Raw genomic sequence first — 72,089 nt, forward strand, 5'->3', positions numbered from 1 at the left:
TTCATTGTTTGCTGTCATTGAGAGGAACATTTCTTGCTAACCTTTAGAGCCGTCCACCTGATGCCATAACCAGATCTATATTTTATTTTACAAGCTTTGTATATTTTACTTGTAGAACTTTTGTTGGCCACATGGCGCGCTGTTCAGGCTGAATCTACCCTACGAAGCAGTTAGATCTAGATACATGTCTAAAACTCCACCTAGTGGTGAAGATATCTAGTGCAGTTATTTACATTTTCTCTGTAAAACTATTTCCAAAACTATTTCACGTGTGTTACATCGGTATTTCGTATTTACCTTACTTTTTGGGTAAAGGGTTAATATTACCTTTGCTGCACTGCATTTTTTAAAGACACCACTGCAGTTTATGATCCAGTTTTTTAAGCCAAAATCTAGCAAACTTTCCCATTTCCCATTCTGTTTGAATGCTTTTTTCAATTTTTTGACCCAAAAATTTGCCAGTAAAAACTGCACAAAAAATAATAATAAAAAACAAAACCAAAAGCTTTGTGTGCATGCAGCCCTATGGATTATGTTTACACATTGGCCGCTTTTACCGTCTGTATATGTAACGTGGTATAACCTGATCTCTCCAATAAACATTTCCTTTCATGAATAATGACTTCTGTTTTTACATTTCTGGAATATTTTTGGCCCTCAGCTTTCCTGATAAGCCGTGGAGTGATTATGGGGTTAGGAGTTATATGGCACTCTCACCCCTATAAGCTACTTAGAGGGGCACCATTGTGAGGCTGGAGTTAGTTGCCCCTCCACTCCCTTTCCAATACCCTTTGGTCAATTCCTCACCATCTTGCATCTTGAAGGAGAGTCCTACACAAATCCTCACCACCTGGTACCATTTCTCCAGGGGCCCCATAGCAGCTGCCTCTTTATCAATAGTCCAAAAAGAGGATAGGAGGTAAGTGTCCAATCTGTTGGGGTACCATGACTCGGACCCCAATGAAAATAAATGGGGGGGGGGGGTCTCGTGTCCATCTGATCTAATAACGGTCACACATGTTCATCGCTTCTCCAGTCAACTCTATGGGGCTGCCGAAGATAATTACTTTACTTGGCTGCTTTTGGCCATCCCATAGAGTTAAAGGGAGTGTTCACACATGGACGACCACTGGCTGGACAACTTTGTGACACCCTTGCTTTAAAAGTGGGTGAGAATTAAAATGACCTGCGGATATATAATGATGGTGCCTAGAGGTGATTGAATCTGCATAAGTCAAGCTGTTTTCTCTTATAGACCTGTTCATCATGCGCACTAGATGGCGCTATAACCCCGGTAAATCACACCCTGCTGAAAGTGCGAAAAACCCAAGTACTGCAGAATATGACGCCATCAGAAGGACATTGCCCGGTCCCCACTACAGTCTAATATACTGATGTCACAGACCTTAAACTAATAGACGTTGTGACCAATGGCAATCATTTATTTAGTTTTATTTTTAAAACTTTTATATTTATATTTTTTATAAATTAAATATTTGATATAAAATTCTTATAATTATATGATACTCATTGTAAGTCTATTTATGTAGGATGCTGTTCATACACTCTGTATGTCTAGTATACAGTGTGGTAGCTGAACATATTATAGCGTAGTGTAAGCTGTTATAGGTGTCGGCAGCAGCATGGCACCACAGACCATAATACACACATCATACGGTGTAATATCACCACATTGCTGCAGCAGGTGACTCACTTCCTTGGTTCACGCTCTGCGCTTCGCTCCCAGTGCAAGATTTCCGTTCTCAGCTCAGAACTGAGAAAAAATATCAGCAATTTTAAGTTACTTTTAACTTTCCAATAGTACCAAGTTGTACATCTTGTATATAGTGATATGGACCATGCCGGTATAACCTTGGGATCTCCTGTATATAAATATATACATACAACTGGTATAAGTTATACATCTTCTTGTATAATATATACCTCCCAACCGTCCCGATTTCCCGCGGTCCCGGTGGCAGGGAGGTATGTCCCGATTTCAACTTGGATCTGCGTCTGGAGGACGCAGATCTGAGTGGAATACATACGCGACTAAAGCAAGGAGCTGTCACAGCACATGAAACTGGGGGCAGATGAAGGAGGGGACGGCATGAATCTTGGGGCAGAGCTGGGGGGACATGAATCTGGGGGCAGAGATGGGAGGACATGAATCTGGGGTCAGAGATGGGGGAACATGAATCTGGGGGCAGAGATGGAGAGGACATGAATCTGGGGGCAGAGATGGGGGGACATGAATCTGGGGTCAGAGATGGGGGGACATGAATCTGGGGGCAGAGATGGGAGGACATGAATCTGGGGTCAGAGATGGGGGGACATGAATCTGGAGCAGAGATGGGAGGACATGAATCTGGGGGCAAACGTGGGGACATGAATCTGGGGGCAGAGATGAGGGGACATGAATCTGGGGGCAGAGATGGGGGGGACATGAATCTGGGGGTAGAGATGGGAGGGACATGAATCTGGGGGAAGAGATGGAGGGACATGAATCTGGGTGCTGAGATGGGGGACATGAATATGGGGGCAGAGATGTGGGGACATGAAACTGGGGCAGAGATGGGGGAACATTAATCTGGGGGCAGAGATGGGGGAACATTAATCTGGGGGCAGAGATGGGGGGACATGAATCTGGGAGCAGAAATGGGAGGACATGAATCTGGGGGCAGCGATGGAGGGGACATGAATCTGAGGACAGAGATGGGGGACATGAAACTGGGGGCAGAGATAGAGGGGGGGACATAAAACTGGGGGGCGGATGAAGGGTGTATATGAAACTGGGGGAGAGATAGAGGAGGACATAATTTACGGGTGACTGTAGGAGGATTATATTGTGTGGGGGCACATGAAAAATGAATGAGAATGGGTGGAGTCAACATAAAAGTGGGTGGAGCTAAATTTGGCGCGGCGCGCTATGCGCACCGCACATTTTGTCCCTCTTTCAGTTCTTCAAAAGTTGGGAGGTATGTTTATATAGTGATATGGACCATGTTGGTATAACCTGGGTATCTCCTTTATATAATTCTATATGTACAGTGGTATAACCTGGGCATCCTTTGGTATATAGTGCTATATGTAGCTGAATATTCAGCATAGCCATGATTCACATATTGCAGGGATGTGGGCCAGGGTCTGTTCACATCATGTATAACCACAACCACTTCCTACAGTTGCGCTAGGTTAGATGTAGTGGAGCTGAGTGGCGCAGACACCTACACTACCGGGAGTCAATGCATCATGTACAGTACATGAGCTCCTGTAACCCCTTCATTCCTGGAGGAATTACAGTAACACCGTCACTGGCTGTTATTACAGTAACATTCTTCTATTGGGGAAGTCGGTGAATATTTTGGGAAGATATTTATTTCCTGCAGTCACCACTAATGGAAACACTGGGGCAGATTTAGTAACACTATCTCAGTCACCCTGAGTGACCAATCACAGCGCAGTTTAAGTCTATATTCTGTTCCTGAAAAATTAAAGCTGTGTTGTGATTGGCTGATTTGGGCAAGTGAGATAGTTTCGCTTTTGGACAGCTTAATACTTGCACCTTATTGTTCCAACAAAGAATGGACACCCAATGGATTCCATTATACTTAATGGTGACCATCGGCCCCCTATGTGGCCTCTGTTGTAGTGGTCGCATATACATTGTTCTGGACCTCCAACAGATAGTGTGAACCTAGCAGATGATTGGTCATTGGCAGAGAGAGGTTATTGGGTTTATGGTAGTGAATGGGTTAATGGGTACATCTGAGCCCAGTCCCTGGTGTCTGGTGGTCCCTTACCTTCTCGGTCTCCAGCATTGTCTGGGCCCCAACCGCTGGTCACACCTAGATCTGATACTGCACAATTCCGCTATATGGATGGCCTAATTTTAATGGCAACATCAGGGTCTGAGATTTTGAAAAGAGGTGTGATGAGTATCGCTGAAAATGTATATAACATATACCGCCATGTACATCGGTCACATAGACTACAGACGCCTACATAGTATAGCTCAAACGTTGTAGCTAAACTCACTGTCATGAGGACCTGCATAGATATGGCCATGTGACCGCAGGTCCTTCTACAGTAACAAGTCCTGAATCTTGGAATCTTTTTACTTTTCAGTTTCACCGAAGTTTAGTGCAATAAATCCCTTTGTGGAGCCACAAGCTTTGTTGTTTCTCTATCTATCTATCTATCTATCTATCTATCTATCTATCTATCTATCTCCTATCTATCTATCTCCTATCTATCTATCTATCTATCTATCTATCTATCTATCTATCTCCTATCTATCTATCTATCTATCTATCTATCTATCTAGCTAGCTATCTATCTAGCTAGCTATCTAGCTAGCTATCTATCCAGTTTCTAGGATACATGATGGCTGCAGGCCATGGAGGATACCTATTTCCAGTGTCTGTAGATCACCCGCCACCTGAATATATATGTGGATAGTTTCTGTGACTGTGTACAGTGCAGAGCACAATGTCAGGTGCAGGTGCAGGTGCATTGTGGGTGATATGAGGGGCTGATAAAGTGTGAGGGAGCAAAGCAGTGGCTTCCGGGATGACATGTACATAGAGACGTACCACACAGTGTTGCACACTCCTCTCTGCACATATCCTGGTGTACAACAAAACAAGCAACGCTCCAGACTGGGACCCCAAATACTGATTGCCTCCGGCCAGACAAGGCAACAAGGTCAGGCATCTCAAATCTGGGCCAACGTGCAACACCCAGCCAACGACACCCAACGTAAGTATTCTAATTCTATTCTTTACATCCTATGGTGGATACCTAACCCCCAGTTATCCAAAACCTAACTTTATAACCCTGGTCCCTGGTGTTAAATCTATATATCGCAATAACATCCTTTAAGAAGGCAACGTCTACATCCCTAATAGGTCCTGTTATTTATGATGGTTATGGCCATGAACGGTCATTGGTTGGGGCAAGCTCAGGGCGGGAAGGAAGGACAGCTGGAATATCCGTAACACAGAGACTCATGGGAACCCAATATGTAAAGCCAAGAGGTTGGTCATAAAGAAAATCAAACCTTTAGGATGTCTGGAAATTTTTAATAGTAAAATTATGGGACCCACATCAAGAAAGGATAGGTGTAAGCAATGGTCACCCATTAGAGATAAAGGCCAACCCTACATCAGGAATCTTAACCTCAAAAAATCTCATCACACACCCTTGACTTGTGTTTGATGGGGTTTTTTTTGTTTGTTTGTTTTTTGTCAAATTAATCAAGCAAAATGTGTCCGGAGGTTGTCCTAAGTGGGCAATATTTCTGAGGGTGAGGTTCTGCTTGATGGACAGCTCCAGTATTTATCACTAGGTCAGTCACTATCCATCTATCCAGACATCTTATCCAACATGCTCCATTTTCAACAATAATGTATGTGAGGATCTGTCGATAGAAAGCATTGTCCATCCCTCTGCTGAACATGATGTGAAACCATGTTCCATGTATAGATCTCTCCAAATACCAACCATAGGTTGTATCCGAGCCATTAGGTGGATATCAGCTCCATTATAAGACACATACTGCACTTATCTAGGTTACCGTTTTTTGGTGGAAGACTCTCCATAAAGTTGTCAATAACTCTCATAACTGATGACCAGATATTATAGAAGCGACTCCTGGAGCTACTTTGGGGTGGTATGAAAGGTGCATAGCGATTCCCTCTCTGCCAGGTCCAGAACATGGATGGGGGAGCTCCACAAAAACAACAAAAGGGAAGATAATGCTTTAGTCTTGCTTGTCTGGAGGTGTGGGGCAAGCTTTGAATGACTATTGTAATTTCTGGTTCTTCTTCGTTGCTCCGACAGATAGCTCTGTCATTATGGTTTTCCCCCATGTTCTTATAACAGTTCTTGAGGGACCATTTCTGATCAACTATACAGGACAATCATTGATATGAGGTATTCTGCTCTAGAAATGTCAACCCCCCCAGACCCTTAAATTCAACTTTTTTAAGTAGAAAGATGTATTGGCAGAAAGTATTATCCCGCCCACTCCTAAAAATTGCGCCAAATCCCGTACCGTATGTATACATCCCTCCAAAACACCAAGAACAGCTTGTCTCCAAGGCTTCAGATAGATGTTGGCTCCGTTAAGGCACATACTGAACATATTTAGTTGACTATTTTTTGGATGACGCCTCAACAATTACCCTCATAACTGAGGTCCACATGTTATAGAGGTAACTCTTTGGGGCTGTTGGTGCGAATGGTGCATACTATAGCGATTCCTCTCTATGCCAGACCCTGAACATGGATGGAGGGAGCTGATGATGGGCCATGATGGAGCTCCACAGAGAGATGCCAGGAGGGAGAGCAAAGTGTTAGTTTTGCCTTTTTGGAAGGCTTTGGTTATCTACTTTAACTTTTGGTTTAGGGTCCCATCTTCTCTTTGTCACTCCAGCCAATATCTGTCATAATGGTTCAACTCTTGAGAGATCATTTTTTATTAGGTCATTATCTAGTACTTGTAGAGGTACCCAAATCCAGAAGTGTAAGCTCCCTCAACCCCTAACTTTTGCTGTCTATAGCCATGAAGAGCAGGGGAAAATGATGAGGATCAAGGAGTCCCCCCTCAGTTTCCGACACCCTAACAAACAGCTGATATTGGCGATGGAAACTGCGGTTTGTCATCTATGGCCAAGTCCAACAGAGACTCTTCGTTCTGAAAAATTGAAGAATTGAGGAAGTTCCCAATCTGGCCCCCTACTATAATGTCATCTAGTGGGACATTCTACTAGTTTGCATCATAGGTCCACCTTATGGCTCTACTTTCCATTATAAGGCTAGTGGGACTACCTGGAAACTTGAAGCCTATATATACTCGATCCCTGGGGTCCAGGGAATCCTGTGGATGCTGCTTGTGATATCACAGTACATAAAAGCACTGAGGGGTCTGAGATGGTCACTGTGGTAAGATGGTCACTTTCTTCTTTACTCATTTCCTCAACTTTTTGCTCTTTCTTGTATGAAATGCTACCGCAAAAAGAAAGACGTTTTCTTTTATGTGCGACCACACGTCTTTTGCAAAGCAGATCAAAGGATCACTGCACCAAAAAGGAGACCCCTGGTGCTAGTTTACCCCTTTTACTTTTGTAGCTGGTGGCCAAATTGGTTGTCACTGAAGTTATTCTAAAAAATATAGCATATCATCTAGCTATCTCACTGGGGCAAACCAGCTTAGAACTTTTTAATAGCTATCCTCAAAAACAATTTTATTTAATATTTTTTTTAAAAACACTTCACATATCACAAAATGGTACGGTCTTACCAATATTCAGGTTGACATTGCATTGGGAGCAGTAGATGGTTGGGGTCATGGAGATAAGGGTTTGCCACGTCTCAACTCATGATGCCTTCAGTCAGGTCAGAGACATTGGAAGTTTTTCAATCTAATTCACCCTGAATGTGATCACCAATTCCGCAAAGTAACTCCGACCCTGACAAGGGCAGTCCCACATAACTTGCCCATGCCATGATACTCCAGCACTGCACAGCACTGTGAGAGTGCTCATATATACAGCCTAGCCGCATCGTTCTATGAAAGATGGACGCCTGGCAGGCTTTGTTGTTGGCTTGACTGGCCTTCTGTGAGATAAGTCTATTGCCACAAAAATCCCCTGAGGAATCCTGTAACTACGAGGAGGAATACAAAGTGTTTTGTAGGGCAAGCTTTATGGGACGACCCTTGGGAGGAATTAGGGTGAACTTTCAACGTCTCTGACCTGACTCAAGGCATCACTGGATGAGATGTAACCAGCGCCGCACCTCCCATGAGGCGACCTGAAGCGACCGCTTCAGGCGGCGCTATGTCAGGGCCCCAGGGAGGGCGGCATTTTTGATTACATAAGCCAGTCCAGAACAAGCTGTCCTGGACTGGCTTAGCACCGAGCGCTGGATTGGGGAGGCCACTGAAGCAGCGCTGCTCCAGCAGCCTCCCCTCAAGCTCAGGCAGAGAGCAGGTCTTCTCCGTGCCTGCTCTCTGCCTGAGAACGCTGTTAAGCCACGCCCCTTTGATTCGCCCCGCCCCCTCGTGCTCCACCACGCCCCCTCCTCCCGGGGGGGCGGCTTTCTGAAGTTCGCCTCAGGCGGCGAAAGGGGCAAGTTCACCCCTGGATGTAACCTACCCTTATCCCCATGACCCCAACCATCTACTCATCCGCTGGTTTAGCAGATGGTCTGTTTGGACTTGGTGGACCAGAATGATGGACTTCATCTCTTTTTCCTTCCTTTGGCCACATTTTAGCTAGCTCAAATCGGTCTGCCACATGATTAGATACAGTGTTGGCCAAAAGTATTAGCACCCCTGCAATTCTGTCAGATAATACTCATGTTCTTCCAGACAATGATTGCAAGCACAGATTCTTTGGTATTATTATCTTCGTTTAATTTGTCTTCAATGGAAAACCACAAAAAGAATTGTCAAAAAGCCAAATTGGATATAATTCCACAGCAAACATAAAAAAGGGGGTGGACAAAAGTATTGGCACTGTTTGAAAAATCATGTGATCCTTCTCTAATTTGTGTAATAGACAGCACCTGTTACTTACCTGAGGCACCTAACAGGTGGTGGCAATAACTAAATCACACTTGCAGGCAGTTGAAATGGATTAAAGTTGCCTCTGTCCTGTGTCCTTGTGTGTACCACATTGAGCATGGAGAAAAGAAAGAAGACCAAACAACTGTCTGAGGACTTGAGAAGCAAAATTGTGAGGAAGCATGAGCAATCTCAAGACTACAAGTCCATCTCCAAAGACCTGAATGTTCCTGTGTCTACCGTGCGCAGTGTCATCAAGAAGTGTAAAGTCCATGGCCCTGTGGCTAACCTCCCTAGATGTGGACGCAAAAGAAAAATTGCTGAGAGATTTCAACGCAAGATTGTGCGGATGGTGGATAAAGAACCTTGACTAACATCCAAACAAGTTCAAGCTGCCCTGCAGTCCGAGGGTACAACAGTGTCACCCCGTACTATCTGTCGGCATCTGAATGAAAAGGGACTGTATGGTAGGAGACCCAGGAAGACCCCACTTCTTACCCAGAGACATAAAAAAGCCAGGCTGGAGTTTGCCAAAACTTACCTGAGAAAGCCAAAAATGTTTTGGAAGAATGTTCTCTGGTCAGATGAGACAAAAGTAGGAAAAGGCATCAACATAGAGTTTACAGGAAAAAAAAGAGGCCTTCAAAGAAAAGAAGACGCCCCCTACAGTCAAACATGGCGGAGGTTCCCTGATGTTTTGGGGTTGCTTTGCTGCCTCTGGCACTGGACTGCTTGACCGTGTGCATGGCATTATGAAGTCTGAAGACTACCAACACATTGTGCAGCATAATGTAGGGCCCAGTGTGAGAAAGCTGGGTCTCCCTCAGAGGTCATGGGTCTTCCAGCAGGACAATGACCCAAAACACACTTCAGGTCAGCACTAGAAAATGGTGGTGAGAGAAAGCCCTGGAGACTTGTAAAGTGGCAGCAATGAGTCCAGCCCTGAATCCCATAGAACACCTGTGGGGGAGGAGAGATCTCTTGGTGGCAGTTTGGAGAAGGCCTCCTTCACATCTCAGGGACCTGGAGCAGTTTGCCAAAGAAGAATGGTCTAAAATTCCAGCAGAGCCTTGTAAGAAACTCATTGCTGGTTACCGGAAGCGGTTGTGCGCAGTTATTTTATCTAAAGGTTGTGTTACCAAGTATTAGGCTGAGGGGGCCAATACTTTTGTCTGGCACATTTTTGGAGTTGTGTGTAAAATGATCAATGATTTGACTTTTTTTTCATTCTCTTTTGTGTTTTTTCATTGCAAGCAAAATAAATGAAGATATTACCAAAGAGTTTGTGCTTGTAATCATTTTCTGGAAGAAACTGAGTATTATCTGACAGAATTGCAGGGGGGCCAATACTTTTGGCCAACACTGTATAACACAGGGAAGCTGAGATTCTGGTTCAGTGTTGGGCCGGCGCACCAGAGTACCAGAGGATCCTGCAGTTGGCCCAGGCTCTGACATAATAATGGGTCAGCAGAAGACACCCATAGTTGAATAGTACTGTGGTCTATTTCCTAGTGGTTGTTGGAAGGTAGTCCCATAGAATAATATTGTGGGCCAAGGAGCCTCAGTCCAAAACTGGTCCGGCAGGCAGGCAGTGACCGTGGCATTCGGGCGCTCTGCTCGGAGATTGCATCTTTTTGGTTTCCTGTTACTTTCCAGCTGAACTATCTAACAATCTCCCCAAGAGGAAGTGAATTCGAGCCCGGTGCCTCAGCGTCTATGAGAACCACAACACTAATATCTAGAGAGCAAAGTATCTCCTGCCCGATGGGAACCGATCCTACGCCCCGAAATCCAAACTGCCCCCCTCATTATAGTGTTTTTGTTCTGTCACCTAGGAAACAATAGATGTGAAAATAACACATTTAGCTGTCAAACTATACAAGGAGGCAGAGACTTGTGGTTTGTCCTTTTGGCCCTCAGATCCTTGGGTTGATTCCCCAAACCCTTGTTTGCAAATCTTGCCTGTGAAGACGAGTTCCCTGCAGAGGTCACAACTCAGTGGCCTCTAATTCACACACATCTTATTCACTTTTAGTTCTGGTCACCAGCAATGTGTCTACGTTCATTTTTCTTATTGCCATTGTGTTCACGCCCTCTGCTGTATATACTGTCAATGCATCAACCGAGAGCAAATCACAAGGCCCAGAATGTAGGTCTCACTATTCTTCACCAACATCCTGAGCCAAGACGTCTTCCTCTCACATACTAGAAGTCACACAACTGGTAGAAGGATCTACAACTAAAGGTCTGAGAAAATGTACAACTATTCTTGTACGTACATAGGAGTAGTATTATAGTAGTTATATTCTTGTACATAGGAGCAGTATTATAGTAGTTATATTCTTGTACATAGGGGTAGTATTATAGTAGTTCTATTCTTGTACATAGGAGCAGTATTATAGTAGTTATATTCTTGTACATAGGGAGCAGTATTATAGTAGTTATATTCTTGTACATAGGAGCAGTATTATAGTAGTTATATTCTTGTACATAGGAGCAGTATTATAGTAGTTATATTCTTGTACATAGGAGGTAGTATTATAGTAGTTCTATTCTTGTACATAGGAGGTAGTATTATAGTAGTTATATTCTTGTACATAGGAGCAGTATTATAGTAGTTATATTCTTGTACATAGGAGTAGTATTATAGTAGTTATATTCTTGTACATAGGGAGCAGTATTATAGTAGTTATATTCTTGTACATAGGAGCAGTATTATAGTAGTTATATTCTTGTACATAGGAGTAGTATTATAGTAGTTATATTCTTGTACATAGGAGAAGTATTATAGTAGTTATATTCTTGTACATAGGAGCAGTATTATAGCAGTTATATTCTTGTACATAGGAGTTAGTATTATAGTAGTTATATTCTTGTACATAGGAGCAGTATTATAGTAGTTATATTCTTGTACATAGGAGTAGTATTATAGTAGTTATATTCTTGTACATAGGAGCAGTATTATAGTAGTTACATTCTTGTACATAGGGAGCAGTATTATAGTAGTTATATTCTTGTACATAGGAGCAGTATTATTGTAGTTATATTCTTGTACATAGGAGCAGTATTATAGTAGTTATATTCTTGTACATAGGAGCAGTATTATAGTAGTTACATTCTTGTACATAGGGAGCAGTATTATAGTAGTTATATTCTTGTACATAGGAGCAGTATTATTGTAGTTATATTCTTGTACATAGGAGCAGTATTATAGTAGTTATATTCTTATACATAGGAGCAGTATTATAGCAGTTATATTCTTGTACATAGGAGTAGTATTATAGTAGTTATGTTCTTGTACATAAGAGGTAGTATTATAATAGTTATATTCTTGTACATAGGAGTAGTATTATAGTAGTTATATTCTTGTACATAGGAGTAGTATTATAGTAGTTATATTCTTGTACATAGGAGGCAGTATTATAGTAGTTATATTCTTGTACATAGGAGCAGTATTATAGTAGTTATATTCTTGTACATAGGAGCAGGGCCGGCTCCAGGTTTTTATGGGCCCTTGGGCGACAGAGCCTCAGTGGGCCCCCTTGTAAAGGACGCGGGGGAGTCGAGACACTGTGCGTTGTAGATGAAGCGAGTGACATCATGCAGGAGTGTGGCGTCACCAACGCCATACCTCCCAATTTTTAAAGAGAAGAAAGAGGAGCAAAATGTGCGGCGCGCTTTGCGTGCCGCGGCAAATTTGGCTCCACCCACTTTTGTTGATTCCACCTATTCTCATTCATTTATCATGTGCTCCCACACAGTACAATCCTCCTACAGTCACCCGTAAATTATATGCCCCCCTCCATCTCTCCCCCAGTTTCATATACACCCTTCCTCTGCCCCCAGTTTCATGTCCCCCCTCCATCTCTCCCCCAGTTTCATATACACCCTTCCTCTGCCCCCAGTTTCATGTCCCCCCTCCATCTCTGTCCCCAGTTTCATCACGTTCTCCCCCTTCATCTGCCCACAGTTTCATGTCCCCCGTCTCTGCCCCAGTGTCATGCTGTTCCACCCCCCCATCTGCCCCAGTGTCATGCTGTTCCCCCCTCCCCTTCATTTGCCCCCCAGTTTCATGGGCCCCCTTCAATATGTTCCACCTTTATATTTAATACAAAACAAACACTTATACTCACCTTCCATCACTCACCTTCCATCGATCCCCCGACACTCCTCTCTCCAGTCACATACGCGATTAAAGCAGGAGCTGTGAGTTCAGCTCCTGCTTAGCTGCGGCCCGGCTTGCGTGTGTAGGCGTGATGACGTCATCGCGCCTACACACGCAAGCCGGGCCGGAGCTTTAAAGTAGGAGCTAAACTCACAGCTCCTGCTTTAATCGCGTATGTATTCCAGCTCATCGGCGGACGGACGCCGATGAGCTGAAATCTTGACAGGCAAGTGCCGGGGGGCCCCCAGAGGCTCTGTGGGCCCCGGCACTTGCCCGACTATGCCGTGCGCTGACGCCGGCCCTGCATAGGAGGTAGTATTATAGTAGTTATATTCTTGTACATAGGAGCAGTATTATAGTAGTTATATTCTTGTACATAGGAGGCAGTATTATAGTAGTTATATTCTTGTACATAGGAGTTAGTATTATAGTAGTTATATTCTTGTACATAGGGGCAGTATTATAGTAGTTATATTCTTGTACATAGGGGCAGTATTATAGTAGGTATATTCTTGTACATAGGAGTTAGTATTATAGTAGTTATATTCTTGTACATAGGGGCCATATTATAGTAGTTATATTCTTGTACATAGGGGCAGTATTATAGTAGGTATATTCTTGTACATAGGAGGTAGTACTATAGTAGTTATATTCTTGTACATAGGATCAGTAGTATAGTAGTTATATTCATGTATATAGGAGGTAGTATTATAGTAGGTATATTCTTGTACATAGGAGGTAGTACTATAGTAGTTATATTCTTGTACATAGGATCAGTAGTATAGTAGTTATATTCATGTATATAGGAGGTAGTATTATAGTAGTTATATTCTTGTACATAGGAGCAGTATTATAGTAGTTATATTCTTGTACATAGGATCAGTAGTATAGTAGTTATATTCATGTATATAGGAGGTAGTATTATAGTAGTTATATTCTTGTACATAGGAGCAGTATTATAGTAGTTATATTCTTGTACATAGGGGCAGTATTATAGTAGTTATATTCTTGTACATAGGAGGTAGTATTATAGTAGTTATATTCTTGTACATAGTAGTAGTATTATAGTAGTTTAACACATTATATAATCCTGTATTGTACATAAACGAAGCCTGACTAGCAAAGAAATGTTATATAAAGCTACTTGAGCCACGATAGTGTTAATACCTATAATGGTTAATCTGAACATCGCTGCAACTTCTTAGTGCCGTGATGATCTATAGTTCAACCGGCTTGACCTATTGTATTAGAGATACATTACAGGTCCCCAAACATGTAGCATAGCTAAAGGGAAATGGATGCAAAAATATCCAACTATTAAAGTTTGTTAACAGATTAGGGAACATTATGTGTGAAAGAAGCATACCAATGATAAATTGACTGTCACATGATCGGCAGCCAAACTCCTCCTCTCTCAGCATGTGATGAATTTTTCTTGGCTTATTGACAAACAACTACCCGTTTATTCCTATATCCTTATTCTCTAATGCACTTAAAGCAACGCTCTACTCAGAGCAAGGCAGAGGAATGAACAACTCAAAGGTATGTATATCCCCGAAAATATTAATAGTAGTACTTTTTGGATTTACGATCTAATTCATAGTTTAGCCATAATCTACATAAAAAATCATGACCTACTAATTATGTTATATTCTTGTACATAGGAGCAGTATTATAGTAGTTATATTCTTGTACATAGGGGGCAGTATTATAGTAGTTATATTCTTGTACATAGGAGGTAGTATTATAGTAGTTATATTCTTGTATATAGGAACAGTATTATAGTAGTTATATTCTTGTACATGGGAGCAGTATTATAGTAGTTATATTCTTGTACATAGGAGCAGTATTATAGTAGTTATATTCTTGTACATAGGAGCAGTATTATAGTAGTTATATTCTTATACATAGGAGCAGTATTATAGCAGTTATATTCTTGTACATAGGAGTAGTATTATAGTAGTTATGTTCTTGTACATAAGAGGTAGTATTATAATAGTTATATTCTTGTACATAGGAGTAGTATTATAGTAGTTATATTCTTGTACATAGGAGTAGTATTATAGTAGTTATATTCTTGTACATAGGAGGCAGTATTATAGTAGTTATATTCTTGTACATAGGAGCAGTATTATAGTAGTTATATTCTTGTACATAGGAGCAGGGCCGGCTCCAGGTTTTTATGGGCCCTTGGGCGACAGAGCCTCAGTGGGCCCCCTTGTAAAGGAGGCGGGGGAGTCGAGACACTGTGCGTCGTAGATGAAGCGAGTGACATCATGCAGGAGTGTGGCGTCACCAACGCCATACCTCCCAATTTTTAAAGAGAAGAAAGAGGAGCAAAATGTGCGGCGCGCTTTGCGTGCCGCGGCAAATTTGGCTCCACCCACTTTTGTTGATTCCACCTATTCTCATTCATTTATCATGTGCTCCCACACAGTACAATCCTCCTACAGTCACCCGTAAATTATATGCCCCCCTCCATCTCTCCCCCAGTTTCATATACACCCTTCCTCTGCCCCCAGTTTCATGTCCCCCCTCCATCTCTGTCCCCAGTTTCATCACGTTCTCCCCCTTCATCTGCCCACAGTTTCATGTCCCCCGTCTCTGCCCCAGTGTCATGCTGTTCCACCCCCCCATCTGCCCCAGTGTCATGCTGTTCCCCCCTCCCCTTCATTTGCCCCCCAGTTTCATGGGCCCCCTTCATTATGTTCCACCTTTATATTTAATACAAAACAAACACTTATACTCACCTTCCATCACTCACCTTCCATCGATCCCCCGACACTCCTCTCTCCAGTCACATACGCGATTAAAGCAGGAGCTGTGAGTTCAGCTCCTGCTTAGCTGCGGCCCGGCTTGCGTGTGTAGGCGTGATGACGTCATCGCGCCTACACACGCAAGCCGGGCCGGAGCTTTAAAGTAGGAGCTAAACTCACAGCTCCTGCTTTAATCGCGTATGTATTCCAGCTCATCGGCGGACGGACGCCGATGAGCTGAAATCTTGACAGGCAAGTGCCGGGGGGCCCCCAGAGGCTCTGTGGGCCCCGGCACTTGCCCGACTATGCCGTGCGCTGACGCCGGCCCTGCATAGGAGGTAGTATTATAGTAGTTATATTCTTGTACATAGGAGCAGTATTATAGTAGTTATATTCTTGTACATAGGAGGCAGTATTATAGTAGTTATATTCTTGTACATAGGAGTTAGTATTATAGTAGTTATATTCTTGTACATAGGGGCAGTATTATAGTAGTTATATTCTTGTACATAGGGGCAGTATTATAGTAGGTATATTCTTGTACATAGGAGTTAGTATTATAGTAGTTATATTCTTGTACATAGGGGCCATATTATAGTAGTTATATTCTTGTACATAGGGGCAGTATTATAGTAGGTATATTCTTGTACATAGGAGGTAGTACTATAGTAGTTATATTCTTGTACATAGGATCAGTAGTATAGTAGTTATATTCATGTATATAGGAGGTAGTATTATAGTAGGTATATTCTTGTACATAGGAGGTAGTACTATAGTAGTTATATTCTTGTACATAGGATCAGTAGTATAGTAGTTATATTCATGTATATAGGAGGTAGTATTATAGTAGTTATATTCTTGTACATAGGATCAGTAGTATAGTAGTTATATTCATGTATATAGGAGGTAGTATTATAGTAGTTATATTCTTGTACATAGGAGCAGTATTATAGTAGTTATATTCTTGTACATAGGGGCAGTATTATAGTAGTTATATTCTTGTACATAGGAGGTAGTATTATAGTAGTTATATTCTTGTACATAGTAGTAGTATTATAGTAGTTTAACACATTATATAATCCTGTATTGTACATAAACGAAGCCTGACTAGCAAATAGTAAAGAAATGTTATATAAAGCTACTTGAGCCACGATAGTGTTAATACCTATAATGGTTAATCTGAACATCGCTGCAACTTCTTAGTGCCGTGATGATCTATAGTTCAACCGGCTTGACCTATTGTATTAGAGATACATTACAGGTCCCCAAACATGTAGCATAGCTAAAGGGAAATGGATGCAAAAATATCCAACTATTAAAGTTTGTTAACAGATTAGGGAACATTATGTGTGAAAGAAGCATACCAATGATAAATTGACTGTCACATGATCGGCAGCCAAACTCCTCCTCTCTCAGCATGTGATGAATTTTTCTTGGCTTATTGACAAACAACTACCCGTTTATTCCTATATCCTTATTCTCTAATGCACTTAAAGCAACGCTCTACTCAGAGCAAGGCAGAGGAATGAACAACTCAAAGGTATGTATATCCCCGAAAATATTAATAGTAGTACTTTTTGGATTTACGATCTAATTCATAGTTTAGCCATAATCTACATAAAAAATCATGACCTACTAATTATGTTATATTCTTGTACATAGGAGCAGTATTATAGTAGTTATATTCTTGTACATAGGAGGTAGTATTATAGTAGTTATATTCTTGTATATAGGAACAGTATTATAGTAGTTATATTCTTGTACATGGGAGCAGTATTATAGTAGTTATATTCTTGTACATAGGAGCAGTATTATAGTAGTTATATTCTTGTACATAGGCAGCAGTATTATAGTAGTGATATTCTTGTACATAGAGGCAGTATTATAGTAGTTATATTCTTGTACATAGGGGCAGTATTATAGTAGTGATATTCTTGTACATAGGGGCAGTATTATAGTAGTTATATTCTTGTACATAGAGGCAGTATTATAGTAGTTATATTCTTGTACATAGGAGCAGTATAATAGTAGTTATATTCTTGTACATAGGAGCAGTATTATAGTAGTTATATTCTTGTACGTAGGAGCAGTATTATAGTAGTTATATTCTTGTACATAGGAGCAGTATTATAGTAGTTATATTCTTGTACATGGGGGCAGTATTATATTAGTTATATTCTTGTACATAGGGGGTAGCATTATAGTAGTTATATTCTTGTACACAGGAGCAGTATTATAGTAGTTATATTCTTGTACATAGGAGTAGTATTATAGTAGTTATATTCTTGTACATAGGAGGTAGTATTATAGTAGTTATATTCTTGTACATAGGAGTAGTATTATAGTAGTTATATGCTTGTACATAGGAGTAGTATTATAGTAGTTATATTCTTGTACATAGGAGTAGTATTATAGTAGTTATATGCTTGTACATAGGAGCAGTATTATAGTAGTTATATTCTTGTACACAGGAGCAGTATTATAGTAGTTATATTCTTGTACATAGGAGGTAGTATTATAGTAGTTATATTCTTGTACATACGAGCAGTATTATAGTAGTTATATTCTTGTACATAGGAGTAGTATTATAGTAGTTATATTCTTGTACATAGGAGGTAGTATTATAGTAGTTATGTTCTTGTACACAGGAGCAGTATTATAGTAGTTATATTTTTGTACATAGGAGCAGTATTATAGTAGTTATATTCTTGTACATAGGAGCAGTATTATAGTAGTTATATTCTTGTACATAGGAGGTAGTATTATAGTAGTTATATTCTTGTACATAGGAGGTAGTATTATAGTGGTTATATTCTTGTACATAGGAGTAGTATTATAGTAGTTATATTCTTGTACATAGGAGCAGTATTATAGTAGTTATATGCTTGTACAGTCATGGCCAAAAGTTTTGAGAATGACACAAATCTTCTATTTTCACATGATCTGCTGCCCTCTGGTTTTTATGTGTGTTTGTCAGATGTTTTTATCACATACAGAAGTATAATTGCAATCATATTATGAGTAACAAAAGCTTATATTGACAGAATGAGTTAATGCAGCAAGTCAATATTTGCAGTGTTGACCCTTCTTCTTCAGGACCTCTGCAATTCTCCCTGGCATGCTCTCAATCAACTTCTGGACCAAATCCTGACTGATAGCAGTCCATTTTTGCACAATCAATGCTTGCATTTTGTCAGAATTTGTAGGTTTTTGTTTGTCCACCCGTCTCTTGATGATTGACCACAAGTTCTCAATGGGATTAAGATCTGGGGGGTTTCCAGGCCATGGACCCCAAATCTCTGTTTTGTTCCCTGAGCCATTTAGTTATCACCTTTGCTTTATGGCAAGGTGCTCCATCATGCTGGAAAAGGCATTGTTGATCGCCAAACTGCTCTTGGACGGTTGGGAGAAGTTGATCTTGAAGGACATTCTGGTACCATTCTTTATTCATGGCTGTGTTTTTAGGCAAGACTGTGAGAGAGCCGATTCCCTTGGCTGAGAAGCAACCCCACACATGAATGGTTTCAGGATGCTTTACAGTTGGCATGAGACAAGACTGGTGGTAGCACTCACCTCGTCTTCTCCGAATAAGCTGTTTTCCAGATGTCCCAAACAATCGAAAAGGGGATTCATCAGAGAAAATGACTTTACCCCAGTCCTCAGCAGTCCACTCCCTGTACCTTTTGCAGAATATCAGTCTGTCCCTGATGTTTTTTCTGGAGAGAAGTGGCTTCTTTGCTGCCCTCCTTGAGACCAGGCCTTGCTCCAAGAGTCTCCGCCTCACAGTGCATGCACATGCACTCACACCTGCCTACTGCCATTCCTGAGCAAGCTCTGCACTGCTGGTAGCCCAATCCCGCAGCTGAAACACTTTTAAGAGACGGTCCTGGCGCTTGCTGGTCTTTCTTGGGCGCCCTTGAGCCTTTTTGCCAACAATGGAACCTCTCTCCTTGAAGTTCTTGATGATGCGATAGATTGTTGACTGAGGTGCAATCTTTCTAGCTGCGATATTCTTCCCTGTTAGGCCATTTTTGTGCAGTGCAATGATGACTGCACGTGTTTCTTTAGAGATAACCATGGTTAACAGAAGAGAAACAATGATGCCAAGCACCAGCCTCCTTTTAAAGCGTCCAGTGATCATTCTTACTTAATCATGACAGATTGATCTCCAGCCCTGTCCTCATCAACACCCACACCTGTGTTAATGGAGCAATCACTGAAACAATGTTAGCTGGTCCTTTTAAGGCAGGGCTGCAATGATGTTGAAATGTGTTTTGGGGGATAAAGTTCATTTTCTAGGCAAATATTGACTTTGCAAGTAATTGCTGTTAAGCTGATCACTCTTTATAACATTCTGGAGTATAAGCAAATTGCCATTAGAACAACTGAAGCAGCAGACTTTGTAAAAATTAATATTTGTATCATTCTCAAAACTTTTGGCCATGACTGTACATAGGAGCAGTATTATAGTAGTTATATTCTTGTACATAGGAGCAGTATTATAGTAGTTATATTCTTGTACATAGGAGCAGTATTATAGTAGTTATATTCTTGTACATAGGAGCAGTATTATAGTAGTTATATTCTTGTACATAGGAGCAGTATTATAGTAGTTATATTCTTGTACATAACAGGCAGTATTATAGTAGCAGATCTTGCAAAGTACATAACTTGACAAGAGAAAGCTTCTCTTAGTTACAGTAAATCTTGGTTAGTATCTGATATTTAATCCCAGAATATTTTCTAAGGTTTGCACACCTGTGTGATAAGAATCAGTTATTCACACATTGATTTGCTTGGCTCATTTCATTCGTCTGGAGATGACAATGATGGAGGTGCAGTGATAGGTAGCCATTGATAGATTTTAGAGACCACCGGCTGTTAATGTTTGCATTGCAGATTTGGCAAATTTTGCAGAAAGCTCCCACCTCAGCGCAGAAGTAGTGGTCGGGGAGGCGTGTGTATTTGGAGGAGCAGTAGATCACAGTGAAAGTAACATTTTATTGAAACTGAAATAATGACAACTTCTGCTGAATCATAACAAGACCTGACTGATTATATGAGCCTTACCACCTACACAACCAACATGGTGGCAACCCCCTGGTAACATGACGGGGGTGTCATCATCTTCATCACTTACACTAGGCCTGAGCAGGAATATCCAGTTGGATTAGTTATGATTTTGCTCCCTACACTGCCACTTCCAGGACAAGGACAGCATTATTTCCTACCTACAAACAATAGTGATTATATTCATTTACTTCTTTTTATAAACATTGTAACATCAGTAACATTGTGCTCCTTGTGGTAGGATAAGGTATTACAAGTCAAATTTATGAAAAATTCTAAAGACGTCTGCTGATAATTTTTACATTTGCTTTACTACAGGCTGCTATGATGGACTCATTCAGTATCATCTGCTCCATTGCTATTGTTCTTCCTATAATCCTGATCGCTGGCCTGTGTATCAGCTGCCGGAAGAAGATACCAGGTAGGTGATGTCATCCTCAGTACAATACTATGTCAGAGACGTGAATGTTGTCATAGTTTATTGTCAAAAAATCCTTTTGTCTTTCAGTTCATATAACGGAGACCGGATACTACGATGACAAGTAAGATGCTCCAGTCAAGTAACTTTATTAAACGGCGCCACCTACAGTTCAAAAAGATATATAATATTCATCAGGAATCTTAGAAACATTGCCACCTATTGGTCATAAAAATATACAGTCTGTCTCAGAAATCATAGAAATAGCACCTCCTACTGGTTGTATAAATATATAGTCTGCATCAGGAATAGTATAGAAGTAGCACCACCTATAGGTCATAAATATATGTATATATTTATCAGGAATTAAATAAACATCGCCACCTACAGAACATAAAAATATATACATCAGGAGGTATAGAAACATCGCCACCTACAGGGCATAAAAATATATACATCAGGAGGTATAGAAACATCGTCACCTACAGGACATAAAAATATATACATCAGGAGGTATAGAAACATCGCCACCTACAGGGCATAAAAATATATATTCATCAGGAAGAATAGAAACATCGCCACCTACAGGGCATAAAAATATATAGATCAGGAGATATAGAAACATCGCCACCTACAGGACATAAAAATATATACATCAGGAGGTATAGAAACATCGCCACCTACAGGGCATAAACATATATACATCAGGAGGTATAAAAACATCGTCACCTACAGGACATAAAAATATATACATCAGGTGGTATAGAAACATCGCCACCTACAGGACATTGGGAGAGGCCGATGTTTTCTACTACAATACCCAGCATGCGTTCGCTAATTGAAATGATCTTTTTTTGCCTTCTAGGCCTCCATACATTCCTCCTTCATCAAGTTTTATGATTATGAAGAGACCACAAAGTAAGGCCCAAGCTGATTTAAAGGGGTGTATTTTCCTTGACTCTCACATCTGGTCATGGCTTCCAATCTACTACCAGTCTGGGTGGGCCTTTCTTTTTTACCAAACTTTGCACTATTGAAGATACCGCCATGCTGTGCCCCAAACACTGGTTTTTATTAATTTACAATGAGTCAGCCCCGGCCCAGGATCACACGGTGTAGGCCTTAGAACACGTCACTCTTCTGTATACATAGTCCTGAGATCTGACTTCCATTTTTTTCACCTTCTTTACAGTTCCGTCACGAACAATCTCCTCTCAGAGTACCATGTGCCACCAGGATGTCCTGCTTACTATTCCGTACGTATGGCTCTTCTCAGCGACATGGCTCCGGCCTTCTCCTCTGCACCTGTCTTCTTGTGTTCTCATGGTCTAAATGTCTCCATAGATGGTAAGCTCTCAGACCAGTGTGAACCAAGCCAGAATATAAAGTTCACCCTATTCATGATGTCATCGGAGGCTTTTGAAAGTAATTCAGAAGTTGAGATCTTTTGCACTTCCTCATATAAGACCGGACCACAGATTTCTGTATAGTTTCTTGTGGGTTTATAGAAAGCAGGAAGTGTTACCAAAAACTACACATGATGAAGCAGATAATAGATAAAGATGCCCTTTAAGGAAAAGACCACTTAGGAATAAAGTGCTTATATGTGTCTGCTATGTTCCTCAAAACATCTTTCTCCACAGGAAGTCCCCATGCCCTGAGAGCCGGAGAAGTTCGGTGGGAAGAGAAATCAAAGGTGGGTGCTACAACTCAACCCTGAAGATCTGAAGGTCCACCAGGACTTTGTCCTTTCAGTCTTCTATACCACTCTACCCCAAGACCATCTTGTAGGAAGGGCAAGATTATGATGAAGGCACCTTGGGTACATGTCCTGGGATCTCAAACTTCCAGAGGATTTTGGATCCTCATCCAGAGCAAATAAATTTTGGACCTAGACCTGTACATTTTTACAAGTTTTGGCAATATTTTCACGATCACATGATCATTTATTTGGCAGTCTGGTTTTATTTTGGCGTTGGGATCTGGTGGACAAAGCTCCTTGGACAATGTTAACCTAAAATTATGTTGAGACTTCTCCAGATTTTTTTGTCGAGGTGCCTTTACCAAGCTTTATCTGGTCCTGGTTGTAGGGTTCATCAGAAATGTCAAAGGTCTAAGCTTTAACCTTCAGCATAGGTCATGTCTACTGACTCTCCGCCCTCTATTTTTACTGAGTTCACTTATATTTGGAGATCTTTAGAGACTTCTATAGTAAACAAGTCCTATTCATTTCCTGCATAGTCCATCCTCTTCAGTAGATTGTTTTTTTTTGCTTAGTTGTCCAAGTCTTCAGGTCTTTCCAAATATTCCCACCATTGTTAACTACATTTTATTCTGGATTTAGGTTACCCTGATGGTTGTGACTCCATAACACCTTCAGCAAGTAAGTGATGCCCATATCTTATGATGAAACATGAAATGTTGAGTAACTCTACATGTAAAGTTGAGTTCCTGATCACATCTGACAGCAGGTGGAGCTAAAGGACCGTCCATTGCCAAAAATGTTTAAATACAGCCGTAAAATTTATGGTAGAAAACGACAGGAAATACAAATTTGGTACAATATCCGGAAAACAACAGACTAGCAAAGTTATTCAACTTTTTGAGTAGATGAAAGTTCTAGAATTTGTTTAAAAAGGAGTGACCCTTTAAGTCAATTGGATCTATAGGCAGTGACATCTGTGTCCCATCTGTCCCATTTATAGGTGCCCCTCTCTTAAAAAGCAAAAGTGTAGAAGATGATGACTATGATGATGAAGGAGGAAACCAGAACTATATCAACGACAACCCCTGCTGTGGATACATGTAAGATATTCAGTCATTGCCATAAGTGTTGACAACCTTGAAAAGTATTTCTCCCAGAAAATTATGGCAGCATACAGAGGCAGTGTTTCCCTATTTACATCCTGGGAAACCTATTTACATATTCTTTCCACAATCCCAGAAAATTATTACAATTACACAAATTATGTTTTGTTATACATGTTTATTTTCTTTGAGTTTAATCAAATGGGCCAGTCAAAATTGTTGGCACCTTTTCAAAATTGTGGGTAAATAACTTTGTTTCTAGCACGTGATGCTCATTCAAACTCATCTGTGGCAAGTAACAGGTGTGGACAATATAAAAATCACAAGTAACAGGTGTGTACAATATAAAAATCACACCTGAAAGAAAGGAGAGAGGTTAACTCAGCCTTTCCATTGTATGTCTGTGTGTGCCACAGTAAGCTTGGAGAACAGAAAGAGGAAAAGGGAACTGTCTGAGGACTCAAGAGCCAAAATCGTGGAGAAAAAAATTCATCAATCTTACTGTTTGCCAAAAAAGGAATGAGGCCTACAAAGAAAAGAACACAGGACTAACATTCAAATATGGTGGAGGTTCAAAGATGTTTTGGAGTGCCTTGACTGTCAGCATGGCATCATGAAGTCTGAAGATTATCAATGGATTCAGGGTCTCAATTTAGGGCCTAGTATCAGCAAGCTGGGTCTGCATCCTAGGTTATGGGTTTTCCAGCAGGACAATGAGTTAGGAAGTGGTCAGCAATGAGTCTGGATCTAAATCTCATTGAACACTTGTGGAGAGATCTTAAAATTGCTGTTGGGAGAAGAGAAGGTGCCCACCAAATATGCGAGGCCTGGATCGGTTTTTGCGAAAGAAAAGGGTCCAAATTTCCAGTTGAGATGTCTAATAAGCTTGTTGATGGTTATAGGAAGCGATTGATTTCAGTTATTGTTTCCAAAGGGTGTGCAAACTAGTAATAAGTTTAAGGTGCAAGTCATTTTGTATGGCCCTGAATTTTGGGTGAAATTATATATTTCTTTCCTCTTTTTCTCTATTTTTTTTTGTGTTGTTCCAATATAAACAAATGAAGTAAACACGTGTATAACAAAACACATATACCGTAATTGCAATAATTTTCTGAAAAAAATTTCCGTGATTTCTATTACTTACAGTCCCTGCACCTCCATATACTCCTCTATATACTAACATCAGACTCTTTCTATCCCTGCAGTGAGGTACTACCAGATGATGGGGCCACTAGACCAATGCTGGTAGTCACATGTGATGTGGATAACAGAGCAAGCCTCTCCTCTGGTAAGAGAATGTTCTGTGATCTGTAGGTCAACAAGGTGTAGACCAAGCCATGACTGAGACCTCCGACTAAGGCAACATCCTTTTGCTTTGCAGTTGGCACTGATGAGAATTATGTAAATGTGGCCGATAGTGACGATGCAAAGGGTAAGGAGAAGATTGTTAACCAGACTTAACAAGGATTTAGATCTTAATGTAACGTATATCATGAAAAGTTGAGGTCCACAAGTCCACCATGAGTGATCTGCAGCTGATCTTGTTCCTGGTCACATGGACTTATCTGGAAATACTTATAGTTTTCTTCTTTTCAGCATCTTCAACTGATGGCAATTACGTTAACGTCGGAGATACCAGCGATATCAAGGGTAATTATACAATTGTGGCAGCAAACTTAATTGTGAAAGAGGAAGTCAAGAAGATGGGGTAAAGTGAAGGAGAAACAAGGGTGGGACATAGATGGATAATAGATTTTCCATAATGTATGGCATAATTTATTGTATGGTAGGTCAGATGAGAGGTCAATGATCGAGTATGCAGGAAGAGCTTTCATAGACTACTATATGAAGGAGGGGGCTTCATAGACTGGTCAATGATTAGGAATAGAGAAAGTAAGATAGAACAGTGGAGACTATGACACCGAACAGTCAAGGATCAGACATAGTAGAGGAGGTTAGACAAACCAGTTAAGGATCAGGTACGGAAAAGCAACTTAGATAGACCAGTCAAAGATCAGTATTGAGAGGTGTAGACATATCAGTCAAGGATCAGACATGGAAGAGAAGGAAGCTAGATAAATACTAGCCAAGGATCAGATATTAGGTAGGTCAGATAGAATCTGTCAAAGATCAGGTATGGAGAAGATTAGACAGGTCAGTCAAGGATTACATATGATAGATAGACCAGCCAAGGATCAGTTATTTAGGAGGAGGACAGATAGACTTTTTAGTTAGATTTCTTTATTTTTGGAGGATAGATAGACCTGTCAAGGATCAGATATGACGGTTAGACACACCAGTCATGGATCACACATGGTAAATAGACCAGTCAAAGGTCAGCTTTGGAAGAAGATAGACAGGTTACGGACATCCAGGTAAGTTACAAAGAAGAATTTACCATAATGGGCTGATGCTTGGTGACATTGCATGTGATGTTGTCCTCTCTCTTCCTAGCTGAAAGCCTGGAGTATGTGAATGTAGAAGAAGCTGAAAAACGTTCCAGCTCCATGAACCAGGGTAGGATTCTATTGTGTTACTAGGTGGAAGGTCCTCAATTTCCTAAATAATCTGTGTTTTAAATAATGGAAATATTTGGAGATATATCCGCGATCTTTCATATTATGTCTTTCAGAGAGTGAAGATGATGATTCACCAGAATATGAGAATGTTGAGAAAGGACATAAAGGTATAATCATACTAACCCGCCACTATTCCTGTCCGGGGGCCCAATAATCGTCCCGTGATCATCCATTTTTAGATCCATGAACCTGATATGGTAAAATATTCCATAGGTAGATGTGTCTTATCTCCTCCTTCTATATGTATTCCAGGCTAGGACACCTGCTGCAGGACAAGCCTTGCTTTACCTTACTTGAAAGAGACCCCAATATTTTCTGGCTGGGCCCAAAGCAAATAATTTTTTATGGAATTTTGTGCTTTAAATTGACCTGTCCACCATTTTGCCTGGATCTTCTCTTTGGGTAAACCACCTCTTGGCCGTTGCTGGACCATTTAACATTGAGAAATTGTGTCAACCGTCATCTAATGGATCATATGGGTTCCGACTTCTGATGACAATCCTCAACGAAGAACTTTTAGTGGAGATGATAAGCCTGAGACTATTTGGAGACTATTTATGAAGATGGACCAACAACTCTCATTTTCCTGCTTATCATGAGCTTGAGGTTAATTTTGACCAGTTACGTCGCTCGATCTACTCTAAGACAATAAATGGAGATAATAGTCGCCTTGTTATACTGTAGGTGAAGATAGAACTTAACTACTACATGGTGGGTCTTCCCAGAAATTCTCATTCTGTAGATTTTTCAACAATTTTAGTGGCTCAGATCTTTCCAGAACATCCAATGAAGGTCTTTGATGCCATGATGCAATTATAGGACCACCAGTGATGGGTTTGTTTTGTCATCACTAGTGAAGTCCTACATACCATGTAAACCAAACTGTGGTTCTCCAAACTACAACTCCCATGACAGACACAAAATATTGTGAGAGCTGTAGATCTAGAGGCCGAAGACCACTGGGGTAAAGCAATAAATCCTGAGATGTAGATGTAGGACCACATTTTTTTTTTTCTACCTTGTAAGTATTTTTGTGTTTTCCTTTAATATTTTGCTGACCAAATCCTGAGATGTTTACGTCTTCTATGATCGTGGACCAGTCACTCAGACATAACCATTGGACTATTGACTATTCCTGAGTAGATGGCCTAGCACAACACCAAACCCAGTGATCCGTCCGTGATATCTGGCCACCTACCTTGTTACTTTGTTTCCATAGTCATAGGTTATAGTATAGTTATGTCATATGTTTATGAGCTTACACAAGCCCCTCCCACTAGAAATAAACCTCACCCCCTTTCTTCCCTTAGTTTATTCCTGAGAAAATGTAAAATTAATTATTACATCTACTGGTAGGTGAACGATAGACGTATGTAGGATGTGACTGTTGGTATCCAAAAATGTCTTTTATGTTGATGCTTATTTATTTATATATCTTCTTGTTGTTATTGTATAAATGTTTTAATTTGCATTAAAAGCTTTGAATTAAATCAATGGGTTCATTGGCCTTCCACAAGAACACCAGGTTGGGAGACCCCATACCTATTAAATGGTTGGACAGTCCCACCAAAATGATTGGATTCTCCCTCCCTCCTGACAATTGCGATTGGGAGGGCACCATACCCATTAAATGATTGACCAGTCCCACCAAATCAGCAGGTTCTCCTTTTACGTAGAGTCTGCCATTGGGAGAGAGTTAGAAGTCCACCATAACAATTAAACGGTTGGGTAGTCCCACCAAAATCACTGGTTCTCACCATACCCAATACCATTGGGAGGCCACCATACTTAAATGGTTGAGAAGTACCATCGAAATTAACAGGTTCACCCCACTACTCAATGACTGCTATTAGGAAGCCACTATACCTATTAAATGGTTGAAAAGTCCCACAAAAACCAGCAGGTTCTCTCCATACTCAGTTTCTGCTGATGGGAGACCACCATACCCATTAAATGATTAGACAGTCCCACCAAAGTCAGCAGTTTCTCCCCATACTCATGCCTACTATTGGGAGACTGTTGGGTGGCAACTTTATCCATTAAAAAGGTTGACCAGTCCCACCAAAATCAGTGGATTGAGACAAAATATTAACAATTCTCAGACGGTGATCTACCTCTTACAGACTATAGTTATATCACAGAGCTGAGGGTTAGTGGGGCTCAAAATAAAACATAATAATTGGATCCCGTATACAATAGAAAGAGTGCCCAGTGATTCAAATCAGTGTTATCAATGTATTTCCATATGGCGTTGTCAGGGTTGCTAGGTGGGGTGGCATAGACACCAAAAGTCCACATTCTTTAGTCCAAAACAAAGGTAGAGTTTATTTTCACTCAAAAAGGTAGTGCAGCAACAAAAGGAAAAAATACAAAAATAAATACCTGCCTGCCTAGGCTCTAACTAAACATAGAATAGGTTACCTCACCTAGATTAACAGATATCAAAAGCCAGTAAAATCATTCAGGACACAGCTCCAAAAATATGACTTCTCTGTTGACTCTCCAGCCAAGCTCTGTCCACAGTCTGCTGCTGGAGCTGACTTCTTAAGCCTCCTTGATTAGCAGACTCTCTGCAGCTGAGTCGCTGCCGAAACATCCCCAAAGTGTGGACTGGAGGGGGGTGGAATGTCAGGTCCCACTACCAACCTACCTGGCATTCCTAAAAATCCAGCCCAGTAACCGGAACTCTGAAATAACCCTCAGCAGACAATAGTTATCTGCTGAGAAATGTTCTTTCTGGAGGTTTCTCATCTCACCCACCTTAATAGTCTGGGTGAGATGTACACCTCCTCCATTACCTGACCAGCCATCGGCTTACAGGGTATATAGACAACACCCGCCATTAATGATCAGGTTTCTATATATATAGTACTCCCTCACTAGTGTTGCATCCAGTGATATCTTATTGTCAACAAACAAAACCTAGATGATTCTGAGAGTGATTGGGAGAAGGTGCTGTAGTCAGATGAGACAAAAAATGAGCTCTTTGGCATTAATTCAACTTGTGTTTGGAGGAAGAGAAATGCTGCCTATGACCCAAAGAACTCCATCCCCACTGTCAAGCATGGAGGTGGAAACATTATGTTTTGGGAGTTTTTCTCTGCTAAGGGCACAGGACTACTTCACCACATCAATGGGAGAATGGATGGAGCCATGTACCATAAAATCCTGAGTGACAACCTTCTTCCCTTCGCTAGAACATTAAAAATGGGTCATGGCTGGGTCTTCCAGCAGGACAATGGCACAAAACATACAGCCAAGGCAACAAAGGAGTGTCTCAAAAAGAAGCACATTAAGGTCATGGAGTGGCCTAGCCAGAGGTTTAGAGTTAGACTATGGATACCCTTGGGATTCTAGAATCGAGAGAGGTTTTGGGTTAGATGATGGGCAAAACTGGGGAGATACCATCAGCCATCAGCTGAAAATTTTTTAAGTGTTTATGTAGTTTCTGAAGTTACATAAAGCCCCTCATGACAATGAGAACTGCTTACAATAAGCCACCTAGATGTATTGAAGAGGCCCAATAACGGCTGAACATCCTGTCCTTTGTGGTTTTGGTGGTTTCCATGCAGTCTAATTCTCAGCCCCTTGTGACTCATATGAGGGGGTGTACAATTACTCTATCAACCTTACATACTGCTTTGGTGGGTCACACGAACTAGTGAGAAAGACAGGAAGAGGTGGAGAAGGCCTGGACAGAGTGAAGAAGTGAAGAGGAGAGAAATGGTTGGACAAGCTGAAGGACTGTAGAGAAAGAGGAGATGAACTAATAGCAGAAGCCAGAAAAAAAGAAGAAGGACAAGAATGAGTGACAGCAGCAGGACATAAGTCAGAAGACTGGTTGAATAAAGAAAGCTACATGTCCCACACGGTGTTTGAAGACTGGATAGTTGGGGTCTTTGGAATATTAGTGATGGCCTTCTTCATTGGTTGCAGTAGTTGCTGGCAATGTAAGTAGATCTCACGCATCTGGCTTTGTCCTACTCCTCATCATCCGACATTGGAGATGGGTTTAGGACTTGTGTTGGAGTCAAGTTTAGGTGTACCATTGTAATTGGGTTCAGTTGAGGTTGGTTCAGAACTTGTTCTGTGATTGGGTCAGATTTAGGGCTTGTAAGGGGTTAGGACAAGTGAAAGGGTTGGATTCAGGACTTATGTTAGTCTTGGGGTCAGTTTTAATGCTTGTGTTAAGATTATGTGAAGTACTTGTACTGGGGTCATGTTAAGGAGCTAAGACTTGCCTCGGGATATGGGTCAGGACATTTGTATGGGGTCTGTTTGCGAACTTTTGTTGGGATCAGATTTAGGATTTGTGTTGGGTTGGGTTCAGAACTTGTGTTTTGGTTAGGTTAAAGACTTGTGTTGGGTTCAGGACCCTTGTCATGGCTGTGTTCAAGTCTTGATCTAGTTTTGGTTCTGGGTTTGGAATCAGTACTTGTGTTTGTTCCAGGACTTGTGTCAGAGTTGAGTTCAGGATTGGTTTTCAGATCAGGTGAAGTGCTTGTGTTGAGTTGAGGTGGAGAACTTATGTCCAGGACTTGTTGGGATTGAGTTAAGGTCTTGTTTTTGAGAGTTGGTTAAGTACTTCTGTTTGGGCCAGATTCAGTACGGGTGTTGAGGTCAAGTTTAGGTCTGTTGTATGGGTTGGGTTGATGGATCAGGTTCAGAGCTGGTTTTGGGATTGGGTTCAGGACAAGAGTTAGAGTTGACTTATGAATATGTATTGGGGTCTAGTTCTGGGATTGCACTGTGATCTAGTTCAGGGCTTGTTTTAGATAGGGTGGTTCAGGACTTCGGTTGGGTTAAGGACTTGTATTGGAGTCGGATTTAGAGTTTATATTAGTGTTGAGTTCAAGGCACATATATGGTTTGGCCATGAGTTATAGATGGGTTTAGGATATGTATAAGATTTGGGTCCAGGAGTTTTTGGTGAAGTTCAGCACTTGCTTTGGGTCAGATTTTATATAGCAAAAGCCCCTCCATTTTCCCAATATTTCGTACCAACTTTTTATTTTCACAGTTTTTACACATAAATCTGCAGATCCTGCCGGCCGCCGCCGCCACCCCCCACCCCCTCCGTAAGAACCTATTAATTATATTGTACTTCTATAGTATAAGTGAATATTTTATAGTATTTCTCATTGTTATCCTCTTTTTGACAGGTCCCCCGGTCTGGAGTCGCGTTATGAAAGCAGTGAGCTCTAAGTTACCAACAGTAGACTTATCCTCCACATGGCTAGTCCTCAAATTTCTGATAATTTTTGTCTGATTTACAGATCGATACCACCAAAATCCAACCCCAGTCCCTGAAGGACATCCCTCAAGCCCTCAGAAACCAAGTACGGGTATCTGAACGTTTGTCCCTCTGTCTATCTATCTAGATTCAGTGTCTCACAGGTGATGTCAATTCGGATCAGGGTCATTCCCGTTCTTTTTCTTCTCCGTCTGGCCCAGTCCAACATGACAACCTGTGTCTGCAGAATTTACTGCCGAGACATCTTTGTTCTTTCGCCTCTTTTTTTGTTTTGACTTTTGGAGCATTAAGAATCCATATACTTTACCCATTCTAGAATATTAATCTCTGTAATGTTTGTTCCTCCCTGCTGGAAGTTGTTCTATAGATGAGGGTTATCCTCCTCATAGACATTTATGGAGTATCCTTAGATCCCACACCAGCAATGTTTCATCAGCATTGCAGTCATGGCAATGTTATCTACCCCCATCCTCCACCAATAAAGGTGACATGATAAAAATTTGACATTGCCTCTAAATTTATTAAGAATTTTTTTTCTCACCATTACAGGGGAAATCGATGAGGATTCTGAAGAGGATTTTGAAGAACGTAAGTTCTCAGTTCTGGTGATTTTTAGGGGTATCCTTTCCTCTTCCAGTAATGTTATCAGTCATTACCACATCACAGCCTGGGCCTACCGAAAGATCTTTTGATACTCTGGTGGGATATTCCAACGCCTGTCAATCCAGATGACTGGAGTAGCCCTGGTCAAATAAGGGCCCCTCACACGTAGTTTACGCTCTGTGTATTCTGTCTAAGCGCTGTGTATTCTGTACATGTTACACGTGCGTTATACGAACATGCCATTGAACTCAATGGCTAACTACATTTTACATGTGTATTTTTACACATGTAAAATGTACAGAATACACGGAGCGTAAACTCTGTGTGAAGGGGCCCTTACTGTCCGGGTTTTGTACACAGGTTAGGGCAATAGAGGTTAGGTGAGGCAGCAGCAGTAGCTGGACTGAAGGCTGGGAAGCAAAATAATCTGGCAACGAGGAAGTGATGAGGCTTGGCTTAAATAGGAAGCCCAAGGGTGGAGCTAAAGGAAGTGCAAGGGTGGAACTAAAGGAAGTCAAAGGGTGGAGCTAAAGGAAGTCCAAGGGTGGAACTAAAGGAAGTCCAAGGGTGGAGATAAAGGAAGTCCAAGGGTGGAGCTAATCAGGTAATCAAGGCTAACTAGATTAACTAGACACAAGAAACTATCCAGAATAAAGGATCAGGGCATTGTCCAGTGTTTCCAGTGCCTCAGTGAGAAGAGCTACTGCCTAGGACACCGGAGTTTGTGGGTTCAAATCCTGACAATACCACAAAAGTAGCAAATTTTGGAAAAAGTGGACACCGGGTGTCTCTACTTAGGAGGTTAAGGACAGGATACCCCACATAACAGAACATGTCAGTTGTGCAGTCACAAAGGGGCCAGAGCAGTGTCAGACGGGTTCATCAAGGTATCAGATTGGCCCACCAGAGAACCAGAAGATCCTCCAGGGGACCCAGGCTCTAGCGCAATAATGTTCCAGCAAAAACCACCCAAACTTGAAGCACTATAGTCCATTTTCCTAGGTTGTTGGAGGGTGGAGACCAGACCAAAGTGTGAAAAATCAAAGACACAAATATGAGTTACAATGACTGCTGGTGGGCATTTTGGCTGTCACCTAGAAGGTATCTGTGGCTGTCATTTATGGTGATAACTGCAGGCCACATTTATTGTGATTTGACGTTTGTGGGGACATCTCATATGGTGCCTATGGGTGGATGTTTATGGGCATATGTGTAGCCAGTGTTTTTGGTAACATCTGAGGCCGGCATTTATGGGGCTACCTGTGGTTGGGATATATTGGGACCTCTGTGATTGATGTTTGTGGTGACCTCAGTGGCTGATATTTAGAAGGATATTTATGGCTTTGGTGTTAATGGGGACATCAGCAGCTGGTGCTTGTAGGGACATCTGTAGCTGACATTTATGGGGACATTTCTGGCTGGCACCTATGGGGACATCTGTAGCAGTGGCTTGATGGACCACCTATATCTCTGTTATATCTCCTGCACATTACACACTGCTATAACATAAGCCTATGCCTATGATAAATAATAATAACCAGGCCTGCACTGTAATAAGATTTCTGCAGAATGTTCCACCTTCATTTCAGCATCACACAACATATTTCCAGGTAACAGGAAACCAGACCTCAAGACCCCCCCCCACACCTACCCCTCCCCCGCCTACCACAGCTAGTGCTCTGCTTTCCTGCCTAGAGGAGGCTGCAGAAGCGCTTACATTGTGGGTTCAGTTTTTCCTCTCTAGCCCGCGGTTCAGATTCGGTTTTCAGTCTTTCAATATACAGTGCCATTTCTGTTCACTGACAGAAAGCAGAAACCTTAGACATGGAAACCAGGCAAGAATGAGTAGCTGCGGCTGTGACAGTCTTTACTAAAGAGCTAGAATTCTATTCATTACCTAAGGGAGTGCTGCAGTGTACGGGGTTGTGAAAAATGGTAATAAATGATAACAAGAATACGTAACATATATGAGCCTGCGGGGGTGGGGTGGGGGGCTGTAATATGTTATAATAGGCTTCACAGTAACGTACCATCTTCCCCCAACAGTTCAGGACCTGAGGAAAGCGCAGCAGTCGGACGTGTAAGTTTTTTGTCCTTTCTATAGTCTAAAGGTCAAAGATTGATGCCATAGACATAATAGACATAAACTGCCCCCCGATATCCTGCCCCCTAATATCCAGTAGTGGGCGGGGCTTAATTATACCGTGGAATGTGACTTTTGGGAAATAGTTGTCATGGAGATATAAACTCAGTTGACCCTTTCCCCCTTTAAAATGATCAGGGAATTATGATATATAGCATATTGTTGTATATTATATGGTATATATTATAGTATAGTATATCATATGGTATACTAGCAGTACCCACGACTTCGTCTGCAGAACCCTGACCCCCTGCGCGACCCACCTGTAGCGCCACGCAGGCTTCTTCCTTTGCCTTGTGACCACAGCGGCTCCCTTTTCCTCATCTCCCCCCTGGCGCCCGCCAACCCCCTTTTTTTCTACCCTCTCCCTCATGTGCTCACTTCTTTCTCCAACCCCGTGCCCCTTTTCCCCCCTAACCCCGTGTCCCCTTCCTCCCCCAATCCCATGCCCCCTTCCTCCATGTTACCTACCCCGTGACCCCTTTTTCCCACCACCCCATGCCCCCTTCCCTGTCTTACCTACCCAGTGACCTCTTTCCCCCCACCAACCTGTGTCCACGGCCTCACCAAACCCCGGGCTCTCCGTGCACCGATGTTACAGGGGTGCCTATGAGGGCCCCTCTCCCGTGGCAAGCCATGTGCCTCCATTCCATCTATGGGCGCTGTGGCGGCCCTGTCCCCGTTCCCCTTCCAGGGGCCCCTGGGTTTACCTGGCCAGGCCCCCCCCCCATTCCCGCATCCCCCACTGGACCGGCAACCTCCTCACTCCCAACACCCCACCCCTCTCCCTTCTCAAAGTCCCCTAACTCACCTGTCGTCACAACCCTTCTCCTGCAGACGAATGACACTGTAGATAGCCCTGAGTAGACATCGGCGACATCCCCGAGGGACATTTCAATCCGGCATTCCAGACCGCGGCACAGGTGACCCCCTATCCGGCTGCGGCAGAGCACTGCGGTCCTGTGGTAAGCCCACACAGGCGGGGCAGCGTATGCACTTCTCACTGCCCCAGAGTACGGGCGCTGGTTCAGGATGCTCTGGACCTCTGAGAGCCGCCATGTTCTTGTGGACACCGGCTGGCCGATAGCTCCACCCACATAGAGAAGCGGCACTCATCCAGGTGAGCTGCTGATGGGGCTGGGATGACGTCATCCTAGGTCCTACAGCGTGCCAGGTCCTGCAGCGAATTCAAAAGTGAAAAGCATCGGTCACGGGAGTGAATTGCGGTGGTGTACGGGAATTCCATGTAGCATATCGTTCAATCCGGGACCCAAGGTATGTATGTGCACAATTTCAGCCAAATCCGTTCGCCCATCTAGGTGTCATTGTGTCCCCTTTCCATATCCGTAATATATCATATAATATATACCATATACAATCCTTATCTTTTATATTATATATTATTAGATGGTATATTGTATGGTGTGTATATATTATGGTATATTTCTGACTGTATTCGGAATATTTCATGTCGAATTTATCTCCTAGGAATGGACAGAATTCGGCAACTTCTTGGAAATGTGCAGAAAGTAAGAATTATTGTAGTAAATTGGGATACATAGACTTTTTCCTATTGTTCCAATGCATCCACAGTCAGAATCTGCAACTTGGCAAATAATTCTGATTACAAATCTCCCGTATTGTGTATACAACTCCCATGCAGGCCTATGGTAAAGACTAGAAACAAACCCAGTGCTGACACATCTTGCAGTATGGCTAGCTGCCATCCATCCCTAGGTTATCAATAGGATCAGACTAGGGGGCTCTCACTGCATATAGACTTATTCAGCATCCAATGAACTCCAATAAATCTGTACTCAGAGTACTCCCCCTAGTGGTGACTGCAGAGAGTGAGTATGTTATCATGTAACGCTGTCTATGTAGGGGGTGTGGACCACAAAATAGTATAAAATCAGGCAACGGTATAATCAAGAGTGTAGCTTTAGGGTGGACCCTGAGGGGGCACTAAAGGTCCTTCTGCCAATATACAACACATGGCACATGTAGAGGCCCCATTACAGATTCTGCACTGGAGACCAGGAGATTCAGCTTACGTCTCTGGGTACGATATAGGAATATATTATCTTATCCTATAGTAATATAAGATCTCGATCCACTGTCACACCACTGTATCCTCTCTGCAGAAGCCGCCACTCGCCAGGACACTTATGTGAACACAGGTCAGTCTGATCGTAATATATTGTATTATCTAGATACAGGGCTACTACTTACTATTGTGTTACTTTTACTAGTGTTACTATGTATTATTATTGTATTACTGTCACTATATTATATTATTACTGTCACTATATTATAGTATTACTGTCACTATATTAAATTATTACTGTCACTATATTATATTACTAGCTTCTGCCCGTGACTTCAGTCAAATCCGTTCAGCCGTTTTTGCGTGATTGAGTAACAAACATGGAACCACACAAACTTTCACATTTATAATATTAGTAGGATAGGATTACTGTCACTATATTATTGTACTAGCATTTACCCGCGACTTCATCCGCGGGTCGTCGGTGGGGACGATCTGCCTGTGCCCGCCTACATATGTGGATATGCGCGCGCAACCAACTCCCAGCCAGGCCCCTTTACCCCCTCCCAAATTCCTCTCCTGTGTGACCCCTGGTGACGCTGGTCCCCGCACCTGTCCCCCCTCCCAAATTCCTGTCCTGTTTCACTCTCCCTGACACTGGTCCTTGCGGCCCCCACCCCGAAAATTCCTGTTCCAAGGGCAACTCTCCCGTGCGCCCACTAAGGTCCTTCAAAAGGGGTAAGTCATGGCCCCTGTGGCACCAGCCCACCCAAACCCCTGTAGCGCGGCCCCCTCCTTCCATGTGCATAACCCAAACCCTACCCCCGCGGCATCCCTGCTAAGGGGGCCCTGTGCGCCCCTCTGGCTCCCCAAAGCCCTCTTGCGTGCCCCCCTCCCCTCCTGTGCAACACCCTGGGCCCCCAAAGTCCTGTTCCCGGCCCCCGGCACCTATCGCTACACTCACACAGCAGATCCACATGCCCTGCCACAGTGAGTGAAGCCGCGTGTCTGCCTCCGGAGCTGTGCACTGTTGTGTCCGGAGCGCAGGCTGTGCACACCCGAGCGGCTTGTTCTGCACCGCACAGGCAGCCTGCATGTGAGTTTTGCACCGGAGCGGCGAGCCGCCGACATGTTTTCCGGCTCGCACTTCATCCATTACGCCACCCACGGGATGCCGCGGACCTATTGGAGCCCTGCTGAAGGGGATGACATCATCTCAGGTCCTGCAGCGTAGCCGGACCATACGTTCGCCGGTAGCGGTCGTGATGTCGGGAGATGGAGCAGCCTATGAAGTAGCCTGTGTTTCCTTCCCGGTCACCATCGAGGTATGTGTGCAATCTCAGCCAAATCCATTCAGCGGTTTGGCCGTGATTGAAGAACAAACATCCAAACACACAAACTTTGTAGGATTATTAGTAGGATAGGATAAGATATTATTAGTAGGATTACTGTCACTAATGTTTCTATGTTACTTTGCATTTCTTTTATAGATGTGCAGGATTACGTGAATTTACAAAAACCTGGTGAGTGGCGATGATATAACGTTCTGTATCTAATTGATATAAAATAGGATTTTTTATATTCAGTACAGCAATGTCCAGATTACAGACTGGAACATTTTCCTTTATTACAAAAAATGTCACACCTTCCCCCCCTTTCCTTAATGTCAGTGATTGTCAGTATATGGCAGGACTATTTTCTACCTGGCTGTATCCGTTACATCCCCTCGTAGTCGCTATAGGATTGTCTATGCATTACAGTCAGACCTCAGAGGCTTATATGGTGGCCATATGTTCCGTCTACTTCTCATTACTCATTTATTGCAGGATTTTCAGCTCATTTCATTCTCTAAGTCTTTCTTATAACCACTTATGTAACTGAATAGATTACTAGGTCCACTATATACAATATGGCAGTGGTCTGTAACCTATGGCCGTCCAGCCATGCTGGGGGTTGTAATTTCACAATGGCTACAGAGCGTTAATTCAGGGACCACTGGGGGGGGTATCTTTCTACTAACATCCTGAGACATGTCAGTTATAGTTTCCTGTTGGAAGGTGCTGCCCCCTACAGGTCACAGGCTTTTTAACTCTTTTTTTTCCCGTTTTTTTGCAGAACCTGAAATCCCCATTTATGTGTAAGTAGCAAATTTTATATTTACACTACAAAAATGTATTGGTCTCCAAGGGGTTAAAATATAATAGTTTTGCCCTTTTTTTTGTAGGAAAATTATTGACAGTGATCCTGAAATGGAAGTGACAACTCCTGACAAGGAGAAAAAGGAGAGTAAGTTACAGAAATGTATTATCTTTCACTTGTAATTCTACACTTGACCACAGGGAGTGCTGTAGCAGAGAATGTGTCACTATGCTCGAAAGACCACAGAGCACCTACGCTATGACGTAGCACAAGTAGAGTAGCACAGAACTCTGCAGCACCACCTAGTGGTAGAGATATAGTGTGACAATATATAAATCACATCTAGTGATACGTACTGAAGGGGCACAGATCGGAGGGTCCGGAGCCCACCAGCACTATTGTAGTGGTAGTAATGGGAATTCTGGTAATTTGCTAGAAAAAAAACAAATTTATGACAAGTTGGGGCTGTGGTATGAAGGCTCCTCGGTGGTATAACCGTCACCGTGACCATCCAGTCTATACAGTACCGCAGTACACTTCCGTAATTCTCTACCTACAGATAAGACTCCAAGATCGGCCATTAATAGCATCGGCAAATACTCCTCACAGTCAGACAGTCTGTGCCACTCCTATGAGAACCTGGCTGTGGAAGCCCCTCTATGTAAGTAACGTCAGCTGTGTATCTAATCTATCAAGTGCGGTACTATCTGCTGAGCTGTGTATCTAATCCTCTCATGTGTGATACTGTCTGCTGAGCTGTGTATCTAATCCTATCATGTGTGATACTGTCTACTGAGCTGTGTATCTAATCCTACCATGTGTAATACTGTCTGCTGAGCTGTGTATCTAATCCCATCATATGCGATACTGTCTGCTGAGCTGTGTATCTAATCCTATCCTGTGTGATACTGTCTACTGAGCTGTGTATCTAATCCTACCATGTGTAATACTGTCTGCTGAGCTGTGTATCTAATCCTATCATGTGTGATACTGTCTGCTGAGCTGTGTATCTAATCCTATCATGTGTGATACTGTCTGCTGAGCTGTGTATCTAATCTATCAAGTGTGATACTGTCTACTGAGCTGTGTATCTAATCCTATCATGTGTGATACTGTCTGCTGAGCTGTGTATCTAATCTATCAAGTGTGATACTATCTGCTGAGTTGTGTATCTAATCCTATCATGTGTGATACTGTCTGCTGAGCTGTGTATCTAATCCTACCATGTGTGATACTGTCTTCTGAGCTGTGTATCTAATCCTATCATGTGTGATACTGTCTGCTCAGCAGTGTATCTAATCCTATCATGTGTGATACTGTCTGCTGAGCTGTGTATATAATCCTATCATGTGTGATACTGTCTGCTGAGCTGTGTATCTAATCCTATCATGTGTGATGCTGTATCTGTATACATTAACTCTCCTGGTGGTTTGTGTTGCAGTTGGGTCGGAGTCAGATATGGATTATGTGAACACGTCCCGATCGTCCGCTCTTGAGCCCTTCTGTCACTGAATGATACATGACTGAGCAGCTCAGCATGTATCCTATAGGTGAACGTTAAATGGAAACTCCACCCACATGCCCCTGACCCTGTGCGGACATTTTATACAGTCATCCAGAAGATCCCACAGGAAATCTTATAGCACTGTGTAATACTGACTACCAGCCTCCTCCTCTGAAAGGGAATGAATGGTTGTCACAGTCCCGCCTTCTCTTAGTGAACATATATAATACAAGCAAGCTGCAAAACCTTTCATTATCCAATGATCAAGTATTATTCACATTAAACTGAACACAGTCCCTTTAAGAGTAAGAGCATGTAATTCATTATAAATTACAAGACACATATATTTTAGTATATACCATATGTGTATATATATATATATATATATATATATATACTGTATATATACAGCATAGAACAAAAACTAAGTGTAAAAACCAGCAGCAAATACTCAGACATCAAATAAAGGTACAAATCAGCAACATGGCCGCCCCGTCTTCCATGGGTCTGTTGTCTTCTGTGCCCCTGCAGAGATTGAAAGGCCTGCTTGACGTTAGAAAAACATGGCTGTGTTCTTCCAGAAACAGCGCCTCACTTACCCCCAGGTGAAATATAATATTGCAACACAGTCTGATTCCTTTCAATGGAGCTGTGGTGCGCTACCAGGTATTGGACAGGTGTGGCGCTGTAACCATGTTGTTCTAGTCCTTTACATTTCCTTTAAATATGATGTTGAATGTCTCAGAGACTAAGCCCCAGCTGACTGAAGATCCAGGAGATGACGTGACCAGTAGATGACATTGACCAGGTCATGGACCATCACAATGAAACTTTTTGACAAGATTTCAACCTTCATAGCAACAGTACACAAATACGGCCAGGAGCAAGGTGACGGCCACCACCCCCGAGACCAGGCTATACTTCAATGGTTCGTGTCGTGACTCATCTCTGGTTGCCGTCCTCAGGTTGTTGGTAGGTGGTCTTGGTGTAGGTAAGCCATCTGTACAAAGAGACAGTCACTAATGAGAGAAGGCTTGTGGCTGTTCAGTGGTGGGCCAAGTGGACAGCGGGCTTAGGCCTCTCTTATCAAGACATGGGGTTTTTTTTGTTCGCCCGCCATTTTCTATGCAGTTTAATAACATCAGCTGAACTTTGATGACCCCCCATAACGTTTTATAGGGATCGGGGGTCCAAATTTTATCTAGGGGGGACTGTTTGCATAGGGATTATATAATTGAGCTCCATACTATAGGGAGAGGTCAGAATTTTTTTGGAGGGGGTTCACTGGCCCTAGTGACAATATTATCTACATTTGCCTTGTCTCCTACCTTGTTACTTACCTTGGATGATGAGTTTGAAGGTCAAGCTTCCCTCCATGTCCTCGTACTTAATGTAGCAAGTGTAGTCCCCTGCGTCCTTCTCTTGCACACTGACCAGTTGTAGGGGAGCTCTACCACGCTCTAGATCATTTTCCGGAATACCATACCCCGGGAAGTTACAACATGTGTCATTGGAGAAATACTTGGACACCCCATTTTTTGACCAATGGACGACCAGTATGGACAAGTCAATGGAATCCCCAATCCTGAAGAGGCAAGGCAGAGTCACGTTATCTCCCAGCTTGGCCATAAGATTCGTCTTTCCTTTGGTGTACACAAAAGTTTTTGTTTTGGTCGATTTGATTGAGGCAACAGCTACAGAAAAGAAAGGAAACCGATATGGTCAGACAGGAACGAAAACATGCAAATTCATCTCTGCTACGTCTGGAAACGTCAGTGACCTACCAAGAAAAAAGACTACGAAGCTGCAAATGAAAAAAGATCTGGACGTGGCCATGACACCCGTCTGTGGTAACCATCCAAAAAGACTAAGGAATGTAGCTGTACCAAGCTCTTATAGGCGGCAAGAACCTTCTTATCTCAAAGCCACAGTCGCCAGGGAGGGAGGAACAAGACCTTGTGCTATGTTTGATACCAAACCACACAGCCAAATAAAATGTTTTTGGATGTTTTTGGGGATTCATTAAAAAAAAACATAAAACCCCAGTCAACGGCTGTCCACACATGTTGGAAGAGGCAGGTGCTCCACAACTGAAGCGCTACGGGTGGGGACCACTGAACACAAATGTACTCATTTAATGAAAAATTCCAAAAATTCTAATGTTTTTGGATTCCACACAGTTCCATAGATCTAAGAGCAGCGGTCCTCCTCCTCCAGGGCAGATGGTTAGACTTACCTCTGCAGGAATTCGATCTAATACCTGACAATAATCTTTAGACAGCTCCTTTATCATCTACGCCCCGCACCCCCAGCCCTAATTCAGGTCTTACCGGCCATTTTTGGGGGAGGAGTTATGTTCAAGAGGCTGATCCTGGTGGCTGAAAAAGAAGCAGAGATAGGAGTCATTGGCCTGGTGATGGATGGTGGACATCTTCTTCTTGATATCTAGAGTGATGCCTGAGGACTCTATGTTAGGGCTAGATTCATAGGAGATATTTTTGGGGAGACTGTAGATGGGACATGTGAGGGACCACATAAACTCAGGGTAGATGTAGCCATGGTTGAACCCTATGACAGCAGTGCTACAAGACAGCAGCACCAAACCAAGGAGCCATCACCTTACCAAGACAACTTCCATGTTGAAGTTAACAAGTTACTATCATTGGCTAAAAGGAGGGTTGGAAGATCGACATGACCTAATTTCCTGCTAGATGGTCCTACCCATATGTCATTACATAACAGAGATAAGCGAATGTCCTTACGTTCTATAATGAGGGCGTAGACAATGGTTTGCATCACGCCGCCATATTCGACATCACACGTATAATTTCCAGCATCTTGCAGGGTAAAATTTGTCAAAAGCAGAGAGATGTTTCCCTGCATGAGCTGCTCCATAGACATCTTGGTCCAAAGGCTGTGAAATGTCAGATTGCCATTTTTATACTCCACCAGGGGGCGCCCATTGTGTTCCCAGCGCACTGACAGAAGGTCCATTCTCACGGGTGGGTTGACCACCTGCAGCGAGGTATTCATGAGGATATGGGTGGGAAAGCGGGAAGAGATTCCAGAGGCGTCTGCAGAGCTGGGGAAGGGGAGCACTGAAAAATTAGAAGGATACGTAATGAATTCAGAATGTCTTCATGGAAGGGTGTGTAAACTTTTGCAATGATTTTTACATTGTTCTGAAGTATCTATAATCGCCTGTTTTGTATATACAAGTATATAATAGATGAAGAGCCATCTGTTTCTATGTTTACAGACTACAAACCAACCCTTCGTAGTCCCGTCCTGTATACATCTGTTATTTCCTACCATTACCCGTTTCCTTGATAAACTGCAGAGAGAATCTGAATAATAAGTGAGATAAATATAGGGCCCTGGTCTGGGGGTCTTAGAAGGTCTTTTCTGGGGTCTGATATTAATTCAGATGGCTCATATTGATATGGGGGCCCCCTTACCTACCTGAAGAACAAGTGGCACCAGGATACACAAGAGTAGGAGGACCAGGGTACACTAGAGGAGGAAGAACAAACAGATCCCCTATACTCATTTTAGACCTCCAGACAAGACCCCCTTAATTTATTCTAACTACTCAGGCCCGGGTATACTTACCCTCCTTACTACTCAGGCCCGGGTATACTTACCCTCCTTACTACTCAGCCCCCAGGCCTGGCTATACTTACCCTCCTTACTACTCAGGCCCGGCTATACTTACCCTCCTTACTACTCAGGCCCGGCTATACTTACCCTCCTTACTACTCAGCACCCAGGCCTGGCTATACTTATCCTCCTTACTACTCAGGCCCGGCTATACTTACCCTCCTTACTACTCAGGCCCGGCTATACTTACCCTCCTTACTACTCAGCCCCCAGTCCCGTCTATACTTACCCTCCTTACTACTCAGGCCCGGCTATACTTACCCTCCTTACTACTCAGGCCCGGCTATACTTACTCTCCTTACTACTCAGCCCCCAGGCCAGGCCATACTTACTCTCCTTACTACTCAGCCCTCAGGCCCGGCTATACTTACCCTCCTTACTACTCAGCCCCCAGGCCAGGCCATACTTACTCTCCTTACTACTCAGCCCCCAGGCCCCGCTATACTTACCCTCCTTACTACTCAGCCCTCAGGCCCGGCTATACTTACTCTCCTTACTACTCAGCCCCCAGGCCCGACTATACTTACTCTCCTTACTACTCAGCCCCCTGGCCCGGCTATACTTACTCTCCTTACTACTCAGCCCCCAGGCCAGGCCATACTTACTCTCCTTACTACTCAGCCCCCAGGCCCGGCTATACTTACCCTCCTTACTACTCAGCCCTCAGGCCCGGCTATACTTACTCTCCTTACTACTCAGCCCCCAGGCCCGACTATACTTACTCTCCTTACTACTCAGCCTCCAGGCCCAGCTATACTTAGCCTCCTTACTACTCAGCCCCCAGGCCCATCTATACTTACCCTCCTTACTACTCAGGCCTGGCTATACTTACCCTCCTTACTACTCAGCCCCCAGGCCTGGCTATACTTACCCTCCTTACTACTCAGGCCCGGCTATACTTACCCTCCTTACTACTCAGGCCCGGCTATACTTACCCTCCTTACTACTCAGCACCCAGGCCTGGCTATACTTATCCTCCTTACTACTCAGGCCCGGCTATACTTACCCTCCTTACTACTCAGGCCCGGCTATACTTACCCTCCTTACTACTCAGCCCCCAGTCCCGTCTATACTTACCCTCCTTACTACTCAGGCCCGGCTATACTTACCCTCCTTACTACTCAGGCCCGGCTATACTTACTCTCCTTACTACTCAGCCCCCAGGCCAGGCCATACTTACTCTCCTTACTACTCAGCCCTCAGGCCCGGCTATACTTACCCTCCTTACTACTCAGCCCCCAGGCCAGGCCATACTTACTCTCCTTACTACTCAGCCCCCAGGCCCCGCTATACTTACCCTCCTTACTACTCAGCCCTCAGGCCCGGCTATACTTACTCTCCTTACTACTCAGCCCCCAGGCCCGACTATACTTACTCTCCTTACTACTCAGCCCCCTGGCCCGGCTATACTTACTCTCCTTACTACTCAGCCCCCAGGCCAGGCCATACTTACTCTCCTTACTACTCAGCCCCCAGGCCCGGCTATACTTACCCTCCTTACTACTCAGCCCTCAGGCCCGGCTATACTTACTCTCCTTACTACTCAGCCCCCAGGCCCGACTATACTTACTCTCCTTACTACTCAGCCTCCAGGCCCAGCTATACTTAGCCTCCTTACTACTCAGCCCCCAGGCCCATCTATACTTACCCTCCTTACTACTCAGGCCTGGCTATACTTACCCTCCTTACTACTCAGCCCTCAGGCCCAGCTATACTTACCCTCCTTACTACTCAGCCCTCAGGCCCAGCTATACTTGCCCTCCTTACTACTCAGCCCTCAGGCCCGGCTATACTTACCCTCCTTACTACTCAGCACCCAGGCCCGGCTATACTTACCCTCCTTACTACTCAGCCCCCAGGCCCATCTATACTTACCCTCCTTACTACTCAGGCCCGGCTATACTTACCCTCCTTACTACTCAGCCCTCAGGCCCGACTATACTTGCCCTCCTTACTACTCAGCCCCCAGGCCCGGCTATACTTACCCTCCTTACTACTCAGCACCCAGGCCCGGCTATACTTACCCTCCTTACTACTCAGCACCCAGGCCTGGCTATACTTACCCTCCTTACTACTCAGCACCCAGGCCCGGCTATACTTACCCTCCTTACTACTCAGCACCCAGGCCCGACTACTCATTCTCCTTACTACTCAGCCCCCAGGCCCGACTATACTTACTCTCCTTACTACTCAGCCCTCAATCCTGGCTATACTTACCCTCCTTACTACTCAGCCCCGACTATACTTACCCTCCTTACTACTCAGCCCCCAGCCCCGACTATACTTACCCTCCTTACTACTCAACACCCAGGCCCGGCTATACTTACCCTCCTTACTACTCAGACCCGGCTATACTTACCCTCCTTACTACTCAGCCCCCAGTCCTGACTATACTTACCCTCCTTACTACTCAGCCCCCTGGCCCGGCTATACTTACCCTCCTTACTACTCAGCCCTCAATCCTGGCTATACTTACCCTCCTTACTACTCAGCCCCGACTATACTTACCCTCCTTACTACTCAGGCCTGGCTATACTTACCCTCCTTACTACTCAGCCCCCAGCCCCGACTATACTTACCCTCCTTACTACTCAGCACCCAGGCCCGGGTATACTTACCCTCCTTACTACTCAACCCCTTGGCCCGGCTATATTTACTATGTTCACTACTCAGCCCCCTGGCCCGGCTATATTACTACATTCACTACTCAGCCCCTAGGCCCGTCTATACTTATCCTACTTACCACTCAACTTCCGGGCCCAGCAATACTTACCCTGTTCCGGTTTTAATGTTATAGCTAATATGCACTATATATACACATCACATAGGTGTGTCTGAGTACATGCTTGTGTATAACGTCCATGCTGCATGCTATATCTATGTGCCTTGTGTATAACATGTGAGTTGCTCTGTGTGCTCATGTGTCACTTATCAATCATCTTTCACTTACCGCCACATATCAGAATACTCAGCACAAAGACGGCGCAGCTCATGGTCACCGACAGCTGGCCGTGTAGTGTCCACTCTGCCCCTGGTCTGTCCATGTCGAGATCCTGGTTGCGAAGAGTCATCTCACTCCCCCTGCATCCCGTCATATATACCTTATCTAATCCTGACACCACAGACTTCCACAGAGATAAAAACGTCAACTTTCCCCTAATAGACAAACGTAGCAGAGTTGAATTGTTCGCGTTTCATCTGTGTACTGTGATATCCTATGTTCATGGGTCTAAGAGAGTGCCATCTCACCATCGGAGCATCACTAGGAGCAGATATAGTTCTTTGGCACCATTAGTGGTCAGATGGTATGGAAAACAAACTGGCACAAAAGTGGTATTGCAGGACATGTGAGATGAATGGCACCAGCTATTAAGATGTGCCACCCACAGTAGGACAACAGAGGAGCTAGGAAAGCTCCCGACTGCAGTGTAGTCGTAGTTGGGACCATATGGTATAAAAGCAGAAAATCTGGCAATGTGCTGTATGCACATCCTCCATATGCTGACCCGTGGCCCGTGTCTGCAGACCAAAGCCTGAGACATAACACCTGAGATAGCTACTAGGTGTGAGAGACTAATCCAAGATGAGGCAGGCCATGAAGTGTACACCACTGTGAGGAGGAAGCCATATTGAGACCATACCAGATCAGAGTGAACATAGAGGACAACTACCACCGGAGCATTTCTCACCAGCTAAGGGGTGAACCAGACCAAGGGGTTGAGAAGAACTTGAAAGAGAAGGAGATACAATCATCTCATCCTTTACCTCCATGTGAATTAAGTTTCCCTAGAGTCCTTCCACCATCCATGAGTTGGGGAACCACTGTAACAGCAAAATAGAAGTCATATCCTAAAGGGGCGCTCCAACCACCGTATTTGTTGAACCTGTTACAAACTTAGCTATTGGTTCATCAACTTGAGATTTTTTTCACTTTTGCAAACTCACAAAACCTGGTGTAAATTCTACCTGAAATCTACACCACTTCTTAGCTGGAGTAAATTTCAGATTGTGGAGCCATCTTGACACCTGGACCAGGCAGTGAACCATCAAAACATTTCCTTTCACAATAATCATCCTTTATTTACATTAAAATGAACACCATCCCTTTAAGAGACTGTGATGTGGCACAGAGTAATAGCAAGACCAACATACTCAAGTATATACAATACAAAGAAGACCATGGCCACCACCATCCTCTGATTTGCCCGTCGTGATTGAATGGACGGTCCAGGGTTAGAAAAACATGGCTGCTTTCTTCCAGAAACAGCACCACACCTGTCCACAGGTCACTGGTCAATAATGCTTAGCTGAAATGTTGGCCGATGGGCAGAATGCCACCATGTATCTCTAGTCCTTATATGATGAAGAATGATGTTGAGTGTCCCGGTAGACTGAAGATTGACATCCTGGAGATGACCTGACCAGTTGGTGACAAGATTTCAACCTTCAAAGCAAAAGTATACAAATACAACTAGGAAGCCGGTGACGGCCACCACCCCTGAGACCAGGCCATACTTCAGTGTCCTGTAATGTGGCACAGATTCCAGGACAATGGAATCATCTTTTCTTTTGGCTGCTAGCGCCTCCGCCATCTGTAAGTTTGGATGTTGTCGTCGTGAAGCCGACTTATCTGTATGAAGAGAAAGTCACAGATAAGAGCAAGATGGTATAAGTGGTGGGGAAAATGGGCAGTAGTCATAGGCCTATTTGCCCCACCCATAGGAAGACATAGACATTGTTATCCATGGTGGAGCATTGTCTTTTATGACTTCTAAAAGTTTAAGGTTTAAGTTTCCATTAGTGGTGAGGGGCCTGACCCACTGGGGCCACCAACAACACAAAGTTCTCCATGTTAATGGGGTGGTGGTGCATAGGTGTAGACCTGGACACGGCCATTGTGCTGTTCATTCTAAATATCTAAAATGGCTGAAGGAGTATCATTGAGTCAATCTCTTATACAAGGTCAGAACCTTCTTATCTCATAACCACAGTGACCAGGAAGGAAATAATAGAAGTTTCTACTGCATGAGATATCACACCTTGTGCTTGTGAAATAAAAACATTGTTGGTTGTTTTTTGGTGGGTTTATTGGCTACAATTTTTTTCCAACTATCTATTGGTCCAGGTATCATAATTGTCAACCTGTATATCTCCACCTTTGAAGAACCTACAACTCTCAATTTGCCTAGACAGTCTTTGGCTTTGCCACAAAGGCCAAAGGTTGAAGACCCCTGATATGTAGTATTATGAGACCATAAAAGTTTATTCTTGGAAAGTTTTATGGTTTTTTTAATTCCACAAAGCTCCATTGATCTATGGACAATAGAAGTCCTCTGAGTCAGAGAATTGATCTCTCTCTGAAGGAATCTTCAGCATCTACATCAACCCAACCAATCCTAATTCTGGTCTTACCGGACTTGTTCTGTGGAAGCGTCAAGTTAAGGATGCGGATCCTTGTGTCTGGGAAAAAACAACAGAGAAGATAAGATAATAATAACTGGTCTGAACTGAGACGTAAAAAAATAACCCAGAGTCTATAAGTATGACGGCCTAAAGATGGTGGGCTTCTTTATATCTATGGTGTTTGATCTTCGTATTTGACGCCCCTATATTAAGGTTCATCTCTTAGAGGGTTCCTTTAGAAGAGTATTTGGGGGGCCTAAAGAGTCATATTAAGGGTGGGTTCACATCTGCACCCATTCTCCGTTTTAGCCAATCTGGCGGGTTTCCGTCTTCTGCCCCGAGAAACTGGACAGGGGACGGAAACCCGGCGGTCAGTTTTCAAACCCATTCACTTGAATGGGTTTGCAAAGGGACCACCCATGTGCGTCTTTTGCCATTCCGCGGCAAAACCGTTTTTTTTAAACCAGACACAAAGTCCTGTATGTCCAACTTTGTGTCCAGTTAAAAATAACGGTTTCACGGTGGACAGGCAGAAGACGCACACGGCGGGCAGTTTGCAAACCTATTCAAGTGAATGGGTTTGAAAACTGACTGCCGGGTTTCCGTCACCTGTCCAGTTTCTAAACCGGAGACCGGGCGCAGATGTGAGCCCGCCCTAACTCAACATGGACGATGCCATGGAGTGCTATGAGAAAGCGGAGCTAAGGAAAGGAGAAATATTGTTATCAAGGCAACAACCATGTCAAAGGTGAGCAAAAGTGGGATTAGAATATCTAAGCCCTGCCCACTGGACTCCTTACTATCATAAAGAGTTCATAAAGTGGTCATATGAAATGATTCCTGCTAAAAGGTCCCACCCATCTGACCCTTTAAAAAGCAGAAGAGTCCAAAAAGTTTGGTTTTCATTCTGACACAGGATCCACCAATCACAAATGGTGATGTAACTATGGTGCACCTTCTTCCTCCTCCCTGCACAGGTCACAGAGCATGCCCACAGCACTCCCCTGTATAAGTCAATGCAATGCGTCATCTCTAGATTACAGGTTCCCATGGTTCAAATGGCTGCTGTAAAGTGCAACTCTAAATGCTGTTAACAGCAGCTTTAGCAAAATGGCCGCCCCGATAATCATATACATATAAAAAAATAAAAATCTAAAATCAGAAAGCAAAAAAACAGAGCAGGAAACAGGGAATATAACAGTTTCTTATAGGTGACAACCAATATGGCCGCCACGATCGCTCCCCACACAGACAGACGTCCTTACATTCTATAGTGAGGGAGTACAGGACGATATGCCGCTTGCCCCCATAGTGGATCACACACTTATAACTTCCGCTGTCCTTCGTTGTAAGGTTCCTCAAAATCAGAGTCAGGTTTCCCTGCTTGAGCCACTCCATAGACATCACGACTCGAGAGCTGTGAAATGTCAGGTTGCCATTTTTATATTCCACCAGGGGGCGCTTATTATGTTCCCAGTGAAATGATAGAAGGTCCATTATGACAGGAGGGTTATCCAGCTGTAAAGTGGCATTGAGAACGATATGCTGGGGAAGGCGAGAAGAGATTGCAGAGTCGTCTGCGCAGGAGGGCATGAGGAGGACTGAAAAAAATGGTGGATACAAAAATTCAAGATATTTTCTTACGACAGTGTGAATACATTTGCAATACTTTGTATTGCTCATTTGCATGAAACAAAAAATAATTAAAATGGCATGAAATAGTTTCTGGAATTTCCTACCCTTTTATGCAAACAGCTCCTATACAGATCTATGTGTCTACATGGTTACAGACAACATCCCTATGTAGTCTGATCCTGCAGTCAGGTGGTACTCCCTTCCACTGGTGTAACTAGGAATGGCTGGGCCCAAAGGTGAACATTTGATATGTACCCTTCCCCACCTTGTGTGTGGGGGGTTCGCGGGCCCGTGACCTTACTTACCGATCCCCTCTCCTGATTACAGCCGCATATGCGGCCGTGAGCAGGAGCGAGGTGGGTACGTAAACAGGTCTATTAATAAAAAAAAACATCAGTGTCCTGCTGGGCCCCCTAATGTCCCGCGCCCTGTGTCAGCCTCTACCGTTGCAGTAGTTACACTCCTGCTCCCTTCCATCTTCCCCCTCTTCTTGATGACCTACAGACAATAGGAGATGGGAAAGTATCCCGTGACTACAACATAAGTATCAACTTTTTGTTGGTAAAAATCTTGGCATTCAAGTCCCACCCCTGGGACCGTCCTTAACTTGCCTGGGACCTTGAGGCTGAGACCCCACTTTGTGGAAATGCAACTTTTTTTGTTGCAGATTTTGCTGTGGTTTTTTTTTTTTGGAGCCAAAGCCAGGAGTGGATTGAGCAGAAGGGAGAAGTATAAGCCCTTAATATATATTTCCCAATTTTTTGGCCGGATTTGATGGGGATTGTTACTGAAAATTTGGCAACTACGCTTCAGAATCAGACTACATAGGGCTTGTTTGTAGTCTGTAACCGTGTAGAGACAGATCTCTGCAGAGTAGCTGCGTACACAATACTGTGAATTTGTAAAGTTCCTCCATGTTCTATTCTAGGTGCATTGGATCAATTTAAGAATGTGAAGACAATTTTTCTGCAGATACAATTATCTGTGTCTTAGCTGTGTCCTCCTTAAGCTGCTATATGTCTTTAAGTGTCACATGTGAGTCTTTGGTCACTTACCGGCACATATCAGTAGCCTCAGTATATGGATTACGCAGGTCATTGTCATCGACAGCCGGCCGTGTAGTGTCCACTTTCCCCTCGGTCCGTGCATGTACAGATTCTGGCTGTGAAGAGTTGGCCCGCTCCCCTTGCCTCATTTGATATGGTTTCTCGCACCTTATCTAATGCGGACACTACAGACTGCCATACTGATAAAAACCTTCCACATAGCCGAATGTAGCAGAGCCCAAATCATTGTTGCATAATCCGTACATAGTTGTCTCGCTCAGCCAACAGTTTCCATAAAATGTATTTTATCTCTTGCGTTATCATAGGTTCCTATTCACACCACTGGATCCCCAGGAGAACACTCACTGGTTCCAACCTAGTACAATAAGTCATGGTGGAGAAGGAATCCTACTGAGATCCTCTTATTATATACTCACAAATATAAGTCTTTATCACATAGAAACACATGGCAAGTTACAACACCCGACCTGGGTTTGGCCCTTCTCTCAACTTTTTTCCAGGACTTGAAGCAGTTTTTTCCCTTGACTTGATCTTTACGAAGAAGAAATCAGCCATGTTTAATCCTCCACAACTCCTTGCGCATACACACAAAAACATTCTGTTTAATTCTTGATAGTGATGGTTCCGGGTGCTAAGGAGTTTAATCCACCTTAGTGTGGTTAGGGTAATCTCTGGGTCTCCTTGTTGTATGGACCAGATGGAAGCTGCAATCTCAATACTGATGCCAGTTCTTATGGGCCCCCCTAAGGCTCCTGGGCCCTGGTGTGACTGCACCCCTTCAAGTTACACCTCTTGTGACTGTAGAAGCATGGGAGGGGAGCACAAAGAGAAAAGAATGGGAATGGAAGGAGTCAGGGGCCTAACTATCGGAGTAGCCGCGGTAGCAGCTGCCACAGGGCCCGGAACATTAATAGGTCATTACCGGCTGGAGTTACTCCAGCCAGTAAAGGGCCCTATTTACTTACCTCTCCTGGATGCAGGTAGGCTTCAGGAGTACTTGTGTGACGTCCCTGACGTCACATGGCCAGGGCCTGCGTCCTTATACGTCGCGATGCAGGCCCAGGTCAGGGTTCGCACTGGAGCCAGGGATAGGTAAGTGACAGTGTTTTTTATGTTTGTATCCTCCCCTGGATCTCCGATTATTATACTCAGGGGTCTGAAAAGACCCCCGAGTGTAATAATTGTTCATGGGTGTCCAAAATGGGGCATAATACTGTGTGCAGGGGCCACTATGGGGGATAATACTGTGTGCAGGGGCCACTATGGGGGATAATACTGTGAGCAAGGGACCACTATGGGGCATAATACTGTGTGCAGGGGCCACTATGGGGGATAATACTGTGTGCAGGGGCCACTATGGAGGATAATACTGTGTGCAGGGGCCACTATGGGGGATAATACTGTGTGCAGAGGCCACTATGGGGCATAATACTGTGTGCAGGGGCCACTATGGGGGATAATTCTGTGTGCAGGGGCCACTATGGGGGATAATACTGTGTGCAGGGGCCACTATGGGGGATAATACTGTGTGCAGGGGCCACTATGGGGCATAATACTGTGTGCAGGGGCCACTATGGGGGATAATACTGTGTGCAGGGGCCACTATGGGGGATAGTAGTGCGTACAGGAATCCTGGGGGGAAGTTTGGTCTGTCAGGGTCTTCAGCTGCAGTCCTATGTAACGCCACAGATAACACAGTGATAACTCTCTGAGTACAGATAATGTAGTAGACGTCACCTGCAGTCCTATGTAACACCACAGATAACACAGTGATAACTCTCTGAGTACAGATAATGTAGTAGATGTCACCTGCAGTCCTATGTAACACCACAGATAACACAGTGATAACTCTCTGAGTACAGATAATGTAGTAGACGTCACCTGCAGTCCTATGTAACACCACAGATAACACAGTGATAACTCTCTATATACAGATAATGTAGTAGATGTCACCTGCAGTCCTATGTAACACCACAGATAACACAGTGATAACTCTCTATATACAGATAATGTAGTAGATGTCACCTGCAGTCCTATGTAACACCACAGATAACACAGTGATAACTCTCTGAGTACAGATAATGTAGTAGATGTCACCTGCAGTCCTATGTAACACCACAGATAACACAGTGATAACTCTCTGAGTACAGATAATGTAGTAGATGTCACCTGCAGTCCTATGTAACACCACAGATAACACAGTGATAACTCTCCGAGTACAGGTAATGTAGTAGATGTCACCTGCAGTCCTATGTAACACCACAGATAACACAGTGATAACTCTCCGAGTACAGGTAATGTAGTAGATGTCACCTGCAGTCCTATGTAACACCACAGATAACACAGTGATAACTCTCTGAGTACAGATAATGTAGTAGATGTCACCTGCAGTCCTATGTAACACCACAGATAACACAGTGATAACTCTCTGAGTACAGATAATGTAGTAGATGTCACCTGCAGTCCTATGTAACGCTGACCATAAACATTAGAGTACCGCACAGATATACGGTAATACTACACGGCGATGTGTTTCTCAGCTACATCACACGCCTCCTACTAATCTCATCTTCTTGGATTCCTGTCATTGTCTTCTCCTCTCCCTGTGATAAGTGAACATGGCGGCCGTGTATTATAGCGGTATAATAATACAGTATACGTCTCTCACATACAGTCACTACACACAGAGATGGTGATTTTTTTTATTATTTGTACTTTATTGCATAAATTTACACCCTTGCAGTGGAGCAGCAAAGCAAAGATGATGACGTGCAATAGAAGGGTTGTCACCCAGCTTTCCTAGAGTCCTGAATTAAAAATTGGCTAAAGTAAGCAAAGATAGGCCCTATTATGAGCTCTGCTTAAAAATGGATCCATACAAGCAGGGGATCCAGAAGCCATCGCTAATGCTAATGTGAACAGGGCCTACTGGGAAAACAGTAAGTTTCCCATAGCAACCAATGCCAGTGCGGCTTTTATCGGTTTGCCGTGGAAAAATGAAAGCTGTTCTCTGATTGGTTGCTGCAGACAACTTGAAAGATATAGAAAGCGCCAAGCAGAGAAACGCCGAGATATGGGCCGAATCAGTGACCGTGTTTCTTGTCCTGCTTGGGGCCGCAGCTCTGGGTCACCTCGGACAGTTTGCCTTCCACTTTGCTGATCCAGTCGATGACCTTATCCAGCTTCTTGTCCAGGACGGTCTCGCAGGAGCTCAGCACGGCATCTGCGTCGGCTTCTTTGTCAGTCGAAGTTACTGCAAAGTGGAAAATAATCCAAAAAAATCAGGGGGTCTAGTGTGAGATACAGTCCTATGAAAAAGTTTGGCCACCCCTATTAATCTTAATCATTTTTAGTTCTAAATATTTTGGTATTTGCAACAGCCATTTCAGTTTGATATATCTAATAACTGATGGACACAGTAATATTTCAGGATTGAAATGAGGTTTATTGTACTAACAGAAAATGTGCAATATGCATTAAACCAAAATTTGACCGGTGCAAAAGTATGGGCACCTCAACAGAAAAGTGACATTAATATTTAGTACATCCTCCTTTTGCAAAGATAACAGCCTCTAGTCGCTTCCTGTAGCTTTTAATCAGTTCCTGGATCCTGGATAAAGGTATTTTGGACAAACAATTCGCGTTCAGTTAAGTTAGATGGTCGCCGAGCATGGACAGCCCGCTTCAAATCATCCCACAGATGTTCAATGATATTCAGGTCTGGGGACTGGGATGGCCATTCCAGAACATTGTAATTGTTCCTCTGCATGAATGCCTGAGGATTTGGAGCGGTGTTTTGGATCATTGTCTTGCTGAAATATCCATCCCCGGCGTAACTTCAACTTCATCACTGATTCTTGAACATTATTCTCAAGAATCTGCTGATACTGAGTGGAATCCATGCGACCCTCAACTTTAACAAGATTCCCGATGCCGGCATTGGCCACACAGCCCCAAAGCATGATGGAGCCTCCACCAAATTTTACAGTGGGTAGCATGTGTTTTTCTTGGAATGCTGTTTCTTTTTGGACGCCATGCATAACGCCTTTTTTTATAACCAAACAACTCAATTTGTGTTTCCAAAATGAAGCTGCCTTGTCCAAATGTGCTTTTTCATACCTCAGGCAACTCTATTTGTGGCGTACGTGCAGAAACGGCTTCTTTCTCATCACTCTCCCATACAGCTTCTATTTGTGCAAAGTGCGCTGTATAGTTGACCGATGCACAGTGACACCATCTGCAGCAAGATGATGCTGTAGCTCTTTGGAGGTGGTCTGTGGATTGTCCTTGACTGTTCTCACCATTCTTCTTCTCTGTCTTTCTGATATTTTTCTTGGCCTGCCACTTCTGGGCTTAACAAGAACTGTCCTGTGGTCTTCCATTTCCTTACTATGTTCCTCACAGTGGAAACTGACAGGTTAAATCTCTGAGACAACGTTTTGTATCCTTCCCCTGAACAACTATGTTGAACAATCTTTGTTTTCAGATCATTTGAGAGCGGGCTGTCCATGTTCGGCGACCATCAAACTTAACTGAACTTGAATTGTTTTGTAGAAAGAAATGGTCCAAAATACCTTCATCCAGGATCCAGGAACTGATTAAAAGCTACAGGAAGCGACTAGAGGCTGTTATCTTTGCAAAAGGAGGATGTACTAAATATTAATGTCACTTTTCTGTTGAGGTGCCCATATTTTTGCACCGGTCAAATTTTGGTTTAATGCATATTGCGCATTTTCTGTTAGTACAATAAACCTCATTTCAATCCTGAAATATTACTGTGTCCATCAGTTATTAGATATATCAAACTGAAATGGCTGATGCAAACACCAAAATATTTAGAACTAAAAATGATTAAGATTAATAGGGGTGCCCAAACTTTTTCATAGGACTGTATGTACTGAAGGGTCTGGTCTGGGGTCTGTATGTGTTTATGAGGTTTGGTCTGGGGTCTGTATTTGTTTATGAGGTTTGGTCTGGGGTCTGTATTTCTTTATGAGGTTTGGTCTGGGGTCTGTATTTGTTTATGAGGTTTGGTCTGGGGTCTGTATTTGTTTATGAGGTTTGGTCTGGGGTCTGTATTTGTTTATGAGGTTTGGTCTGGGGTCTGTATTTGTTTATGAGGTTTGGTCTGGGGTCTGTATTTGTTTAGGTGGTCCGCTCTGCATTCTGTGTTTGTTTAGGGGTCCGTCTGCGGTCGGTAGGTGCTTATGTGGTCTGGGGTCTGTATTTGTTTATGAGGTTTGGTCTGGGGTCTGTATTTGTTTATGAGGTTTGGTCTGGGGTCTGTATGTGTTTAGGTGGTCTGGGGTCTGTATGTGTTTATGAGGTTTGGTCTGGGGTCTGTATTTGTTTATGGGGTTTGGTCTGGGGTCTGTATGTGTTTAGGTGGTCTGGGGTCTGTATGTGTTTATGAGGTTTGGTCTGGGATCTGTATTTCTTTATGAGGTTTGGTCTGGGGTCTGTATTTGTTTATGAGGTTTGGTCTGGGGTCTGTATTTGTTTATGAGGTTTGGTCTGGGGTCTGTATTTGTTTATGAGGTTTGGTCTGGGGTCTGTATTTGTTTATGAGGTTTGGTCTGGGGTCTGTATTTGTTTAGGTGGTCCGCTCTGCATTCTGTGTTTGTTTAGCGGTCTGTCTGAGGTCGGTATGTGTTTATGTGGTCTGGGGTCTGTATTTGTTTATGAGGTTTGGTCTGGGGTCTGTATTTGTTTATGGGGTTTGGTCTGGGGTCTGTATGTGTTTATGAGGTTTGCTCTGGGGTCTGTATTTGTTTATGAGGTTTGCTCTGGGGTCTGTATTTGTTTATGAGGTTTGGTCTGGGGTCTGTATTTGTTCATGGGGTTTTCTCTGGGGTCTGTATTTGTTTATGAGGTTTTCTCTGGGGTCTGTATTTTTTTAGGTGGTCTGCTTTGCATTCTGTGTTTGTTTAGGGGTCTATCTGGGGTCGGTAGGTGTTTATGTGGTCTGGGGTCTGTATTTGTTCATGGGGTTTGCTCTGGGGTCGGGATGTGTTTAGGTGGTCTGCCCTACGTTCTGTGTTTGTTTAGGGGGAATACACGTGTAAAAATAAGACTCCCATTGACTTCAATGACATTTTTTACACGCGAGGTGTTTTTTGACGCGTTTTTTTTACACGTGTAAAATATGTAATTGAAGTCAATGAGAGGGAGCCTGCACACGGAGTTTACGCTCGCTCATTCTGAATGTAAAACTCGTTCAGAGTGAGCGCGTAAAAATACAGATCCTATTGACTTGAATGGGTGCCAGCATACGCACGTATCACATTGAAAGTAATAGGTAAAAAAGCCTCCCATTGATTTCAATAGGGAGCGCGCGTATGCCGGCACCCATTCAAGTCAATGGGATCTGTTTTTTACGCCACTCACTCTGAACGAATTTTACGTTGAGAATGAGCGAGCGTAAACTCTGTGTGCAGGCTCCCGGAGTCTTATTTTTACACGTGTATTCTTTACACGTATATTTTGCCAAAATGAGCGCACGTTTACTCCGTGTTAATGGACCCTGAGGGGTTAATAGCAACGGTGACTCCGCTATGATGTTTGGCAGCTTCGCACATTACCACCAATAATTCTATTTATTGTAGACGGCAGGAATAGGGAGGTAAGGGGATGGAGGAAGGGAGGACGGAAACACTGCCTGGCAATTCAAATGAATTTGATGGAACGCTTCAAATTTAAAGACATGTACTAGGATTGTTAGTGGCAAATTTTTGTAACTTACCATTAGCAGACAGAACTGTCTCCTTCATCATGTGCTCTGTCTTATAGTAGACATGGCAGCGATAATTCCCAGCATGCTCTGTGGTGAAGGACTCGATGGTCAGAGTGCCGTCACCTTTCTTCAGTGCATCCAAGGACATGGACAATCCGGGTATCTCAATGTTGATCTTCCTATCGAACTCGGCGATCTGCTTCCCACGTCTGAACCACAGAACCATGATGTCCTTTGGGTCCAGAACATCTTTAAGGCCCTGCAGGACACATTTCAGCTGCACCTTCTGCCCAGGGTTGGCCACAATTTTAGGTTCCACAGAGACCTCTAATATGGCATCTGGGTGACAGAAAATACCATTTATTACATTTATCAATTCCCAGGAGTGCTGAGGTCTGATCTATTTCACTGCACAGTACCACTCGTCTTGTTCCAGTATATACTATTACACAGTGCACAGTACCACTCGTCTTGTTCCAGTATATACTATTACACAGTGCACAGTACCACTTCTCTTGCTCCAGTATATACTATTACACAGTGCACAGTACCACTCGTCTTGTTCCAGTATATACTATTACACAGTGCACAGTACCACTTCTCTTATTCCAGTATATACTATTACACAGTGCACAGTACCACTCGTCTTGTTCCAGTATATACTATTACACAGTGCACAGTACCACTTCTCTTGCTCCAGTATATACTATTACACAGTGCACAGTACCACTTCTCTTGCTCCAGTATATACTATTGCACAGTGCACAGTACCACTTCTCTTGCTCCAGTATATACTATTACACAGTGCACAGTACCACTCGTCTTGTTCCAGTATATACTATTACACAGTGCACAGTACCACTTCTCTTGCTCCAGTATATACTATTGCACAGTGCACAGTACCACTTCTCTTGCTCCAGTATATACTATTACACAGTGCACAGTACCACTCATCTTGTTCCAGTATATACTATTACACAGTGCACAGTACCACTTCTCTTGCTCCAGTATATACTATTACACAGTGCACAGTACCACTCGTCTTGTTCCAGTATATACTATTACACAGTGCACAGTACCACTTCTCTCGCTCCAGTATATACTATTACACAGTGCACAGTACCACTCGTCTTGTTCCAGTATATACTATTACACAGTGCACAGTACCACTCGTCTTGTTCCAGTATATACTATTACACAGTGCACAGTACCACTTCTCTCGCTCCAGTACATACTATTACACAGTGCACAGCACCACTTCTCTTGCTCCAGTATATACTATTACACAGTGCACAGTACCACTTCTCTTGCTCCAGTATCTACTATAATTACTCATTACACACTACTACTTCCGTGCTTCCAGTATCTACTATTATTACCCATGCACAGTACCTCTTTTCTTGCACCGATATCTACTATTATTACACACTGCACAGTACAACTTCTCATGCTCCAAGTATCTATTACTATTACCCACTGCACAGTACAACTTCTCTTCCTTTAAGTATAAACACTTACGTGTGACCCCGGCCCCCAGGAGCACGGACAGGAGGACGAGGGCTGTTGGAGCCATGTTTCTGCTTCTGGATGTGAGGATGTTGTGGTGCTCTCTGCCGGGTCACGTCTCTTTATGTTATGTGAGGACGTGTTTGGGGTGTAACACATGAGGCATCTCAGGAGCTTATCACCCACATATTGAGCCCGTTACTGGCTGCACCTAGGAGATAGGAGGACAGAAGACTGCAGTACAGGAGGAGCATCCCGATATATAGCAACTGCCACTGTATGGGGAAAAACACACATATAGGTTAACCCCAAGTGTCAGCGTGTCATTATCTTGTACCCCGAGTGTGAGCTTGTCATTTTCCTGTTCCCTGACTGTCACCGTATCGCTATCCTGCACCCTGAGTGTCACCGTATCACTATGGTGTACCTTGGGCGTGTTATTAGTCTGTACCCCAAGTATTAGTGTATCATTATCCTGTAGCCCAAGTGACAGCATTTCATAGTCCTGCATCTCAAGTGCTAGAGTGTCATTATTCTGTACCCAGTGGCGTAACTACCACCATAAGAAGCCATAGTGGCTGCTAGGAAGCCCGCAAACTTAGGGAACCCAGAAGGCCCCTGCTGCAGCAGTGGTAAGTCAGGTCAAGGGCCTGAGTATTTATTGGGCGAACCCCAGAAAGATTTATCCCGCGATTATTATACTTGGGAGTCTTATCAGATCCACAGATATGAGGATCGGAGGCCCAGGGAAGGTGAGTGAACATAAAAAAACAGTGTGCATAACCCACGTCTGTGACGTCATTGAGTCATGCTCAAGTCCAGGGGAGGTGAGTAACACTAGTTCTTATGGTTCTCTCCTTCACTGGACCTTTGAGGTCTGAAAATATTAATAGTGATGTACCCAAAAAAATTTGGGATCCGAATCCAACATTTTTACAATATCTGTAACAAAAACCATAAGGGCCACTATGGACATTATACTGTGTGGAGGGGCCACTATGGGACATTATACTGTGTGCAGGGGCCACTATGTGAGAATATACTGTGTGGAGGGGCCACTATGGGACATTATACTGTGTGGAGAGGCCACTATGGGACATTATACTGTGTGGAGAGGCCACTATGGGACATTATACTGTGTGGAGGAGCCACTATGTGAGATTATACTGTGTGGAGGGGTCACTATGGGACATTATACTGTGTTGAGAGGCCACTATGGGACATTATACTGTGTGCAGGGGCCACTATGTGAGAATATACTGTGTGGAGGGGCCACTATGGGACATTATACTGTGTGGAGAGGCCACTATGGGACATTATACTGTGTGGAGAGGCCACTATGGGACATAATACTGTCTGCAGGGGCCATTATGTGACATTATATGTGTGGAGGAGTCACTATGGGGCATTATACTGTCTGGAGGACTCTTTGGGACTTTCTAGCATGTGTAAATGGGGTGTTATTCTAGGTGGGAGCCAGAAAGGGGGGCACTATGCCATGTTGGGGTGGCAAAGTTATGCCCCTACCTGTACCTGTGTTAGCATGCCCTTATCCTGTACCCCAAGTGTCAGCAAGTCATCCTGTACCCAGAGTGTGTCATTGTCAATCGTGCACCCCCAGCACCTTCTCAACCTCAGGGCGGTATAAATGTTCACACGGTAATACCCTGCGTTGAGGATTTCATACCTGGAAATAGGTTAATATGTCTGAACGGAGATCAGCAGAAGATCCACCTAAAGTCTAGTCATCTCCAATCCACAATTGCTATCCCAATAGTACAGCTGTAAGCGTGCGCCCTTAATCACATATCCATCTTGTCAGTGCATACATATTATTTTATACTATATCATATTTTATATTACTTTATATCAGATTATACGCCTATGTTCTTATTCTACACCATGTTCTGTTATTATATTATATTATTGCTCCGTCATCATCTATAATAGGGTTATTACATTCTCTTAATTTGTATCTAATTTTATTAACTGCCCTATTAACCCCTCATATGCCTTTCCTCCCTTCCCACCATCGTGTACAATGTTAAATCACAGATCAGGTTGGATCAGGGACATAATCCTGGGTTAATCCCGGATCTCTCTTCAATCAATTACTTCTGTCCGGTCAGGGTGTTAGCGGGCGGCAGCTGGGAGGGGGCGGCTGTGTCCGATCTTATTTATTTCCTCACCCTCCCCTGATGTTGTGACTGATGAGACACCATCACGTGGCACCATCATTGTGATAATGAATGGAAATATTCTCTGGGTCAAAAAACTAAAATCTAAACAGTCATTTTATGGCGGTAGAAATACAATATTGTCTCTATATTGCGGTATTATTTTCTCTGAAAGTTAGAAACTCAGTAAATATAATCGTTGTATTTGAAAAGCTGATGTGCGCCTTCTATTGGAAATTATTGCCTAACTTTCCAGAGAAGTATTGTACAAGTCAAAATAACTGCCTGTGATTATGCGGCCTGTTCACATATATTGGGATATCAAGTGTTATCAATATTATGCCACCTGTTATTATTGGCCATAATATGTTGTGTCAGCTGAGTGTGCAAGATGAGATAAACTCTGAGCACAGACACAGACATCTCATATCTAACGACCAGGACCACATGATCAGCTCAAGAAATACAACAAATACACAGTCACAGCAACAATTACACAATAATATGTATATAATACTACTCCTATGTACAAGAATATAACTACTATAATACTACCCCTATGTACAAGAATATAACTACTATAATACTACTCCTATGTACAAGAATATAACTACTATAATACTACCCCTATGTACAAGAATATAACTACTATAATACTACTCCTATGTACAAGAATATAACTACTATAATACTACTCCTATGTACAAGAATATAACTACTATAATACTACTCCTATGTACAAGAATATAACTACTATAATACTACTCCTAGGTACAAGAATATAACTACTATAATACTACTCCTATGTACAAGAATATAACTACTATAATACTACTCCTATGTACAAGAATATAACTACTATAATACTACTCCTATGTACAAGAATATAACTACTATAATACTACTCCTATGTACAAGAATATAACTACTATAATACTACTCCTATGTACAAGAATATAACTACTATAATACTACTCCTATGTACAAGAATATAACTACTATAATACTATTCCTATGTACAAGAATATAACTACTACAATACTGCTCCTATGTACAAGAATATAACTACTACAATACTACTCCTATGTACAAGAATATAACTACTATAATACTACTCCTATGTACAAGAATATAACTACTATAATACTACTCCTATGTACAAGAATATAACTACTATAATACTACTCCTATGTACAAGAATATAACTACTATAATACTACTCCTATGTACAAGAATATAACTACTATAATACTACTCCTATGTACAAGAATATAACTACTATAATACTACTCCTATGTACAAGAATATAACTACTATAATACTACTCCTATGTACAAGAATATAACTACTATAATACTACTCCTATGTACAAGAATATAACTACTATAATACTATTCCTATGTACAAGAATATAACTACTATAATACTACTCCTATGTACAAAAATATAACTACTATAATACTACCTCCTATGTACAAGAATATAACTACTATAATACTGCCTCCTATGTACAAGAATATAACTACTATAATACTATTCCTATGTACAAGAATATAACTACTATAATACTACTCCTATGTACAAGAATATAACTACTATAATACTACTCCTATGTACAAAAATATAACTACTATAATACTACTCCTATGTACAAGAATATAACTACTATAATACTGCTCCTATGTACAAGAATATAACTACTATACTACTATTCCTATGTACAAGAATATAACTACTATAATACTGCCCCTATGTACAAGAATATAACTACTATAATACTACTCCTATGCAAAAGCATATAACCAATATATAATACCTCCTATGTAAGAATAGAACTGCTATATCTTAAGAACATGAGGAGGAGGTTGGCACTAAGATTCAGCTAGTGAAAACATGAGCTAGTATTCCTTTTCTCACCCTTTGGTCCACACAGAGTCCGCTCTATTGACCTGCTGCTGCTGATCATGAAGATCTTTAAAATGGAAAGTGGTTGTAAAACAAGATTATCACTCAGTCCTTCCAGTTGTATCCCTTTTACAGAAGTAATAAAATTAAGGTGGGGTATTAGGAAGGTAAATATTTATTCCCCCTTAATGCACACAGCTCAGCATATTACAGGATAGGTAATGTAATGTATGTACACAGTGACTGCACCAGCAGAATAGTGAGCGCAGCTCTGGGGTATAATACAGGATGTAACTCAGGATCAGTACAGGATAAGTAATGTAATGTATATACAGAGTGACTGCACCAGCAGAATAGTGAGCGCAGCTCTGGAGTATAATACAGGATGTAACTCAGGATCAGTACAGGATAAGTAATGTAATGTATGTACACAGTGACTGCACTAGCAGAATAGTGAGCGCAGCTCTGGAGTATAATACAGGATGTAACTCAGGATCAGTACAGGAGATGTAATGTAATGTATGTACACAGTGACTGCACTAGCAGAATAGTGAGCGCAGCTCTGGAGTATAATACATGTATTATTTTAAATGTTAGTAATTTTCTACCCCTGCTTGTTCAGACTGTGCACATAGCTTTGTTTTGTTGTGTTAGCACCAGGCACTGAGCTGAAACCACAAAAAAATTTATGCTGCAAATTACAGAAAGAACAGGAGGAAATGCAGGTGGTGATAGGGGAGGAGGAGCGGAAGACGCTGGTTATTACCCAATGGATACAAGAAATTACAGGAGAGTCTCAGTACGTCCAAGTGATGAGCGCACTGGGCGCTGTATAGCTCTGCCACCCTTCAAAGCATAGACTTCTTTTGCTGCAGAATCCCAAGTTTTGAGTTCCAAATGAGGGGACATTTAAGCTCCACCCAACTCCTGCAGGGATATCGTCCAAATGATATGCCCCGCCCCTTTTAATACACTTCAGCACGAGTTCCGTCTCTTTTTGGTCCCATTTAAATTAATTTGTCTTTCGGAGTGTGGAAGGAAACCCACGCAAACACGGGGAGAACATACAAACTCCTTGCAGATGTCGTCTTTGGCAGGATTTGAACCCAGGACTCCAGCACTGCAAGGCTGCAGTGCTAACCACCGTCCTGCCGTAAATTAATATTGCTGATGTGCAGACACAGTAACAAAAATTGCCCCATAATGTGACAGAGAAGGCAATGAATACTAATATATGTTTTTATTATAAATTTAATACACCATATTATAACAAAGTGCACAAGTGATATAATAAGTCAGCGACAATAATAAAACAAATGTACAATCGTCCCACAACAATCCCCTGCTGGTGTCTTATACTGCGATCTGATGTGGAAAATGAAGGATCTCACCCAAAATGTTGCGAGCGCAGCTCTGGAGTATAACACAGGATCCAGTACAAGACACATCATGCAGTATAAACTAATAAAAACCTGCCAAACGGATAAAGAATATAAAATATCAACCGTGTAATTATGAAAAATCTATTGCTTTATGTTATCAGCCAGAGGCAAAAAGACACTGCTAAGGATAAAAAACTGCATAAAGGATCATGTGAACTACCGCCATAGGGTGACATGAGACAGGTCTAAGATAGAAATAAATTATTATTCTTATTTTCTTCTTTTTTTTTTTTTTTTTAATTTTAGAGGCAAAAATTGTGCAAAATTTACATTTTCCTTTTGCGGCAAAATTTGCTAAAGTGCTAAAAATTATGATGGACAATTTTATGTATGATGGACAGTGAAATTTAGATTGATCAACCCAAACAGTTCCACTATGGCAGGGTTCGATGAGGGGACCTAGTCAATTTCCTATGTAGCGGACCCCCACTATTGTAGCTCTGGTCTGGACAACCCCAAGAATCCAAGGATATACATAGTGCTAGAGTCAAAATGGCTCGCCCAGCAACTCCACCAATGCCGACCGTTGATTGGTCGAGCAAACCCCCCATGGCCACCATGATTTGGGCGCCACACCATACCTTATTCATTCTGAAAGGCCCCAGATCTGGAATTTTGCCCTTGGGTGGAGAAGCAGGTCAAGGTTGGGCATCCCTCTCCCCCCGACTAGACTTCATACTCCAACTCATGTGAATGTCTGAGGGAATTCCTAACATTTTACAAAAATTGGCCTTGATCTGACACTTTACATAACAGAAACTTCACCCTGACATTGTGGTCCTCCCTTAAAGACGTATACAGCCACCAAGGGGCCTACAACTGGAACGCCATGAAATACAGTATCCCCTGTAGGCCAATATCCTGCACTGAGCTCCCTCACCCCTCAATCTGCTGCCTGGATACAAGAGGATAAACTTGGCACTTAGAGTGGGAGAGGGTTAGATAGCGCAATATAAAAATGGGGGACTTGTAATTGGGCGCAAAGTTGCCCAAAGTCCAATGTGGATGATCTTCAGCTTCAGGCGTGGTCAGGAGCGAAAACTGCGTAGACGTCATCGCACCCCTGGGTCATAAACATATGAAGGAGAAAGGCTCAGACCGCATTATATTGTGGGGGGACCCTGTAGAGGCTGCCCAATGGGGTTCCAGCCCCACACAACTTCAGAAGGCGCAGGAACCAGTTGCTACTTGTATCGTCTTCTCCTCGAGAGGCGTGGCCAATTGCCACCTCCACCTGACCGATTTGATTGTCTTCTCTCTGATGGGCTTCGCCATCTTCTCTTGGACCGTTTTGGTCATCTTCTTCGTTGGCTCTTGCCTGACGGAACAGATTAACTAAGAAACAAGAGAAAAGATCAGTGGCTCCTTCCACACCCCAACACGGGAGTAGGTAACATAAGATAGCCCAGACTGCACCAATTGGGGGCCCTGCCATTCCTAGTTACACGTTCTCTGATTCTGCACTATACACTCCCTCATCATGCCATTGTAGGGGCCCCGCTCTATGGCACCTAGGTGTTACTTTGGGCTAGGCTCCCTCTGCTACTACCAACCAAGGACAAGGCAACAGAACTTCCCAATCCTATAATGTAGAAATGTCATAGCCAAGAATCACTCTACTCACAGAAACTAGTAATAGTGGTCCAAACGGAAGACCCGTAGGTGCCTAAACGTTCCCTTTTATATGAGAGCCCGCCCACCTGACGCGACTACAAGGCTTTACTGTAAAGTGTGAAGACTGTACATCAAGGACCAACGGGTATTAATTTGGGCAGCCATGTTTAGCCTCTATATAAGAAACACTAGAGTGAGGCAGATAGGATGACGCAGCTACAAATACACAAAGTGAAAGTAACACATCAAATAGTGCAAAACAAATCCTAAAATGTACAAAAGCACCATACATAATATAGCAATATACTCATTGTGAGTCGGGCCCACCCTGGATGTCTTTCTGGAGGATGGTGCCCCCTACCACATTACACCCTGCACCAACTTGTCACCAGGTCTGAAGAGCCCAATGGCACTCATCTGATCAGCATTGTCATCCTGAATATTAAATCAGTTCAGTTGTTCCAAAGATATAAGCCCTGCTAGCCTTGATATAAATTAGACTAGCCAAATGGGCAGTAACATTGCAAAGTCCCCACCCCCAATGATACCTCCGACCTGGCTAGTAGACCCTAATTTGTATCAACACTAACAGGGCTTATATCTTGGGAATAGCTTAACTGATTTGGATAAACAAACACCACAATGTTCAGCGCCGATCAGATGATTGGACAATCACACCTGGCGACAGGTCTTCTTTAAGTGTTACATTGACTACAGAGCCGTGGCCTTACCCAGAGGGCTGACACATTTTCTTGCAAACTGATCAAGCCACAAAACGATTCTGTTAGCGGTGTCCATGACAGATCTGCATTAGAAAGAAAAAACAGCATTACAGTGGAAGCGTCGTAGTCAGTCCTACGGGGAGAAGTCAGTCTCTGATGTTACTACACGACGGTGCACTCCGTGTGCATTACTAGTGTACACAGTTACAGGTCCTGCGAGGTCACAGTCCTGTAGACGGTCAGCAGCACTAACCGGGTCCGGCTGTAGTTCCAAGTGAGAGATCCGCAGCAGAGCGAGACTAAGTTTATAGAAGTATGGGATTTAAAGTGTCAGTGTGCAAGGGGTGTGGAACAGGAAACTGCAAGATTTTAAGCACTGAGTATATGTATATGACCGTTATAAATTATCACGGGTCACACATCTCACTAACCAACTGATATCAGGGAGCAATAGATTGTATTCACCTCCCCTACAGTCAGCCTCTCTCCTCCTGACATGGCTGATAACAGATAGTAATAGATTGTATTCACCTCCCCTACAGTCAGCCTCTCCCCTCCTAGCATGACTGATAACAGATAGTAATAGATTGCATTCACCTCCCCTACAGTCAGCCTCTCCCCTCCAGACATGGCTGATAACAGGGTGCAATAGACTGTATTCACCTCCCCTACATTCGGCCTCTCCTCTCCTGACATGGCTGATAACAGATAGTAATAGATTGTATTCACCTCCCCTACAGTCGGCCTCTCCTGACATGGCTGATAACAGATAGTAATAGATTGCATTCACCTGTCCTACAAGAGTTTCAGTCTATTACAGACTCCGTTAGTCGGTGGCTCCAGAGGTTACTATACTACGGTGCTCTCCGCTGCAGTTGTATACAGTAACCTCTCCCGGGTGGTCACAGACATGTAGACGGTCAGTGGTACTTACCCGATCCTTCTGTAGTCAGTAGAATTTAAAGCTCCCAGTGTGAGAGGAAGTCACATTTAAAGGGCAGCTGAGACAATTGAGGAGCATGCCCACAATGACGGAGCACGCCCACAAGAACAATAACAAGAAAGAGAAAGCAAAAGACTCCCTTATCACAATCACTGCAGAGTACAGACCTCCGGAGCAGCGCTCCTGGACACAGCCTCATACTGTGCTAGGAAACAATGCAAGTTCTTGGAAAGTGAAACTTAGACACTGCAGTGAATGGAGTGTCGGTCACACAAATACACTGGAGCTTCATAAGGAGGATCTGGTGGATCTCGGGCCCCGTTTTCTTGATGACTGGGGGTCCTAGCATTCAAACCCCTGGTGATCTGATGCCAGGATAATACATGTCTGTTATGGGACAACACCTGTAAAGTTGGATTTTAGGCACAGCATATGCCCCGGATACAATGTGGGGGATTATAGAACAGCCCTCCATCACACCTGAGAGGTGACAGCAGGAAAGTTCCCAATCGCACCCTGCAGACGCCACAGCCCCTATTAGTACCTGCTCCCCATGCTGAGCTCCGATCCTCAGGCTGCAGGATAACCCCCAATATGTCCGCTCACCTGTCTCACCACTCACTGTTACCCATTTCACAGATTATCTATTCTCTGTTGTACTTTAACATGGAAGCAGCTGCCCCCCCCCCCCCCCCCGCCTATCCTGTACCATCCTCTGTGTGTTTACCAATACCACGCTTCACGTGTCACCATCATATACCGCCCTGCATTTATACCGCCATAAAACACATATTCCCAGAATAGCATCAGTCAGAATATACAAGCGACATTTACAGGTGTAACCCTTGAACGCTCATGGCAGATGTAGCAGAGCTGAAATTGTCATGTAAACATAATCCCTGTATTGTGGCGGCTCCGAGTACACATGATGGGGTAGACAACACTTGTATTCATGGGGAATATTCATGGGGTATACACTAAAACCGACCTGTGCTAGGTGATTTAGGGGACTGATAAATTTAGGGTTCTGGTGTGAAAATTTGTCAGGTTTGGTTTTAGGGGTTTGGTTCTGGGTCTGATAAATATAGGAATTTGGTCTGGAAATTTATTAGGGGCCTGATCTCGGGTCTGCCATATATCGAAGCATAGGTCTTACCGATACTGGATCGGCAGTGACCTGCAACCAATAACTATGTGAATGCAGCTCTGGCTGTAACTAAAGTAGACATCATGTGACTACTAGGGTTCAGCGATCGGGATCGGAAAAGATCGGAAATCGGATTTTGAAATCTCAAGATCAGCTCAACCTTAAAAGTGACTTTTCCCATAGATCAGTGTGCGATCAGGATTGTAAAGGATCGGATTGAGCAAATTTCACAATCGCGATCGGCTGGAAAATGATCGGAAATCGGATTTGAAAATCGATCCTGAAATCTCAAGATCGGCTCAACCCTAGTGACTACAGTCGGGAAATTTCGACATGTGCATACACCCCTATTTGATCGATGGGTAAAAAGAAGTCGCTTTTGATGTTCACCCTGTCAGCAAAATTCCCTATAAACCGCCAATCTGAGGCGAGCAGTCTGTCAATCTGCTCCATGTCACCGGATTACCGGGAGGACGTAGAAACTTTACAGAATGGACTGAATTGTCTAAATGTGATCCTATACAAGTTACTTTGAGATTTGTTTCTGGCCAAGGGGCGCAGATTGATTCCATTGGTAGAAAACCTGTGAATGCAGATCTGGATGTGACTAGAGTACATAAGAGTGGAAGTTGCATTTACTTTTCAGAATAATTTGCAATAATTTGACAATTCTGTTAATAATGTAACCATGTGGGATGTAAATTTGCTTCTAGTCGCAGATTCTTGGGGAGTACGGGTGGATTTTAACCCCTGCTGATGACACTTTACGTTAAACATTGAGCCGCGGTGTGTGATAAGTAACACATATGTGCGCCCCAGGGGTGTAGCATCACGAAAGTATCAAAGGGTATTACCCTCCCTCATCTAGCAACCTGCACTTTGCTATAGTAAATGTGAGTCAAAATCATGTCTACTCCAGTCACATCCAGAGCTGCGTGCACAATATCGTTGGCTGCAGGATACATCCTCTACAAATCATGCAGCAGTGCATTATGTATAAAGTGAGGGCATGTCTGGCAGCATACATGAGACAGACATGTGTATGCAGCTTTAGACAGGACTAGAGGAAAAGACAACCAACAAGATAGAAAATTATATTTTAATGTTTCCATTTCGATATTCAGTCACCTTAGAGTTGGATTTGCAGAAAGCTGGGTAGAGACTGCCTGCAGGTGCTGTAATAATATAAATATGCTATTCAGGGTCTGTGGAAAGCTGAGTAGAGACCCCTATGGGCAGTAATAATGGGGGCTAGTACTGACTGTCACTTAGCATCTGTTACCTGTATAATAGAGGGAGGGGAACAGGGAGATGGCAGCATATGAGTTGGTTTATATGCCACTCAGGGCCCATGGAAAGCTGGGTGACATGTTCTACAGAGGAGAACGTGATATGAGGCACAGCTGGACATGAATAACACTTGAGGATATTTGGAACCAGACAAGGACGGTGGCTGTAAATCCGTGGCTAGTCTGTCATATCTGTAGGTGACCTACATAGTCCCGGCCAGGTGAGGACGAGGAAATAGGTTAAATCTCAGGGAGAAAGTCCAGACCTCAATCATCCAGACACAAAGTAAGTACTGTCTGCACGAAAACCTCACATCATAAACAAAGATGGACCAGATAACAGATTTGTGATTGCAAACCTGGACACAAAGGACCCGCGCTTTCCAAATGGATGAGTAGATATACGATTTTTATTGAACAACACACTAAGCTTCCTGGCCTGACGGTAAAGAACTTTTACACCTGAAGAAGGGCGGCGTTACGCCCAAAACGCGTAGTGTGTTGTTCAATAAAAATCGTATATCTACTCATCCATTTGGCAAGCACGGGTCCTTTGTGTCCAGGTTTGCAATCACAAATCTGTTATCTGGTCCATCTTTGTACTATACATACACCCGTGAGGTGTGAGGTACCCTGCAGCTGCATCCAATCCTGAGAGAGATCCTTGGCCAAGTGATCCCATCATCACCAAAACAGTTGTGTATATACACAACCTAAAAGATGAGCCTGTTTTTTGTCATCTGAAATTATCACTATCAGTACGATCTGCACTACGGGTTGCTCGGTGT

At 43.1% G+C, this 72,089-nt stretch overlaps 5 protein-coding genes across 5 annotated transcripts in view; 3 read left to right on the forward strand and 2 right to left on the reverse strand.

The window, feature by feature from the left end:
• The window catches only part of LOC142217058 (E3 ubiquitin/ISG15 ligase TRIM25-like), a 2,502-nt gene extending 1,883 nt beyond the window's left edge, over positions 1-619 (forward strand). The window contains exon 1 of the mRNA XM_075285237.1: positions 1-619. This exon is cut by the window's left edge and continues 1,883 nt beyond it. The gene's annotated coding sequence lies outside the window, so the exon portion shown is untranslated.
• Positions 620-20,887: 20,268 nt separating this feature from the next.
• Positions 20,888-26,704, forward strand: LAT (linker for activation of T cells). The gene is made up of 13 exons (XM_075284725.1): positions 20,888-20,984; positions 21,072-21,105; positions 21,847-21,899; positions 22,174-22,237; positions 22,625-22,677; positions 23,326-23,364; positions 23,687-23,786; positions 24,995-25,077; positions 25,171-25,221; positions 25,386-25,439; positions 26,244-26,306; positions 26,422-26,475; positions 26,621-26,704. The coding sequence occupies exons 1-13, from the start codon at positions 20,888-20,890 to the stop codon at positions 26,623-26,625; spliced, it is 750 nt and encodes a 249-aa protein (XP_075140826.1). The 3' UTR covers positions 26,626-26,704.
• Positions 26,705-30,227: 3,523 nt separating this feature from the next.
• Positions 30,228-40,347, forward strand: LOC142217162 (uncharacterized). The gene is made up of 13 exons (XM_075285352.1): positions 30,228-30,318; positions 31,389-31,446; positions 31,531-31,562; positions 31,645-31,707; positions 32,172-32,210; positions 34,272-34,305; positions 35,857-35,897; positions 36,513-36,548; positions 37,906-37,938; positions 38,531-38,552; positions 38,640-38,701; positions 39,114-39,215; positions 39,996-40,347. The coding sequence occupies exons 1-13, from the start codon at positions 30,228-30,230 to the stop codon at positions 40,064-40,066; spliced, it is 684 nt and encodes a 227-aa protein (XP_075141453.1). The 3' UTR covers positions 40,067-40,347.
• A 521-nt stretch (positions 40,348-40,868) lies between these two features.
• On the reverse strand, positions 40,869-46,836 carry LOC142217474 (hepatitis A virus cellular receptor 2 homolog). The gene is made up of 5 exons (XM_075285727.1): positions 46,669-46,836; positions 42,821-43,156; positions 42,389-42,436; positions 41,399-41,752; positions 40,869-41,058 (listed from the first exon to the last, which is right to left on the reverse strand). The coding sequence occupies exons 1-5, from the start codon at positions 46,811-46,813 to the stop codon at positions 40,904-40,906; spliced, it is 1,038 nt and encodes a 345-aa protein (XP_075141828.1). The 5' UTR covers positions 46,814-46,836; the 3' UTR covers positions 40,869-40,903.
• Positions 46,837-47,799: 963 nt separating this feature from the next.
• On the reverse strand, positions 47,800-51,993 carry LOC142216407 (uncharacterized). Its single transcript, XM_075284208.1, has 4 exons — positions 51,812-51,993; positions 50,387-50,722; positions 49,131-49,178; positions 47,800-48,348 (listed from the first exon to the last, which is right to left on the reverse strand). Exons 1-4 carry the CDS (start codon positions 51,903-51,905, stop codon positions 48,158-48,160), a joined length of 669 nt encoding a protein of 222 aa, XP_075140309.1. The 5' UTR covers positions 51,906-51,993; the 3' UTR covers positions 47,800-48,157.
• Positions 51,994-72,089: the final 20,096 nt, after the last annotated feature.

The sequence above is a fragment of the Leptodactylus fuscus genome, chromosome 8, assembly GCF_031893055.1.
Source record: "Leptodactylus fuscus isolate aLepFus1 chromosome 8, aLepFus1.hap2, whole genome shotgun sequence".
Classification (NCBI taxonomy): domain Eukaryota; kingdom Metazoa; phylum Chordata; class Amphibia; order Anura; family Leptodactylidae; genus Leptodactylus; species Leptodactylus fuscus.

Bases quoted from the DNA above. Each gene is read 5' to 3' on its own strand.
- LOC142217162 (XM_075285352.1), top strand. From the start codon at position 30,228: ATGTCCCACACGGTGTTTGAAGACTGGATAGTTGGGGTCTTTGGAATA. The intron at 34,306-35,856 runs GTAAGTTTTTTG...TTTATCTCCTAG, and splicing joins AAAGCGCAGCAGTCGGACGT to GAATGGACAGAATTCGGCAA. The intron at 39,216-39,995 runs GTAAGTAACGTC...TTTGTGTTGCAG, and splicing joins GGCTGTGGAAGCCCCTCTAT to TTGGGTCGGAGTCAGATATG.
- LOC142216407 (XM_075284208.1), bottom strand. From the start codon at position 51,905: ATGCACGGACCGAGGGGAAAGTGGACACTACACGGCCGGCTGTCGATG. The intron at 50,723-51,811 runs GTAAGTGACCAA...CATTTTTTTCAG, and splicing joins GAGGCTACTGATATGTGCCG to TCCTCCTCATGCCCTCCTGC. The intron at 48,349-49,130 runs GTAAGACCAGAA...CTCTTCATACAG, and splicing joins GCTTCCACAGAACAAGTCCG to ATAAGTCGGCTTCACGACGA.
- LAT (XM_075284725.1), top strand. From the start codon at position 20,888: ATGATGGACTCATTCAGTATCATCTGCTCCATTGCTATTGTTCTTCCT. The intron at 23,787-24,994 runs GTAAGATATTCA...CTATCCCTGCAG, and splicing joins AACCCCTGCTGTGGATACAT to TGAGGTACTACCAGATGATG. The intron at 25,440-26,243 runs GTAATTATACAA...CTCTCTTCCTAG, and splicing joins AGATACCAGCGATATCAAGG to CTGAAAGCCTGGAGTATGTG.
- LOC142217474 (XM_075285727.1), bottom strand. From the start codon at position 46,813: ATGACGGGATGCAGGGGGAGTGAGATGACTCTTCGCAACCAGGATCTC. The intron at 42,437-42,820 runs GTAAGGACATTC...CTTCTTTTTCAG, and splicing joins CTACGCCCTCATTATAGAAC to CCACCAGGATCAGCCTCTTG. The intron at 41,059-41,398 runs GTAAGTAACAAG...CTCTTTGTACAG, and splicing joins CTTCAAACTCATCATCCAAG to ATGGCTTACCTACACCAAGA.